The sequence below is a fragment of the Megalobrama amblycephala genome, linkage group LG19, assembly GCF_018812025.1.
Source record: "Megalobrama amblycephala isolate DHTTF-2021 linkage group LG19, ASM1881202v1, whole genome shotgun sequence".
Classification (NCBI taxonomy): Eukaryota; Metazoa; Chordata; class Actinopteri; order Cypriniformes; family Xenocyprididae; genus Megalobrama; species Megalobrama amblycephala.
Window position 1 is genome coordinate 250,284 of NC_063062.1, and position 71,158 is coordinate 321,441.

The following is a 71,158-nucleotide window of genomic DNA, read 5'->3' on the forward strand; positions in this document are numbered from 1 at the left end:
TTTTCCATGACGAAGACAAAAAACTGAATTCCGAGTGGAAAAAAGTAAAAATTGTGAGATAAAAAGTCGTAATTATCTTTTTTATATTTTAATCCATGGTGGAAATGAAAAAAAAATAATAATTTTTAAGGGAAAAATGATAAAATTATGAGATAAAAAGTAGCAATTATCTTTTTTTATTTTTGTGTTATTTGCCGAAAACAATAACAACAAAAAAATTTAAGGGGAAAAAAGTCAAAATTGTGAGATAAAAAGTCGCAAACATTTTTTTTTATTCCATTGCAGAGAGAAAAAAAAAATAATTCTGAAGTGGAAAAAAAGTCAAAATAGTAAAATAAAGTCGCAAATTATCTTTTTTATTTTTTTTATTCCATGGTGGAGACAAAAACAATTTTGAGGGGAAAAAAGTAAAAAAATTGTGAGATAAGAAATCACAAATTTTATTTATTTTTTTCCATGACGAAGACAAAAAACTGAATTCCGAGTGGAAAAAAGTAAAAATTGTGAGATAAAAAGTTGTAATTATCTTTTTTATATTTTAATCCATGGTGGAAATGAAAAAAAAAAAAAAGTTTTTAAGGGAAAAAAGATTAAATTATTATGAGATAAAAAGTAGCAATTATCTTTTTTATTTTTGTGTTATTTGCCGGAAACAATAACAACAAAAAATTTTAAGGGGAAAAAAGTCAAAATTGTGAGATAAAAAGTCGCAAATCATCTTTTTTATTTTTTTATTCCATGGTGGAGACAAAAACAATTTTGAGGGGAAAAAAGTAAAAAAATTGTGAGATAAGAAATCACAAATTATCTTTTTTTTTTCCCATGACAAAGACAAAAAACTGAATTCCGAGTGGAAAAAAGTAAAAATTGTGAGATAAAAAGTCACAAATTATCTTTTCTTTTGTTTTAAATTCCATGGTGGAGACAAAAAACTAAATTCCGAGAAAAAAAAAGTAAAAATTGTGAGATAAAAAATTGCAAAAAAATTTTTTTATTCCATAGCAGAGAAAAAAAAAAAAACTTCTGAAGGGGAAAAAAAGTCAAAATAGTAAAATAAAAAGTCGCAAATGATCTTTTTTATATTTGTATTCCTTGGCGGAAAAAAACTGAATTGTGAGATGTAAATTCAGAATTGGGAAGAAAAAAGTAAGAATTCTGAGATAAAAGTCACAATTTCTTTTTTTTATTCTGCAGTGGAAACGCTTCCATAGACCTGAACTATTGACTATAATGCAGCGCTCAAGTTAAAATGAGATCAACCGTTAAAAAAATGCGTCTCTAGACATTCATTTTTAAAGTCGGGGAAGTTTCACTAGTCTTTCCTTCTCTATTGTGTCGTATATCAGAGTGAAACGCTTCTCAAACAAGAACAAATGTAGGGCGGGGCTTGATTTTGTCTGTGGGGAATTGATTGGATGGTTGTGGTTTGCTATTGGTGGATCTCATGTGAGTGACAGGTTGCCCCGCCCTCGTCATCAGAGAAGAGAAGAGATGCTGCAAGAGGAAGATATTCTGATTCAAGATTATGAGGAACATGATTTTAATAATAATGTGCACCGATATTCAATCAAAAAACAAGAATTGTCCTTTTAGATTTCATGGTGACTTTAAAGCCAAAAACACACGCCTCCACAGGACAGTCCGCCCAAGGAGACGCACTAAACGCGTGCAAAGCGCAGAAGCCGGCTGTCAGGGCAGATGGAGGGTCATTAGCGTCTCAGAGATAAAGAGCTCGTCCTCACGCAAGAGCAGAGCGCCGGAGCCCGAGGCCACATAGACTCGCCCGGCCGGTTCTGCGCCGCTCGCCGATGGATGTGCATGCGAAGAGCTTGTAAACCAGAGAGGAAGTGAAGGTGAAGAGATTGAGCGCCCGGGGCTAAGAGAGTTTAGACAGAGCTGCAATCACGCCTCGGGATCAAGCGCCGCCGCTAACCTTCAACAATCAGATCTGAGCGGCCATTCCTGAAGAGAAACTGTGAATGCTTCTGTAACTTAACCTGCATAAACAGAATATAAATAAGGGACATTCTGCAGAACTGGTGCTGTCCCACAAACAAAAACACATTTAAAAAGCATTTAAGTATTCAAATTTTAGATATTTACTAAGATCCTTCTATTATCTGTTGAATCCCACAATAATATTTAAAATATCAGTAAGATATAAAATCATCATTTATTGGGTACTTTCAGTTGGGAGGAGTCTGTCCTGAACCCTGACCCCTAAACTTCAACTTGTGAAAATGAAATTGAAATAATTTTTGCAGTTTTTTCCATTGTTGTTTTTAAAAATATATTTTTGATTCTTTTTTTTAAGATAGTGAAGTTAAAAAATATATTTATTTTAATATCATGAAACTTTATGTAAAAAAATAGTGTCATGTTCACGTCACTACCGGAACAGTGTGTGTTTGAGTCTGATTTTAACACACTTCTGCATTTCTGATCAGGAAATATTCCTCTCACAGCCTCTCTTTCACAGCAGATAGATCATCATTCTGAGTTAAATGTGTTCAAAATCCTGAAAATCTGTGAAGAGCTTTAAGGAACGTCACTAACAAACACCTTTTTCTGCAATTAAGCAAACTATTTTGGGTGTTATTCCATGAAATGTAGTTTTTATGTGTGTTCAACTGTTCAGAACTGTGTTAGATAACCATGTGCTCATTATCATCTTTGAGCGGCTCAAAGGTATAGGAAACTGTCACTACCGAAACTTCACCACATGTTTCGGTCATGACTGTTTCGGTAGTGACAAAAGTGAACACATAATCATTTATTTGGGGGAAATAAACAACATTTTAGTACAATTATGCAAATCATTAGTATTTTAATGTGTTTTAGTATGTGAGTTAAATTGTGTCATGTGATGTGGTCACTACCAGAACATGGGATGATTTGTCAAAAATAAAGTATATTGAATGATCGACTCAGATGTTATTATAGTGTTTGGTTCAAACTAATGAATCCTTCACTTTGAAATCAATTTGATAAACTTTATGACTTTTACAAAGAAAGATTGGATTCAAAATACAACAAATCTGATAAATTACACTTGAAATATTGTTAAAGTTGTAATTGTTATTGATTTACCTGTGCAAACTTATTTAAAAAATAGCAAAAAATATATTAACAAGGTAGATGTAAACAAAATCTTAATAGGTCAATGTGACCCTTCTTATTAAATTATTTATTATTGTGTTTCGGTAGTGACAAATCTGGGGAGATATTCCAAAACTTTCTGAAAAAAAACAATATGCGCAATAACTGCACAATTACTAGAAATGATGTGAAGTTTGGATATTATACAATTTGCATACATACAAAATTTGTGGAAAAAGAAAATTTTTTTTCAAGACGTTTCCAACTCTGACGTTTAACCAATTCGACCCAAATATATATATATATATAGACTAACTATAATAACCCTGCATGCAGCAAAAAAAAGATTATTATTTTTTTAGCAGTGTTTGGTACCGTCCAAAAAGTAAAAAAAATTAAATAAACATGCTATATAACCATATGTTTTTATAAGTGATGATTTATTTAGAATCATGTAAAATGCTTTTTTGATCTTTATATTCCCTCTCTAGTGTATCATTATCATGAACGAGTGTAAAGATTAAAGGTAAAATTAATTTCTCCGCTGCCAGCAGCACATGAAAACATTCACATAAACAGCGTCTGACAAGAGTTATGATGGGCTGATCAGGTCTTGGGAACAAACTCCTGGCTGAATGTGCAAACAGCGACAGCAGCCAAACCTCAGCGATGATGTTTGTGTTCCGCCCGAGGCCTCGCAGCCCAGATTTAAGAATGAGTTAGCGTGTGAAGGATGCGTGCTGCAGCAGACCACGCCTGCACCTGTCAGGTGACCGAGAGCTCCTGCACATATCTGTCTCACATGTCTTCATGTTCACATGTGCGACACCCTGCATTTCACTAATGCGCCCGGTGGCTCAGCGGCCCTGGAAACCACTAAATATTTACACTGTCAGTCTGAGAGTATGTGCTACTGATCACACACACACACACACACTCTAATCACTAGCTGTCTCCATCACTAGCGAGCGTGTGATCCGTTCACAGCCGCTACTGGAGCTGCGGTCTGATGTTTGTGATCTGTGATCAGATAAGCAGCTCCTGTAATCACTTCCTGCAGGTGTTTGCTGAGGTCGAGCGTTCTCACGTGAGTTCTGCTGGATCGCAGGCACGTCTCTTCACCTGCAGACACCTTCACACACTCACTGAAGAGGCTGAACGCATTAGTGCAGATCGATGGCACGGCATGCGACGCAGGCCTCACGGGCGACGACACACGCTGCAGCACGTCTTCTGAGCGTTAGATAATGATACAGCAACAGTTCATCCGGATGGAAAATTGGCTTTTGCAACATTGCAAGTCAAAAGTCACGCCAGATTGCATGGAGACCAAATGAGACTTAAGTTTCCTTACTTTCATCCATAGTAATGAGATCTCGACATCAGCTGTGTTTCCATCCAAAGTTGTGAATTTAACTTTCAACTAATCACAATTAAAGCAGCGTTTCCATCCCATGTGTTCAAAAGAACAAAAATGTCTCTTCCTGGGAAATTGCTGCAAAATATCAGCCCTAATAAAAATGTAAGTTGCTGCGTCTTGTGTTATTCTATAGTCAAAGTCACATGAGGGATTTATTCTGTAAATGTGTTTCCGTCATGGTTTATGCGCATTTGTCTTCTTATCGGACCTGTCTCAACTGAGTGCGTACGTTTTTTATGCACATTTTATCCGTATATTGGTGTTTCCATCCATGCAATATCCCAAAATGTGCATTGAATTGGATGGGCTTAAAAAAAAAATAATTGTGCATCTCCTGAAGACTTTTAGAGAAACATCTGATCGTTAACTAAACACATCTGAGCTTTGAAAAACATCATGCACAGTAAAATCCCCAGAGTTAAATCAGCTCTGCTCAGAGTGCATATGGTCCCTCTCTAAATAGTGTTAAAGTAACACTGAAGCAGAGTTAAATTTAATGAGATAATTAAGCAATTAATAAGGCTGTGACTTAAGTCACAGTGTTTTTTCTTATTTCTTCAGTGATTCTGCTTGTTAACAGCAGGTGTTCATCACTAATGCGCAATCATTACTTCATTAATTGCTTAATTATCTCATTAACTTTAACTCTGCTTCAGTGTTACTTTAACACTATTTAGAGAGGGACCATATGCACTCTGAGCAGAGCTGATTTAACTGTGTGTTTCCTCTGGGCTGAACTAATAACACAATATCAAATCAACACTCAAGACTGTCCTGAACTCAATCCGTGACCACTGAGATCTCAGGAACAATCCACACCACATTTATACAGTTATAAAATCAAAGATTGTATCTGTTAACATTAGTTGCATGGTGAACTAACATAAATAAACAATGAACAATTGTGTTTTGAACTGACATTAACAAAGATTTATATCCTCACAAAAATGTAAACTGTATTATTGCACGGTTATATTACATCTAACTTTATTCACATACGCAAAACATGCCTGATTTTTTATTTTGTCAACTATATTATCAATTATCCAGCTCTAATCTGCTAAATGCAACTATAAGGCATGAAGAAATAAACACTGACATCATGATTTTCTGTAGAGCTGCTGTGGAACGATGACGTGTCAATAAAGAATTCTTTTATGCATTAGTTTCATGCTGCAGTTACATAAACCTGAACAATAGTTGAGCATCAATAAATGATAATGAATACATATATTTATAATAAATAAATAATTAGCATTTAAAATAAATAAATGTATATACTGTATTATGTAATTATTAATTTTTTATAATATTATTTATATATATATATATATATGTCAATAAAGAATTCTCTTAATGTATTAGAGTTTCGTTTTGTGGTTTCATGTTGAAATGACATAAACCTGAACAATAGATGAGCAGAAGTATGCGGTCGGTCTGCATGCTCCAACTCCTGTGACCTTCTCACTGTCTCCTCTAGAGGAGAACCAGCGCCATGACCGCCTGATCTCTGCAGAACACGTCCAGAACTCTCACACACGTTCTGAAACACACAATATCAAAAAGAATCGAACGATAAGCAGAGAGCAAAATCAACACGACTAGTTATTAAGTAGGCTGTTTATTAAAGCTTCAAATGGATTAATTTATTGCTGATGGATTCTGGAAGAATATAGTTCAGCTGGGCACCAATTGCACTTATTCTGCACTGTAAAAAATTATTTTCATGATTCGTTATCACATTTTTTCTTTTGTCAAATCAACTAAGATAATTAACGTAGTTCAGATATTTTACAGTATTTTGAGTTTCTGCTGATTACACCAATCGGTTTCATTGTGTTAACTCAAATTTTTAATTTTAATTAACTTAAAATTAAGGCAAGCAGGTAACTTACTTTTTTTTTTTTAAGTTAAACCAACAATTCTGTTTTACAGTGTGTGTTTTGCAGAGGAATGTGTTCATACTTCAAAATTGATGAAAGTATTCCTATATGGAAAAAAGCAAATGTACAAAAATAAGACTGATGGGAAATTACATTTAGTGGGGGCTATAATCATTATTACCTTTTTTACATTTTTTGTTTTGGTTTTTCGCACAATGAGCCAAAATGATTTTTCAATCTCTAGTGATTCTCTGAAGTTTGGCTCCACCTGCAGGATGAAACGCAGTGTTACAGCCTGAATGATTTAAACCTGCACACCGCTCTTACTTAACAGCAGAAAACATGATGAAACTCAACTAAAATCGTAATTCTTTGAGATGCGCCTCACAGACAAAATCAAGCCCCGCCCTACATTTGTTCTTGTTTGAGAAGCGTTTCACTCGGATATACGGCGCAATAGAGAAGAAAACACGAGCTCAGCTTCCGTTTCATGCTTACTTTAACTAATATCTTAATTTATAGAATACATTAATATATAAACATATTATATAAAGATAATAACTTAAAAAACTAAACCCCATTGTACAGTGCACAACTGCAAAACGTGTTCATGAGTCAATAAACGCCAGACTCGAGGAGAAAAAAAAAACAAAGAGTTGTTTTGTTCGACACTTTAAACACATTATTCACGTATAAATACCGTTTCACGTGCTTCATAAGGGAGACAGAGGCGCTGCAAATGGACATAATTTCCAAAACAACATATCGGTTTAGATGAAGATCAGGATAAACTTACAGAAATACAATCAAACAGGTTTTCACCAACCATCATTTCTCTCAAAACATCACGTTCTCACAGTTCCCTCTCAAAAGTGCTTAAGAAATTTTACCTCAGTTGGCAACATTGCTAAAGTTGTTTATGGTGAATACAGGAATATTTTGCATTGAAGGTCATTTCCATTCGATTCACCAGCGCGCGCTTTTCGTGTTTGTGGCCTCGCGAATATATTCACTAGTTTTCTATTAGAAGGAAAGTTATTCTTTTTTTCTTTCATGAACTGTTTTTATATACACTACCATTCAAAAGTTTGGAAACATTACTATTTTTAATGTTTTTGAAAGAAAACAGAAAGCAGAAAACCTTGACATTCTAAATAATATAAAATAAAAATGATTCTAACAACATTAATAACTATAAATAAAACATTAAATATAAATATAATAATATATACACTACCATTCAAAAGTTTGGAAACATTACTATTTTTAATGTTTATTTTTAATGTTTTCGAAAGAAGTCTCTTATGCTCATCAAGCCTGCATTTATTTGATCAAAAATACAGAAAAAACCCCAGTAATATTAGAAATAGAAATATTATTAAAATTTAAAATAATGGTTTTCTATTTGAACATACTTTAAAATATAATTTTTTTCTGTGATCAAAGCTGAATTTTCAGCATCGTTACTCCAGTCTTCAGTGTCACATGATCCTTCAGAAATCATTCTGATATGATGATTTGATACTCAGTTATTATCAATGTTGGAAACAGTTTTGTTGCTTAATATTTTTTTGAAACTGTGATACTGTTTTCAGGATTCATCGATGAATAAATGGTCAAAAAGAACAGCATTTATTCAAAATAGAAATATTTTCTAACAATATAAATCTTTACTATCACTTTTTATCAAATTAAACACATCCGTGCTTAATAAAAGTATTAATTTCTTCCAAAAAAAAAGAAAGAAAAAAAATTACTGACCCCAAACTTATGAACAGTAGTGTATATTGTTACAAAAGATTTAATTTAAATAAATGCTGATATTTTTAAACTTTTTATTCATCAAAGAATCCTGAAAGAATTATCACGTTATAAAAAAATATTAAGCAGCACAACATTTGTAATAAATCATCATATCAGAATGATTTCTGAAGGATCATGTGACACTGAAGACTGGAGTAATGATGCTGAAAATTCAGCTTTGATCACAGGAATAAATTATATTTTACTATATATTCACATAGAAAACCATTATTTTAAATTGTAATAATATTTTACAATATTAGTTTTTTTTCTGTATTTTTGATGAACAGAAGAGACTTCTTTCGAAAACATTAAAAATAAACATTAAAAATAGTAATGCTTCCAAAATTTTGAATGGTAGTGTATATATTATTATATTTATATTTAATGTTTTATTTATAGTTATTAATGTTGTTAGAATCATTCTTATTTTATATTAGAATGTCAAGGTTTTCTGTCACATATTTCCACTGTATCCAGTCCAGCAGGTGTCGCTGCGTGTCCTTCACCGTGTGACGCAGCAGAGAAGAAGACAGAGAGGACACGTGATGTTTGTGTTCATTACAGCACGTTGAGGAAACTCTGTAATGCTGATTTGATTAATATTAATCCATGAGTTCGAGTCTGGGTAAGAAAACAACAACAAAGTGTTTGATATGAATGTGGATATTTTGTTTTTGTGTCTGAATCTTTGTGTGCTGCTGTCTTTCTGACATATATGCCACTTTTGGACATAGGTACATATATATTTTTTATGCTCAGTACTTATTAAATTAATGTGTGTCCATTAACTGATATGTAGAAAGTATTAGTTTTCATCCTGCTGTTTGACATAATACAAAAATAACAATAAAACATAGCGTGCATTAAGATGTGCATGATTATTTTGTCCACTGTTATTTTATGCAGAGGGAATAGTTTATGCTAATGTAAAATGTATTTTCATCATTATTTTGAGCCATGTGAAGTTGCATACTTTATGTAAAAGAAACAAAACATTAAAGGATTAGTTCACTTTCAAATTAAATTTTCCTGATAATTTACTCTCCTCCATGTCATCCAAGATGTTCATGTCTTTCTTTCGTCAGTCGAAAAGAAATGAAGGTTTTTGATGAAAACATTCCAGGATTTTTCTCCTTATAGTGGACTTCCAGATGAGGAATAGTAAGAGATGAGTAAATTATCAGGAAAATTTAATTTGAAAGTGAACTAATCTTTTAATGTGTGTAATACCCGTGAGCTAATATTTAACCAATAAACTGGTTTCTGCACTTGGTTCCTCTGGTCTTCTCATGCGTCTTCTCTCACCTTTAGCAGGCGTCAGTCCTTTGGCTTTCATTGAAGCTGAGCTGTTGTTCACCTGCAGGTTTTTGAGATGACGTACATGGAGGGTCTGAAAGTTCTGCCGCGAGATGCCGTGGACTCAGACACGCAGCGCTGTCGGATGGGCCCGACTCTGATGTCCAGGTTAGGACTGAGGTTGGGCTCTCCGGTTCTGATCCGGGTTCTGCAGGGGACGTGTCTCTGCACCGCATGGCCCCGACTGGACCTCGCAGACGGATATCTGCAAATCAGCACCCAGTGTGCCACACCAGATCTCAGTACACAAGCGCTCACCGGACTCACGGTCGACCCGCCGCAAATCAAACCACTGAAATGCCTCCTGAAACTCTCCTGTGTGACTGTGAAAGTGTTTGTGCAAAGTCCGGGACACAAGAGGAAGGTTCCCGAGCAGAGCGTTCAGCAGCTGCTCCAAGGTCTTTACGTCCACGAGGGTCACTTAGTGGATCTGTCTTGGGCGAAAGCGGAGATCAGGTTTGTGTTGGTTGAGAAGGTGAACTCGGGCTCACAGAAAGCTGGTCTGGTTACAGCTAGAACCCGTGTGGACGTCAGCGTGATACAGACCGTGAAACACCTGGAGAGGCAGCGGCTCCAGGTCTCGGTGTCGGCTCTGGGCGGCTTGGAGGATGTTTACGCCTCGCTGAAGGAAATGATCACCTTTCCTTTGCGTTACCCGGGGACTCTGCGGCAGCTGGGCCTGTCGTGCCCACGAGGGCTGCTTCTGATCGGGCCGCCCGGCGTCGGGAAGACCCTTCTGGTGCGCTGCGCCGCAAAGGACATCGGGGCCACGCTAGTGACTGTGAACGGGCCGGAAGTCACGGGATCTCGACCCGGAGAGAGCGAGGAGAACCTTCGGCGGATGTTCGATCAGGCCCGGGCGGAAGCGGAGGAGGGTCCGTGCGTTCTGCTCATCGACGAGATCGACTCCCTGTGCCCGAGGCGGACGGGGAGCAGCGGCGCTCCAGAGAACCGCCTCGTCGCGCAGCTGCTGACGTTAATGGACGCCATCGGCAGTCATGAGGGTTTCGTCATCATCGGAGCCACAAACCAACCAGACGCTCTCGACCCGGCGCTCAGGAGACCCGGGAGGTTCGACAGAGAGGTAATTCAGGGACTGAGAGTAATTTTCCCTGATAATATGTCGGCAATCATGTATGGTGTTTAGAAATGGCAAACTTGCGAACGAATCAAACAGGTTTGCAAAAAGATCTAAAATGGTTTGTGATTTAGTTTGATTGGCAGCTGTTTATCCCAACGTAATGGGATACTTTATGGCCTTATTTCCACCTGGTATTAAAGTGTTAGTTCACCCAAAAATGAAAATAATGTCATTAATTACTCTCCCTCATGCCGTTCCACACCCGTAAGACCTTCGTTCATCTTCAGAACACAAATTAAGATATTTTTGATGAAATCCGATGTCTCCGTGAGGCCTGAGCAATGACATTTCCTCTCTCAAGATCCATTAATGTACTAAAAACATATTTAAATCAGTTCATGTGAGTACAGTGGTTCAATATTAATATTATAAAGCCACGAGAATATTTTTGGTGCGCCAAAAAAAACAAAATAACGACTTATTTAGTGATGGCCGATTTCAAAACACTGCTTCAGGAAGCTTCGGAGCGTTATGAATCAGTGTGTCGAATCATGATTCGGATCGCGTGTCAAACTGCTGAAATCACGTGACTTTGGGGCTCCGAACCGCTGATTCGACACAAAAGATTCATAACGCTCCGAAGCTTCCTGAAGCAGTGTTTTGAAATCGGCCATCACTAAATAAGTCGTTATTTTGTTTTTTTGCCGCACCACAAATATTCTCGTGGCTTTATAATATTAATATAGAACCACTGTACTCACATGAACTGATTTAAATATGTTTTTAGTACATTAATGGATCTTGAGAGAGGAAATGTCATTGCTCAGGCCTCACTGAGCCATCGGATTTCATCAAAAATATCTTAATTTGTGTTCTGAAGATGAACGAAGGTCTTACGGGTGTGGAACGACATGAGGGAGAGTAATTAATGACATTATTTTCATTTTTGAGTGAACTTACCCTTTAAGATGTGTTTTAGTCGATCGGATCACAATGGACGCGCTAAATACAGGTGAAAACTGGGTGTGAAACACTGAGCTCGTCCACCTCCAGAGGTCATCGAAAACACATTCGACCGGATTGCTTTGGTAGTACATTCGAACTGCGCTAAAGACCGCCTACTGACCATTATGGGAAGCACACGAGCCGGACGGGATTCAAACTTTGTCGTCTGAAAACCCAAGTTTGGTTTGAAGACTGAAAATGTACCAAACACAATGTTCTCTCTCCATTCCTGATTTCTCAGCGTTCGTCGTGATCTTGCAGCTGTCAGAGCAGAAACTGAAGTTGATTGTGATCGTATGTTTTTCCGTCATCTCCGCACGTTCATATGTAAATTGCGCGAGTTTATTTTGTCCATTAGATCGAAAGATCTGAAAAGGCCCATACGTTTACCCGCCTATAGACCCTCCCCTTGAAGAAATCAGGACAGAAATGGTTTAAAGTGAACAAAAGAGACGGATCAAAACACCAGGTGTATGTGTCTCCGTCTACTTGTGATCCGATCGACCAAAACGCTTCTTAACACCAGGTTTAAACAGGGCCTTTAAGACAACGAGCGCTGGAGTCGAGGTGGATATTTACCTATAAGCCATTTTATCGTCCGGCAGGTGATCATCGGCGTTCCCTCGCTGCTGCAGAGGCGCAGTATTTTGCAGTGCGTGTGCCGAGAGATGCCGCTCTCCGCTGATGTCGATCTGAATGCTGTTGCTGAAATGACCTGTGGCTACGTTGGGGCGGATCTGAGCGCGCTCAGTAGAGAGGCGGCGCTGCAGGCCATGCGACACTCGCAGGTAGAATCACCGATCTTATATTTTAACAATAAAATCTCCCGTTGAGAGTTGTGATGATGAGCTGTCGTGGTTCAGGCGGGAGCGAGCGAGTCGGTGTCGATGCAGCACTTCCTGCGAGCGCTGCGGCACGTGCAGCCGTCGTGTTTGAGGAGCAGCATCGGAGCGACTGACTTCAGACCCATCAGCTGGGAGCAGATCGGAGGGCTGGAGGGCGTGAAGCTCAAACTCAAACAGGTAAAAGAGTTCACCATGTTAGCAATAAAGGGCTAGCTCAGGCAAGTTTTCTTACCGTCTGACGTGTGTTCAGAGCATCGAGTGGCCCATGAGGTTTCCAGAAGCATTCGTGCGGTTGGGCGTCTCTCGGCCCAGAGGAGTGTTGCTGTACGGGCCGCCCGGCTGCGCAAAGACGACGCTGGTGAAAGCAGCAGCTTCTTCATCTCACTGCACCTTCCTCTCCCTCAGCGGAGCCGAGCTGTTCTCTCCGTACGTGGGAGACTCCGAGAAAACACTTGCACAGGTCTGACATCACACAGAAGCATCCCAGCATGCTCGACCTTGATGGAAATGATATGATGGATGTTTCTGTCTCTCCGTCAGTTGTTTGCTCAAGCGCGTGCATGTGCGCCCTCCATCGTGTTCCTGGACGAGATCGACAGTATGGTGGGCTCTCGAGCGGACAGCGCTTCCTCTCACAGTGTGCAGTCGCAGGTTCTGTCTGTTCTGCTGACCGAGCTGGACGGGGTGGGAATTCGGACCGTGGAGAGGCGGAGCAACGGCAGAAAGATCGCTCAGTTAGAGGGAGGAGAGCAGGAGGAAGCCAGAATACATCAGGTCAGAGAAAGTTTCCTGATAATTTACTCACCCTCATGTCATCCAAGATGTTCATGTCTTTCTTTCTTCAGTGGAAAAGAAATGAAGGTTTTTGAGGGATTTTTCTCCATATAGTGGACTTCACTGGGGTTCAACGGGTTGAAGGTCCAAATGTCAGTTTCAGTGCAGCTTCAAAGAGCTCTACATGATCCCAGACGAGGAATAAGAGTCTTATCTAGAGAAACCATCGGGCATTTTCTAAAAAAAATAAACATTTATACACTTTTTAACCACAAATGCTCGTCTTGCACTGCTCTGTGATGCTCCACGCATGACGTAATCATGTTAGAAAGGTCACGCGTGACGTAGGAGGAAGTACCGCAGTAAAACTCCATCTCATTTTCTCCTCCAACTTCAAAATCATCCAACATCGTTGTTTTACCTTTTATTGTAAAGGCCGTTTGACTTAGTCTTTGACGTTCACTTTGTAAACACTGGATCGGTACTTCCTCCTATGTCACGCGTGACCTTTCCAACATGATTACGTCATGCGTGGAGCATTGCAGAGCAGTGTATATAATGTATAAAAAAAAGTATATAATGTTTATTTTTTTTAGTAAATATCCGATGGTTTCTCTAGATGAGACTCTTATTCCTCGTCTGGGATCATGTAGAGCTCTTTGAAGCTGCACTGAAACTGACATTTGGACCTTCAACCCGTTGAACCCCAGTGAAGTCCACTATATGGAGAAAAATCCCTCAAAAACCTTCATTTCTTTTCCACTGAAGAAAGAAAGACATGAACATCTTGGATGACATGGAGGAGAGTAAATTATCAGGAAATTTTCATTCTGAACTGAACTAATCCTTTAAATGAAAACAAAAAATATATATTTTGCTGTGTGTTGTACTGACTTCAGTTTATGCTGATTTAAACTTCAAAGAAAAAGGAAGATTGTGTTTGGATGTGATAATTTTCAATCGCTGTATAAGTGATGTTAACACATGTGATTTCAGATGGAACTCCAGGAAGTGTGTAATAAGGATGTTTTGATTGTGGCTGCCACTAACAGAGCAGATGTTCTGGACAGCGCTCTGCTCAGACCCGGCCGACTCGACCAGATTATATACGTTCCTCCTCCAGACCTTGAGGTGAGCTGCAGATAGCCACACTCATTTCACTGGTTTAAAGTCAGCTTGAAATCAAAATTGACCGTTTTTTTAATACAATATTTCAGTGTTTATTCTAAACGATTTATCGCTGCACATCATCATTATTGTGTTAAATTCATGTTCCTCAATCTTGAATCAGAATATCTTCCTCTTGCAGCATCTCTTCTCTTCTCTGATGATGAGGGCGGGGCAACCTGTCACTCACATGAGATCCACCAATAGTAAACCACAACCATCCAATCAATTCCCCACAGACAAAATCAAGCCCCGCCCTACATTTGTTTACAAGCGTTTCACTCGGATATACGGCACAATAGAGAAGAAAAGACAAAAGACTTTACTATCATGTTGTGACATATTTCCAAGTTAAACGCTATTGAACAAGAAAAAAATTACTGTTCCCATTAAGACCAGTAAGAATTATAACAAATAAGCTTTCATGATGTTTTTAAAGTCAGCATTAAAGGGAAGTTGCGCTCATCTTTCCTTCTCTATTGTGTCGTATATCCGAGTGAAATGCTTCTCAAACAAGAACAAATGTAGGGCGGGGCTTGATTTTGTCTGTGGGAAATTGATTGGATGGTTGGCTGGTGGTGTCAATTTTGATTTCACGGTGACTCACATGTTCTCTGATGTCTCGTGAACAGGGTCGTCTGGCCGTGCTGCAGATCTGCACTAAAGGCGTCCCGCTGCATCAGGACGTGTGTTTGCAGGATCTGGCTGCTCAAACAGAGCGCTTCTCTGGAGCTGATCTAGAAAACCTGTGCAAAGAGGTAAAGCTCACACTCGCCGTAAGGATTTGATCATTTCCTTTCTGTCCTGAAGCAGGATAATCAGGACTCTTCTGTGTCTCTCTCAGGCGGCTCTTCTGGCCCTGCGTGAGGAAGGACTCGATGTTTCCTGTGTGAGGCAGGAGTATTTTCTGAAGGCGCTTCAGGCTTTGAGTCCATCACTGAGTCCTGAACAACTTAAGCAACACTTTCCCTCATGTCTCTATTAAAAAGATATACAATAAAAGTATGTTTGTGATTTGTGTACAAATGTCCTGTTTTATTCATTTTTGAAGTAAAGAGTGGAGTACAAAATGAAATGTCATGAGAAAAAAAACTCCTAACTGGTCCAAAAATAGCATTTCTTGAGTTTTTGCTGACTGCTGTTGAGTTTGGGGTTTGTGAAGCTCTCAGTAAAAGCTACTGTGAAACAATATGTTGTGTAAAGTGCCATTAACTAACCCTAACGGTATTGTAATGATATTGACATTTGACTTTTGTTTATTATAATGCATAACTTTATACCTTTTAAAATACTGATAAAAAATATGAAATGAAATACTGTTAAAAAAACATGTCCTATAGAAGACTAATATATAATTTCTGATATATACTGCCCTCCAAAAGTTTGGAAACACCCCTGGCAAAGTGTGATTTTGGACAATATCAGCATAAATCCATATCATTTTTTGGTGCAAATACATTAAAGTAAATTGACATCATCATTGAAGACCAGCAATAATAATTTTCATTTTGATTACATAATAATGGCAATATGCCCCTTTGCCAGCTGTGATGCTGGTTACTGGTTTAAACTTGGCCCAGGTTTGGGTCAGCACACCTTAATAGCTTCAACAACTGATTGCCAATTAAGTTTGGAATACAATGAACCAATTATAACCCAGTTTAGGTCAGATAGCTGCTAATGGTGGATATTTTGATGAATCGAAAATTATTATTTTTTCTATGTATAAACTGTTTATATAATAAAATATATTTTCTTAGTTTGTGTTGTCCCTTATCAGTGCAAAATTATCACAAATTAAAAAGGATTCATGCCAATATGGTCCAAAACACCACTTTTCTAGGGCGTTTCCAAACTTTTGGAGGGCAGTGTAGATAATAAAATAATTAATTTTGGGCTAGACCGTTAATGTAGCTGATTAAATGAACGAGCTATATGCACAAATAAAAACAACCAATAGCGCGTGTATTCACTCGGTTTGTAAACAGAACCTTGAAATAAAATCCAAAATGAAGGTTTTTCATTATTTATAATATCATTGAAATAAAAACTCACAGCTCGATAAACCGCCGCAGATTCTCCTCAGACGACCAACCGTCAACATTTGAAATTTAAAAAGGCGCCTTTTTGAGATGTGACGTGGTAAGCAGAAGAACAATGTAAGTGACGTCATTCACACACATAACGGAGAAATGCCAGTGAATGTTGTTAGAAACTTGTTGAAACGTGTGTTTGCTGAGATATTATTCGATTGTGCTAGAGTATAGTATGGAGCCCGTTTACGCCACATAAGAACAAAACAAATCATGCTTTGGTAAGTCTTAATTATGGCATGTTCCCCCGGTTTCACAGACAACATAAGCCATGGACTAAAATGATTGTTTGATCTGTTTTAAAGATAAGGTAGGTCATTTTCGGAGAGGATAGCGAGCTAGCTTTGAATGAAGATCCCACACTCCCTTCAGAGCGCCTCCAAAGCCACGCCTCCTCCTAAACACACGAACATTACAATAATAATGAACATAAACAACTTTACGAGCACTTTCCTGTACACCTGACTGCTGCAGATTCATTTCAGAGTTGATGGTGTTGCCATTGAAACACTTAAATTCGAGTCACGAACCGCTCCGAGTGTCACGGGTTATTTTTCGGCAGTTATGAAAGCAGCAGAAGCTTGATGTTTTGGTTCAGGAGGAACTGTAATGAGCGGCTGCAGTTTTGTTTGGCGTCTGTCTTAACTCTGATGACGTGTGAGACGCGCTGATGACGTGTGATGTCTGCGCGAACACGGTGCGCAAAGGTATGTAAATACATACGTTGACAGGCAGGTAGGACATCCTATTGTAGCCCTCGGAACGAGGGATATGATTGGACAAACATTTTATGGTCCTTCGCCTTCCACAGACAATATGTAGAACACCTAATTTAATGCTTGCTATCGGGATGTGAAGAGACTTTCAACCAGTATAACAAAACAATGTTTTTGAAGCAACTGAAAGCAACTTGGACATATTAAAATATATCAATGACATTGTTTTGTCTTAAAACGCACACCAAGGCACGTTTATAGAAATCTAATTACCGGTATTTAAACTAATGCCTAATCCTGGCTTAATCTAACCCCTGTCTGTGAAATCGAGAAAATTGAAATTATGACATTTTAATCTCATAATTATGATTTTAATTTATTTTTTGTTTAATCTCATAATGACTTGGTACGTCATAATATGTCAAAAATGACTTTTTAATGGGTTAGTTCACCCAAAAATGAAAATTCTGTCATTTATTACTTACCCTCAAGACCTTCGTTAATCTTCAGAACACAAATTAAGATATTTTTGATGAAATCCGATGGCTCAGTGAGGCCTGCATAGCCAGCAATGACATTTCCTCTCTCAAGATCCATTAATGTACTAAAAACATATTTAAATCAGTTCATGTGAGTACAGTGGTTCAATATTAATATTATAAAGCCACGAGAATATTTTCGGTGCGCCAAAAAAAAACCCAAAATAACGACTTATTTAGTGATGGCCGATTTCAAAACACTTAAAGTCATAATTTCTACTTTCTTGTGTTTTGTGAGGCAGATTGACATTGAGTCCAGCAGAGGGCGCTGACAGCACAGCTGCGGTCATCATAGTTTCAGTATGAAGGTGAAGCGCGTGAGATGGGTGTGTATGTGTGTGTGTGGGTGTGTGTACGTGCCATCAAACCCGTCTCTATTGTGGTATATAAACAACAGTCAGAATGATGCTGCATCTTCAGCACAACTTCAGCAGGTCAGTTCACTCTCTCCATCACCACCATCATCATCATCATCATCATCATCACTGATGTATTTGTTCATCTGTGACTCTGAGACACTCTGAATGGAAAATAATCATTTTGAATATTGTTTTCTGTAGGAAGCCTCACTGTGAAAGATGTTCGGAGGGTTTGTTCAGATGCTCAAGAAAAGGAAGGAGGTGAGGAAGACTTATCATCATCATCATCAGCAGCATCTCCTCTGGATTATTACATGACTACACCTGTTTCACTTATTTTTCTTGAATTTTTCTAGTTAATTCCTTTGATTGGGTTTGTCGGTTGTGCAGCACTTGGAGCAGCGACAGCCTCGATTTACTTCTTACTGACCAAACCGGACGTCATGTGAGGAACTTTATCTTTATTATGGGGTTATTAATAATAATGTTTAATTAATTCATCAGTGTGGTTAATAATAAACATTATTATTAGTCAATATAAAGTGCTGAACTCGGCTACTTAATGTTTTACTAGTTACAATATGAAATAATATTCAACATATAATATTGACTTTCATAGTTTAAACAAGACAAGAAATCCAGAGCCATGGGAGATGCTCGATCCATCGAAACCACAGAAGGTAAACGACTTTATTGTTCATAATGTGTGTTTCATAGATCAGGACTGACGGGTTGTGTTGATTTTAACCACTTGTGTGACAGTAAAGTCAGTAATTTAATGCTGGTTAATGTTTAATTTAAGATCTGGAGCTCAAACAGAAGAGCAACGGTCGTGTTCGATTCCCAGTGAATGCGTGAGCTGATAATAGAAATGCTTTTGGTTTGAAGCATCAGATAACATCAGATGAAGGAAGATGAGGAACCTGATGAAAAGTAATAAACACGAGAAACATTAACCGATCTGTTTCCTTTCAGCTGATGACGATTAACCAGCAGTGGAAGCCGGTGGAGGAGCTGGAGCTGGTGAAGAAACTGACCAAATGACCTCTGAATGTTCATGATTAACTGTAAACCTGCACTGTACAAATCACTCAAAACTTAAATAAATTAATGACAAGATTCTGCTGCTGTGTCTTTCTTTTATTTGTTGCAGATGAATTCATGCTTGCGTTCGTCTCACAGCCAAACTTTACTGTTTCCTTCAGACAAAACAAGAGAATAAATCAATGTCGGCGGTTACATTAAAATCTGAGGAGGAAACACTGATGCACTTCCTGCTTCCGTCTTCATGATGGAGAAACAAACGTTCGTCTCTGACCTGAAGATCCTGGTTTCATTCACAGAGTGTGTGTGTGTGTGTGTGTGTGTGAGGAACACAGATCATGTTATTATACTTTGTTGAGAAACTCACTGCATCATCATGAACATTCCCATCAGCCCACATTCTCCAGCCACATGTCTGAGCTTGTTTGTTTCTGGCTGTACAATGTGTGTGTGTGTGTACGTGACTCAGTGTTCTGTGCTGATGTCGCCCATCATGTGACCAGGAAGTGTTTGACAATGAGCTCTAATGTGTCACATGTCTATAAATGAACCATCTTGATGAAAGTATGAGGGAAAGTGTTTTATGTGCTGTATTTTCATCACCCTTCAGTCGCTTTTAAAACTTGTTATTCGTCATGTTTATATCTCACAAATCTGACTTTTTTTCTCATATTGTGAGATATAAACACATTTAAAGTGACTTTATCCATGTAGGTTGTAATTTATTTTGTTTGTGAATGTAAAAGGTCTGCAAAAGTTCAGACAAATGGAGTTTTTGTCTCCTAAAAGAAAGAAACGAGTCGTCAGTAATTCAGTCTCCAGTGAACCTGCGTAGGTTTGTAACTAATTTGCATAATCCCCGCCTCTGGTCTTCATTGGCTGAACAGTGTCTCTTTGCCCCGCCCTCAATCACTGTAGTTGTATCTGGAAGAGTTTGGTTCGTGTTGTTCATGTCGAGAAGACGCAGACTGGGGCGTCTGACCAATCACAGCAGAGCAGCTCGAACGAAGCATTTCAGACACTGAGAGAAAAGAGCTGATGCTGCAGAGGATGAGGAAATAATATGTGCCACGCATGACGTAATCATGTTGGAAAGGTCGCGTGTGATGTAGTCGGAAAAAATCCATCTCATTTTCTCCTTTCTTGTTGTTTTACCTTTATTTGTAAAGGCCGTTTGACTTAGTCTTTGCATGTTCGCTTTGTAAACACTGGATTGGTACTTCCGCCTACGTCACGTGTGACCTTTCCAACATGATTACGTCATGCGTGGCGCATCACAGAGCAGTGCAAGATGAGCATTTGTGGTTAAAAAGTATATCATTTTTATTTTTTTTTGTAAATGTCTGATGGTTTCTCTAGATAAGACTCTTATTCCTCGTCTGGGATCATGTAGAGCTCTTTGAACCTGCACTGAAACTGACATTTGGACCTTCAACCCGTTGAACCCCAGTGAAGTCCACTATATGGAGAACAATTTTCCTCAAAAACCTTCATTTCTTTTCCACTGAAGAAAGAAAGACATGAACATCTTGGATGACATGAAGGTAAATTATCAGGAAATTTTAATTCTGAACTGAACTAATCCTTTAAGAGCCTTTAAAATAATATAATAAGGCACTTAATTGTTACTTTTAATGCAAAAAAAGTGTTAATTGTGAGATTAAAAGTCGCAGTTGTCTTTTTTATTCCAAGGCGGAAACAAGCTTCCAGTGAAATTAGTGTTTTGTTCAGTAACTCATTAAAACACTTAAAATCCCGTCCGTCTCCTTCATCGCGTCCTCGAGTGACACTGAACTCACGCTTAAGAAACTCTTTGTAAGTCTCGGTCCATGAAGATCATCACCAAGCAACAGCAGCTTTCACACGCCTGTTCCTAAGAGACCGCATCACATCGCTGTGATGTCATCAAATCACAATACATCATCCTTAAAGACCTTCAGCAGAGAAAAACAGATGTTTCTTCCTCAAGAACCCGTGATTCAGAGACAGAACTCGGCATTTAAAATGTATTTATTTCAAGTTATCAAGCGCTTCAGCAGTCAGTGTAAATCCATGATGCTCTCAGACACAAATACTGCAAACATAAAGAAAACACAGATGCAAACCATCCAAAGCCTGACATTCGGTTTCAAAAAACAAAACGGTACTATATTAAAAAAAAAAAAATTAAACAAAACCGTAAAAATAATAAAAAGGCATAATGGCCAAATACTGATGAGAGGCACTGATAGTTAAATAATAATTATATCTGCATCTTGAGGAATAAAGAAATCAAATAAAAACATAAAAGGAAGATTGTGTTGTTCGGTTCTGATCATGTGGCACACAAACATCTGCAGGAAATCCTTATAAATGTCTGAAATGCACAAAACTACAGTGTTACAGTGAAGATGAGAAACGACCGTCTGTCCCGTCAAACTGATTGTCCGTTCATGGATGAATTCTGAAAACGCGTGTCGGACGAGATGCGGACACACACTGAGCGCGTGCGGATTATTCCAGTGCTGTGAATCTCATGAAAGCTGTTCAGCTCATATTCACCCCAAATAATCTAAACGAAATTTTCTTGCATTTTTAGCACACCACCAAATTAAATGTGAAAAATTAAATATATTATTTAAGTTGCACTGCCTTTAATTTAATAAAAATTAGATTTTTTTTATTTGCAAGATGACCATGAGAATTAAAGTGGAAAACATGCTGTGATTAAAATAATGTCATGTTCCACAAAAAAACACAGCTCATGGAAAACAGATTTGTTTTGTCTAATTTTGTGGTTTAATGCGAGCCGTTCTCATGAGATTCACTCCAGAACACACAGACGCACAAACATAAAAGCGTCTCTCGGTCTGTCGACGTTCCTCAGTGACAGACAGAGTCCCAAAACTACCGTTCCTCTGTGTGCACGTCTGTATTAAAGGTTTATCAAAATGAGGTCAATATTCATTATAGAAAAAACTAGACAATCATTAAAACCCTGCTGGGTCGACACGTCAGTTTACCCGTCTCTCTCTCTCTCTCCTCGCGTGTGTGTGTGTGTGTGTGTATGTGTAGTGAGACCGCGAGAGAGAGAGAGGCGGATGAGCGTTCAGGCACTGGATGTGAGGCAGTGTGTGCAGGACTGTGGCGCCCCCTGTCTCTGCGTCTGCAGCTGCACCGTACAGTGTGTCACGCCGTGTGACGTCATCAGCAGCCGTCGTGCGTTCGCCTGCACTTCCTCCCAGTTACCCACAATCCCTGGCACTAAACACACACAAGGAGGCAGATGCAAAAAACATTAGTCCAACAGCTGCATAAAGGATTAGTTCACTTTCAAATTAAAATTTCCTGATAATTTCCTCTCCTCCATGTCATCCAAGATGTTCATGTCTTTCTTTCTTCAGTGGAAAAGAAATGAAGGTTTTTGAGGGATTTTTCTCCATATAGTGGACTTCACTGGGGTTCAACGGGTTGAAGGTCCAAATGTCAGTTTCAGTGCAGCTTCAAAGAGCTCTACATGATCCCAGACGAGGAATAAGAGTCTCATCTAGAGAAACCATCGGACATTTTCTAAAAAAATAAACATTATATACGTTTTAACCACAAATGCTCGTCTTTCACTAGCTCTCTTCTTCTTCTTTTCTATTAGAATTCCAGCAGTGTAGACACTGCTAAGTGTGTTACTGCCCTCCACAGGTCAAAGTCTGAACTAAACTGTCATATTCAATATGCTAGTGCAAGTATATAACAATTAGTTCAAACTTTGACCTGTGGAGGGCAGTAACACACTTAGCAGTGTCTACACTGCTGGAATTCTAATAGAAAAGAAGAAGAAGAGAGCTAGTGAAAGATGAGCGTTTGTGGTTAAAACGTATATAATGTTTATTTTTTTAGAAAATGGCTGATGGTTTCTCTAGATAAGACTCTTATTCCTCGTCTGGGATCATGTAGAGCTCTTCGAAGCTGCACTGAAACTGACATTTGGACCTTCAACCCGTTGAACCCCAGTGAAGTCCACTATATGGAGAAAAATCCCTCAAAAACCTTCATTTCTTTTCCACTGAAGAAAGAAAGACATGAACATCTTGGATGACATGGAGGTGAGGAAATTATCAGGAAATTTTCATTAGAAAGTGAACTAATCCTTTAATCTGAGCGGCGTTTGAATCAGGGACTCACCGAGCTGCAGGTGAACGATGGCTGCGGTTTTGTCGGCCGTCAGAGCCCAGAGTTTCAGCTCCTCCACACACTCCACGTGCTGCAGCTTCAGCAGGTCCGCTCGGATGCCAGACACGTCCACATGACGCGGAACGCCTGCACACGCAAACACACGTCAATGTGTGACAGACTCAACACGGAGACTCAGATGAGTGTCGTTACACCGATCAGGCATAACATCATGAGCACCTTCCTAATATTGTGTTGCTTCTAAAACAGCCCTGACCCGTCGACTCCTCTAGACCCCTGAAGGTGTGCATCTGTAGATGTTAGCAGCAGATCCTGTAAGTCCTGTAAGTTGTGAGGTGGATCCTCCATGGATCGGACTTGTTTGTTCAGCACATCCCACAGATGCTCCATTGGATTGAGATCTGGGGAATTTGAAGGCTCAGACTCGTTGTTGTGCTCCTCAAACCATTCCTGAACCATTTTTGTGCATTATCCTGCTGAAAGAGCCACAGCCACCAGGGAATACCGTTTCCATGAAAGGCTGTTCATGGTCTGCAACAATGCTTAGGTAGGTGGTACGTGTCAAAGTAACATCCTCATGGATGGCAGGACCCAAGGTTTCCCAGCAGAACATTGCCCAAAGCATCACACTGCCTCCGCCGGCTCGCCTTCTTCCCATAGTGCATCCTGGTGCCATGTGTTCCCCAGGTAAGAGACGCACACGATCAGACCAGGCCACCTTCTTCCATTGCTCCGTGGTCCAGTTCTGATACTCACTGTTGGCTCTTTCGGCGGTGGACAAGGGTCAGCATGGTCACCCTGACTGGTCTGCAGCTCCATACGCAACAAACTGATGCATTCTGATAACTTTCTATCAGAACCAGCATTAACTTCTGGAGCAGTTTGAGCTACAGGAGCTCGTCTGTTGGATCTGACCACACCTCGGCCGCCCATGACCCTGTCTCCGGTTCACCACTGTTCCTTCCTTGGAGCGCTTTTGATAGATACTGACCACTGCAGACCGGGAACACCCCACAAGAGCTGCAGTTCTGGAGATGCTCTGACCCAGTCGTCTAGCATCACAATTTGGCCCTTCTCAAACTCCCTCAAATCCTTACGCTTGCCCATTTCTCCTGCTTCTAACATCAACTTTGAGGATAAAATGTTCACTTGCTGCCTAATATATCCACCCACTAATGAAGAGATGATCAGAGTTACTCACTTCAGCTGTCAGTGCTCATGATGCCTGATCGGTGTGTGCAGACAGTCAGTCAGGTGTCTCACCCTCCAGCAGGATGATGCCGGTGTCTCTGATGATTTGGAATGTGCTGAACAGCACCAGCACGGAGAACAGGTACGTACAGATGGGATCCGCCAGCTTATACTCCGGCTAACACACACACACACACACACGTCATCAGCTGCAGGGCCGTGTTATTATTTACAGTAAAGCGTCTCAAATCATCAGCGGTCGTACCTTAAACCTGACGATGTACGCGGCGATGAGCACACCGATGCTCTGGACCAGATCGCCCAGAGCGTGGATGAAGGCCGCTCGCACCGCCAGACTGCCGTGACCCCGCTGACCCTGGCCTTGACCCCGCCCTTGTGACCCGTGAGAGTGGCCGTGGCCGTGTGAATGAAGATGCCCCGACTGATTGAGGAGGAAGCCCATCCTGCACAAACACACACATTCATTGAGCAGCGACTGACAAGTGATGAACGAATCAAGCCCATCATTAGGTGTGGACGTTGAACCTGAACAAAAGCCGTTTACGAGCCACAGCCATAAAGTCACATGAATTAAACCGACAGTAAAGCATCAGATGAGCAGGTGACTCTGAGCACAGAGAGTTTTCGCTGTACGTTCATCTTGTAGTTCAGACTTCATGTGTAAACATTAAAATTCAAAAGGAACATCTAACTGTAGAGAAGAGGAGGCACATGTTCTCTTGTGACTCTCATCCAGCCGTAAACATGTAAGTGTGTGTGTGTGTGTGTGTGTGTGTGTGTGTGTGTGTGTGTGTGTGTGTGTGTGTGTGTGTGTGTGTGTGTGTATTCACTCACAGCAGGTTGACGGCGACGCCCACCGCGGCCGTGATCAGCATCACATCTCCGTCGATGGTGAAGTCCTGATGAATCGTTCTCTGTGCGGCTTCGTTCACCAACACACCCGTCAGAATATAGATCAGCAACACACTAATACCTGCTGACAACACCTCTGAACACACACACACACACACACACACACACACACACACACACAGTGAGATGAGCTTCACACCTGCAAGATGCAAGACACACACTAGGGCTTTTCACACTGTGCTTAAAGGATTAGTTCAGTTCAGAATGAAATTTTCCTGATAATTTCCTCTCCTCCATGTCATCCAAGATGTTCATGTCTTTCTTTCTTCAGTGGAAAAGAAATGAAGGTTTTTGAAGGATTTTTCTCCATATAGTGGACTTCACTGGGGTTCAACAGGTTGAAGGTCCAAATGTCAGTTTCAGTGCAGCTTCAAAGAGCTCTACATGATCCCAGACGAGGAATAAGAGTCTTATCTAGAGAAACCATCGCTCATTTTCTAAAAAAAAAAACATTTATATACTTTTTAACCACAAATGCTCGTCTTGCACTGCTCTGTGATGCTCCACGCATGACGTAATCATGTTGGAAAGGTCAAACGGCCTTTACAAAAAAAGGTAAAACAATGATGTCGGACGATTTTGAAGTTGGAGGAGAAAATGAGATGGAGTTTTACCGCGGTACTTCCTCCTACGTCACGCGTGACCTTTCCAACATGATAACGTCATGCGTGGAGCATCACAGAGCAGTGCAAGACGAGCATTTGTGGTTAAAAAGTGTCTTTTTTTTAATAAAATGTCCGATGGTTTCTCTAGATGAGACTCTTATTCCTCGTCTGGGATCATGTAGAGCTCTTTGAAGCTGCACTGAAACTGACATTTGAACCTTCAACCCGTTGAACCCCAGTGAAGTCCACTATATGGAGAAAAATCCTGGAATGTTTTCCTCAATGTGTTTCCACTCTGGTATGTCCGAACTGTTTGCATTTTATTTTATACGCATTATCTTTTTATTCTTTTAATTCCTTTTTTCCAGTTTTTATTTAATTTTTAATGTATTTTATATCTTTTATGTATCATCTTGTTATTTCTGACTTTTAATGCATTTTAAATCTTGTTGTCTGGCTGAAAGAGCTGGAAGAATTGGGAAGTAAGCATTTGTGATTAGGTAAAAATTTTGGTAAATTTGGATAAGGGGACAAACCGTGATGACTCATGCGGTACGAGGAAGGGATTTCTAAGGGGAAGATCCATTTAGATTCGCTCTGACGGAAAACACAAAACTCCCTGAAACTTCCTAGCGAAATCCTCTGTTATTTCTAGTTCTTATGCGTTCCATTTTTATTATTATGTATTTGACTCTTCTTTATGTGAAGCACTTTGAATTACCATTGTGTATGAAATGTGCTATACAAATAAAATTGCCCTGCCTCAAAAACCTTCATTTCTTTTCCACTGAAGAAAGAAAGACATGAACATCTTGGATGACATGGAGGAGAGTAAATTATCAGGACATTTTAATTCTGTACTGAACTGATCCTTTAAAGTTGGCGTCGTCTTTTCTTCTCTATCGTGTCATATCCGAGTGAAACGCTTCGCAAACAAGAACAAATGTAGGGCGGGGCTTTGATTTTGTCTGTGAGGAATTGATTGGATGGTTGTGGTTTGCTATTGGTGGATCTCATGTGAGTGACAGGTTGCCCCGCCCCCATAAAGCATAAACAGTTTCATCGTTTACATCGTTGAAAATGTCAAATGGTGTCGGTTTTGATCAGATTGTGAAGAAAAGAATTGTTAACCCTGGGTTAAAGATGAGCAATGCAACCCTAGGGTTAACTAGCTCAAGTGTGGAAAGCCCAAATGTTCAGAGACGAGGACGAACCGAGCCGATGGAGGCCGAAGGTGAATCTGTAGGTCGGTGGTTTTGCCGAGAGCCAGAGCGCCAGCAGCGACACGACGATCCCGATCAGATCCGTCAGCATGTGCAGCGCGTCCGTCATGATGGCCAGACTGTTGGCCACGTACCCACCTGAAACACAAAACCCACTGACTGAAGCCAACCGCAGACGGGCCGCACGACCTCTGCGGCTCACCGGCGCTCACCTATCAGCTCGCCGATCATGAACAGGAAGTAGAGCGCCGCGGCGAAGCCCAGCTTCCTCATCACCTTCCTACGTTTGTCGCTCTCTCTGCTCCTGCGGCAGCCGTCGCACGCGTCCGCCGTCACCAGACTCGACGAGGAGCCCAGCAGGGAGTCGTCGTCGTCCACCACCAGCGTCGTCGTCCCGTTGGCGGCGGCGGGGAACTCGTCCGCCTCTCCAGACACCACCACCTTCAGCTGGCTGAACTTGGGCGTCTCGTCGTCCTCCAGGTCGTCAGAGAAGTCGAAGGCCGCCGTGTCGCTCAGGTGCCAGCTGTCCGTCGGCCGACGGAACGCCGACCTCACGCGACCCATCAGGCCGGAGCCGGACATCTGTGGGAATCTGTAGTGACAGAACAGCTTCGGTGAGGGAATAACTGACCGCTGCGCTCTGTCTCATGGGGCGGCACTCCAGTTACCTGCAACACAACCAGATTACCTTCAGATTCACAGCGACAAACAGGAAACAGCATCAAATATGAGACACAGTGACATAAAGCAAGACAATAGTGAACTCAATTCGGATTCAATTCAGTTCAATGTGGCAAAATTCGACAGTTAGAAGTGAAATGAAGTCGAATCAGCTTTAAAGAACAGAGAGTTTCAGCATTCATCAGTGTTTGGTCACATTCAGTCGCGTTCATGTTTATCTGGACAGACTGTCAGCGAACAACACTGAAAACACGTGATTAAGAGAACAAACCTTCCTAAACTCTGCCGAGTGCTGGTTCCGTCCATTGCGGTGTGAGTTCGGGCAAATCTCTGAGTCTCGGTGCCTGTGTGTGTGAGAGACCGTGTGTGTGTATGAGAGAGAGTGTGTGTGTGTGTGTTTGATGTTAGCGCGTCCACTCTGTGCTCGTTCCAGTGCTACTGCTGCGCGCGCGCATTCAAACTTCACATCCATGCACAAAATTAACATTATATTATATTATATTATATTATATTATATTATATTATATTATATTATATTATATTATATTATAGTCAAGTCACCTTTATTTATATAGCGCTTTTTACAATGTAGATTGTGTCAAAGCAGCTTTATATTGATAACTGGTACATAATTTGGCTGCACAGCAGCTCTTAAAGAATAGTGTCAATGCAGGCAGATCAAAGCACTGTTGAATATCAAATGTCAAGTGTCCCCAACTAAGCAAGCCAAAGGCGATTATATTATATTTTATTATATTATATTATTATCACCTCTTTAGCACATTTCAACAATGTAAAAAAAAATGTACATAGTTTCCTGCTTTTATTATTATTATTATAAAATTGTTACAGAGACATCAAAATACAATATATTACATCAAATATGTAACAAACAAAAGTACACTAGAGGGGACTTAAATAAAATCTAGGAAAAAATATTGAAAAGTTTACAAATTTTTAAAGTTTTAACTGCTTTTTGTTTCAAAGAATATCGTATAGAGTCAATATAATGTTCAAATTCTCTCTTGAAAGATATAAAACAGGGTTTTTGCAAGAAAACTTGAATTTATGAATATGAAACATTTCCATTAAAAGTATAAAGTTTTTTATATAAATCTGGTTGCGCTTGTTTCTACAATTCTCCATATGACCAAATTTTATTTATTTTTATTAGACGTTAAGACATAACATAGAACAATTACACTTTTAACATGACGTCCAAAAAGATGCTGCATTTAAAGAAATGCGTTTACATTGCACAAGGAAAAAATAAATACAATAAATAAAATAATAACCAAAAATATTAAATAAATAAAGAAAAAATACCAGTTCAATTTTCAAGTAACTTCAATTCTTTGGCAAATAAAAGTGTATCTCTACATTTTTTGTTATCAATACATTGGAGAGACTCAACATACAAATAAAAATCAATCATAAAGACCTTCAAACAGGGTTTTCCTGCTTTTGTTCTTGGTGGCTATAAGGCTCAAATGATGTCATTTAAAGGAACAGTGCATTATTTATAGAAAAAACTGAGGGACGCGCACAAATCATAAAATATTTACAAAAAAAATAAGGTTTATTGTGAATAAATAAATCTTATGTAAACAGGGACACACATATAATCCTGAAAATAGTATATGTTTGAAAAAAAATATATAACTTATTTTGTGATATTTTAGATGCAAATGTCATGTTGGTTAACACGGACATGTGAAATTGGCTATGTAATAATGAAAAATGATTAAAAATAGTATGCTAATCTTCAAAAAAAGCATTTTATCATATATCATGTTAAAAAGAACACTTGTTAATAACTTTAAGCTTTGGAAACAGACTTTTTTGGCACCCGTTTCGTATGTGTGTGTCGTTACTGGAAGATTAAAATTCCTAGTGTGTCCAAGCTCACTTGACAATAAAAATCTTTCTGATATTATATTATATTATATTATATTATATTATATTATATTATATTATATTATATTATGTTATATTATATTATATTATATTATATTATATTATATTATATTATATTATATTATATTATATTATATTATACTCTATGAGTCGTTCAGCCAATCGGAGGCGTCGCTCAGCGGCATGTGATTGAAGGCGGAAGTGCTCTCAGAGTGGCAGCACGTCGTGTTTTTACAGTCTCTGTGGTCACATGAGCAGCGGTCACATGATGTTTGTGAGCTGCTCCTGGAAACATTTTCACTATCACATTCTGGTTTGCTAACCGCCATTAAATCCAAAAGATAAAGAAGAAGAAGAAGGATCACATTCATCACGTGGGAATACAACAGGAATGATGTGCTCGAGAGGGTTCGTGTTCACTAGTGCAGATGTGATCATCAGTGACGTACACACGATTACTGTGCTTTATGAGGAATATGACTGTGTGTGTGTGTGTGTGTGTGTGTGTGTGTGTGTGTGTGTGTGTGTGTGTGTGTTTCAGAGGCTGCTGGTGAGTGTGATGATGATGATGGACAGACCGGAGGAGGAAGGTGAACACACACAAGACTCTCACACCTTCTCTTTTGCTTCACTGAGTTATGGAATGAAAAGTGCTTCATCAACTTAATTTACATCTGTTTTTTTGGACCAAATTTCACATTCATAACTTAATGTTGACTGAAGCTTGTGATATTTGCATTTGAATGAAAGTGCATGTATGAAGTTAATGTGTTTGCAGTGTGTCATGTGATGGAGGACGTCATGTGTGTGGATGAACAGACCATCCAGCGACTGACGGACGGATTCATGTCTCACTATCTGCCGGAGCTGAACGCCTCCAAACAAACCCTGCAGGAACTGACGTATGATCATGCTATCTGTATGAATGGAAAATAATGCATGAGATACTGTATCCCACAATGCAACATGCTCCACTTGACCTTCCATTTCCAGTGTGACAGGAAGTCAGAGCAACTGTAATTTCTAACACAAATGATCTGGTTTATGACACACGAGCACTGAATTCAGTAAATGAGCTCCATTGTTTGATCAGACTGCACTACTGTACTATAGTAATGCTTTATTTTTACTTTCTTCTAGACAAAATCAAGTTATTTTGCTGGATACGCTGGAGCAAGAAGTCACGAAATTCCGCGAGTGCAACGCCATGATTGATCTGAATGCACTGGTGAGTTTTAATCGCGCGATTTTCTCGTAAAAACGTCGTCAAACTGACAGCTGATGTGTTTCAGTTCACAGAGGCCAAAGTTTATCACAGCAAACTGGTGAACATTCGCAAAGAAATGATCGTTCTGCACGACAAGACGACCAGACTAAAGGTTTGAACGTGGACACTTTTGTAGCTTCATGCTTTACTGCTTTTCTTATTTTTATGTAAGCTTGTTTCTGCCAGGGAATAAAAAAAGGTAATTGCCAATTTTTACATCATAATTCTGACTTTTTTCTAAAAATTGTGAGATATAAACTTACGATTACAATAAAAAAGTCAGAATTGCAAGATATAAACTTGATTACAAGAAAAAAGTGAATTGCGAGATATAAACTTGCGATTACAAGAAAAAAGTGAATTGCGATTATAACTTGATTACAAGAAAAAAGTCAGAATTGCGAGATTTGCGAGATAAACTTGCGATTACAATAAAAAAAGTCAGAATTGCGAGATATAAACTTGATTACAAGAAAAAAGTGAATTGCGATTATAACTTGATTACAAGAAAAAAGTCAGAATTGCGAGATATAAACTTGCGATTACAAGAAAAAAGTCAGAATTGCGAGATATAAACTTGCGATTGCAAGAAAAAAGTCAGAATTGCGAGATATAAACTTGCGATTACAAGAAAAAAGTCAGAATTGCGAGATATAAACTTGATTACAAGAAAAAAGTCAGAATTGCGAGATATAAACTTACGATTACAAGAAAAAAGTCAGAATTGCGAGATATAAACTTGATTACAAGAAAAAAGTCAGAATTGCGAGATATAAACTTGATTACAAGAAAAAAGTCAGAATTGCGAGATATAAACTTGATTACAAGAAAAAAGTCAGAATTTCGAGATATAAACTTGCGATTACAAGAAAAAAGTCAGAATTGCGAGATATAAACTTGCGATTGCAAGAAAAAAAGTCCGAATTTCGAGATATAAACTTGATTACAAGAAAAAAGTCAGAATTGCGAGATATAAACTTGATTACAAGAAAAAAGTCAGAATTGCGAGATATAAACTTGATTACAAGAAAAAAGTCAGAATTGCGATTATAACTTGATTACAAGAAAAAAAGTCAGAATTGCGAGATATAAACTTGCGATTGCAAGAAAAAAAGTCAGAATTTCGAGATATAAACTTGATTACAAGAAAAAAGTCAGAATTGCGAGATATAAACTTGATTACAAGAAAAAAGTCAGAATTGCGAGATATAAACTTGATTACAAGAAAAAAGTCAGAATTGCGAGATATAAACTTGATTACAAGAAAAAAGTCAGAATTGCGAGATATAAACTTGCGATTGCAAGAAAAAAAGTCAGAATTTCGAGATATAAACTTGATTACAAGAAAAAAGTCAGAATTGCGAGATATAAACTTACGATTACAAGAAAAAAGTCAGAATTGCGAGATATAAACTTGCGATTACAAGAAAAAAGTCAGAATTGCGAGATATAAACTTACGATTACAAGAAAAAAGTCAGAATTGCGAGATATAAACTTACGATTACAAGAAAAAAGTCAGAATTGCGAGATATAAACTTGATTACAAGAAAAAAGTCAGAATTGCGAGATATAAACTTGATTACAAGAAAAAAGTCAGAATTGCGAGATATAAACTTGATTACAAGAAAAAAGTCAGAATTGCGAGATATAAACTTGCGATTGCAAGAAAAAAGTCAGAATTGCGAGATATAAACTTGCGATTGCAAGAAAAAAGTCAGAATTGCGAGATATAAACTTGCGATTGCAAGAAAAAAGTCAGAATTCAAGTTCAAGTTCATTTATTTGCCTGCACTGCCTGCACATTTAAAACAGCCACAAGACTGACCAAAGTGCTGTACATTAAAATCAAACCGTAAACAAATAAAACAATAAAAAGAAACATGAATTTAAAACCAGAGAGATAACAGATAAGCAAGACCATAATACAATGTAATAAGAATGGGATATTAGAAGGCCAGAGCAAACAAGTGTGTTTTTAGAAGAGACATAAAAACGGATATGGATGGTGCCACTCTAATCTCAAGCGGTAGACTGTTCCATAGCCGAGGCCCAACCACAGAAAAATCCCCAGAAAGATCCTCTCTACGTTTTAGTCTGGACTGAGGAACAAAAAGTAGATTCTGATCACTGGATCGTAGACTTCTAGTGGGAGTATAAAAATGCAACAGCTCAGAGAGATAACTAGAGGCTTGATTATGTAAAGATTTATTCACCAGTAAGAGAACTTTAAAATCGATTCTCACTTGAATAGGCAGCCAATGAAGGGCTCTCAGTATAGGGGTGATGTGGTCACATTTGCGGCTATTTTGACGTAATCTAGAATTGCGAGATATGAACTTATGATTACAAGAAAAAAGTCAGAATTGTGTGATTTTCATTTTTATTCTGTGGCAGAAAGCAGCTTCCATAGTTTACTCTGGGTTAGTAAGCTTTGACGTTTCACACTGAGACGGCAGATCAAGAGTTGAGAGAGGCTGATGTGTGAATGTGTGTGCAGAAGCGAGCGCTGAAGCTGCAGCAGCACAAGCAGAAGGAAGATCTGGAGCGCGAGCAGCAGAGAGAGAGAGAGCTGGAGCGAGAGAAACGCCTCATCGCCAAACCCGCCAAACGCACTGGCGACTCCTGAACCAACGCCACACACACTGAGCATGCTCAGAGCACAGCCCCGCCCACTGCCTGCAGACTCCGCCCCTGTCCAGTTTAAATAAAGCAGCATTGATCAGAAACACAGATCTGCTGCGGCACCTCTCAAATGTGCTGAATTCTCGGATGATTTTCAGAACTAAATGACTCTTCATCATCATCATCATCATCATCATCTTCATATCCCAGTGTGTTTCTGTTCAGAAAAATAATAAAAAATCTGTAATAAAAGTGTTGGTGTGCTCTTAATGACTTTCATTAAAGGTGACCTATAACGACCCTTTCACAAGATGTAATATCAGTCTCTGGTGTCTCCAGAATGTGTCTGTGAAGTTTCAGCTCAAAATCCCCCACAGATCATTTATTATAACTTGTCAAATTTGCCCCTATTTGGGTGTGAGCAAAAACACGCCGTTTTTGTGTGTGTCCCTTTAAATGCAAATGAGCTGCTGATCCCGCCCCCTTTCCAGAAGAGGGCGGAGCTTTAACAGGTCAACAACAACAAAGCTGGAGAATCTCACGCAGCCAAAATGATGAAAGTGTTCAGCCTTACATTGTTCAAACCGGAGTCGACACTGATGGAGAGACTCAGGAAGAAGTTACAACTTTTAGACGTTTCTGAATGGTTAGTGGATAAATTGATGTAGTTGCTGTGGAGTTGATTCAACTCATCCACTAGCATGTGCCGTCATGTTCATCTTTTGTGTTGAATTGACCCTCGTTTGTGAAGCAGTCCGGCGTAAAATGACGGCATTTACAAAAACAACTCTTCCTCTTCTCTAAAGCAGCCCAACATGGCCCCGCCCCCTTTGTTGTGTGTTCTCAGGGGCGGGGTTTATGTAAATTTTAGGGTTTGTGATGTCACAACCCGGAAAGAAGCTTGTTTTAGTCCCTATCAGCGTTGAACTTTGAGCGTCGTAACTTTGCAGATGTTGTTTATGCTCAAACAGCAACATTACACACTAACTAAAATTAAAAAAGTCAAATCATAATCAACCACCCCTTTAACATAATTTATTACCTTATGATGCTCTTTTAATGTAAACACAAATGTGGTAAATGGTAACATTAGTTAACACAAACTAACAGCATTTAATAATCTTAATGCTAATTTCAGCATTTAATAATACACACTAAAATAAAAAAATCTTATCTATGTATTAACATGAACAAACCTTGTATTTTTATCAACTAACAATAACAAAGATTATTAAATCTTGTAAAAAATAAAATTAAAAAAATACCAGTAGCACTTTATTTTAAAGTGTCCTTGTTACACATATTTCATGTACTTACAGTAAATTATGCATAATTACATGCAACTAAGCCTAAATCAAACCTTATTCCTAAACCTTATACAGTAAGCACATGAAGAACACCTTAAAATAAAGTGTAACCTAAATACTTTGCTTATTGTTAGTTCATGTTCACTAATGCAAAGTGTTACCCATAAAACATGAATATCATATTTGAATGTTCATAAACTTGATTTCCATCATATGTTTATTAAAGATTTCACTGTTTTATGGAGTAAAATCATCTGTCTGAAATGCATCAGTTTGTGTGCTGAACTCTAGGTGGCAGCAGAGCATCATGGGATTGATTCTGTGTGTCATCAGTGTTTGTTTCTGTGTCTCAGTGTAATGACACGATGGAAAGCATTAAGAAAGCATGTCTAAAAGGTACCATGGTAATACTGTGTTTTGTTATAGACGGGAGTCAGTGTGCTGGAGCCGCAGTAAAAACACACAAAATATATTCTGATGTTCCCAATTAAGTCATGAAAACATTATTTCTGAATGTTCCCTGAAACAAAAACATCCAGTTTTTAATGTTATGTGAACAATTCCATTTTATAATAAGTTCTGAAACAAGTAGTAACATTTAAAAAAAAGTAAATTATTTCAGAAATCAAATTTTTCTTTGTTTTTGTGCTAATGTTTTGAGAACATTATTAAAGTCCAGATAACTTTGAATGAAAGTTACTGGAAGAACGTTTGTTCATAACGTTGTCAGAACGTTCCTAAGCACCAGAGAGTGTGTGAGACAGAAGCTCTCAGTGAGAGACAGACAGACAGTCCTGGTTTCCCAGCGGTTTTGAGGGTGTCGCGCCCCTCCTTTCCGCGCGGGCGTTTCAATTTGTGTCTGGATTTAGCTGTTTGGGCCTGAAGGAGAAAAACAAACCCACAGATCCGGAACCACAGACGCTGAGCACATGTGGAGGTGAGACTGAATAAACAGCCTGTCTGTCTCCTCCGTCCACTCATGCTCAGCTGGCTCTCATAACAGGAAGTGGCGCGGTGCGGTCAGCAGGTCACGCTCACGTTAGCTCATCGTGAAGGACGTGCGTCTGCGGTCGGAGGCTGTTAAAGGCCGTTATATAACGTCACGGGCGGGGGGTAATTGGATGGAATTGGGTGGAACGGCAGGAGTTTGTGTATTAGACACCAGATCCAAATATAGACGTAAACTAGTTTCTGCTCGACCGAAGAAACATCTGCTGCCTGAAAGCCTTCAAAACAAAACCCTGCGAACATACAGTGTGTGTGTGTCAGTGAGAGACTGCTTTAGTTTTTATTAATATTTCAAATTACATTTTCTGCTTTCATTGTACTTTTAATTAAAGTTTTAGTCATTTTTATGTTTTATATAGTTTTTATTTCAGTTTTATCTTTAGCTATTTTAGTACATCAAGTTAATGAAAATGAGAACTGTTGCCTTGCAAATAGCTGAAATAAAATAAGTTTAAGGGCTTTTTATATTTTAAGTAATGAAACGAAAGTTTATTTATGGTTTTATTGTTAGTTTTAGTTAATGATAATATCCAAAACGAACTAAATTATAATAACTGTGTGTGTGTGTGTAATGACCTCTAACCTCTACAAAGCAGTACCATGATAGAACAGAATGCAGAAACCCTTATTATTAGCGACACCGGTGGCCGTTAAGTGAACTGCAGCCAGGAACTTACAGCTCGTGCTCGCAGAACTCGTGCACACATGTAATGTATGAGAAACTGAACGTGATTCAAGGTCCTGATATATTCACGACGAAGTTCTTTGCTTAGAAGTACGGAGCCCTGCACATGACATGCAAGAAAAAAAATAAATTGTGTGCACGATTTACTATTTCGTTCCCTCAATTTATAAATCATGTGCATAATTTATAAATCGAGGGAATTAAATAGTTTGTGCACACGATTTAGCTTTTACAATTTTTTCCCTGCATGTCATGTCCGGGGCTCCGTATAGAAGTAAAAATAAGTTGCACATACTTTTGCAGCGATATACTGTTAACGGACGACGTCGTTCACGCTGCTGAGAGCGACGGTTAGATGAATATTTAAATATGTGCTGCGCGCCCTTTTCACAGAGTGTGATGACGCGTTTCAACGGTCATCAATATTGTAAATCCTGCAAAGTTTTTATATATATATATATATATATATATATATATATATATATACAGCTATGGAAAAAAATAAAAGACCACTTAACATTGATATATATATATATATATATATATATATATATATATATATATATATTTTTTTTTTTTTTTTTTTTAAATGTACATTTATAACATTATAGTATTATATTACCATTGCATCAAATTACAATAAATAAATCAATAAATAAATAGTTGACGCTGCTCTGAGGGTGTTTCTAATGCAGCAGCTGTGGAAGTTAAAAACGGCAAAAGTCTTTCATTCACCGCTATAAAATTTTACCCAACTATGATGACTTCCGCTTCTGAGAAACCCGGTCTATAACCAAATAAACCCAACAAAAATGACAGCGGAAAGAAAAGAGCAGTTCAGAAACAACGATGTGGAAATGTTTGCAGCAGCGATTCATCGACATCACGACGACAGATGAGGTATTTAAATTACACTGTTATGGTAGTTTGATTAAAGTATATTTAGACTATAATTTGAATTAATCCCCTTTCTTTGCATGACACATTGACATGAACAGTACAGAATGGATGTTTCGGCATTATTATTCGTTTCACGAGTCATTCAATGAAACAGAAGCTCTCAGGCGCGTAAACGTCACATCCTTTTGATTTTCCCGGCAAAAACATCCCGAGTTCTTCACATAAAAATCAGTCTACAGGCTTTCATATACAACCTAGGAAGTCGGAGAAAGTCTCGTTTTTGAAGTTTCACACATTGGCAATACAAAAAGCGATTAATACGTGAATATTCTTGCCCCTTTAAAATATTAAAAGGCTAGTTCACCCAAAAATGAAAATAATGTCATTAATTACTCTCCCTCATGTCGTTCCACACCCGTAAGACCTTCATTCATCCTCAGAACACAAATTAAGATATTAATATTAATATTATAAAGCCACGAGAATATTTTTGGTGCGGCAAAAAAACAAAATAACAACTTATATTACACTGCTTCAGGAAGATTTGGAGCGTTATGAATCTTTTGTGTCGAATCAGCGGTTCGGAGCGCCAAAGTCACGTGATATCAGCAGTTCACGATCCGAATCATGATTCGACACAAACGATTCATAACGCTCCGAATCTTCCAAAAATATTCTCGTGGCTTTATAATATTAATATTGAACCACTGTACTCACATGAACTGATTTAAATATGTTTTTAGTACATTAATGGATCTTGAGAGAGGAAATGTCATTGCTGGCTATGCAGGCCTCACTGAGCCATCGGATTTCATCAAAAATATCTTAATTTGTGTTCTGAAGATGAACGAAGGTCTTACGGGTGTGGAACGACATGAGGGTGAGTAATGACGTTATTTTCATTTTTGTGTTCGCTTTAAGCGAACAGCACCTTTGAGGTGTTTTTCTGTATGTGTTTGTGTTTGTACACACGGACTGTGGCTTTCGTGATTTATCATGATATATGACAGTCAAAATTAAACTAATGCACATGTGCTGTGCTGAAAAATGCAGCGGTTTCACTGGAAAGTAAATGTAGAAATGCAGCTTTTGAAGTGGCAACAGCAGAAACATTAAAGGAACATTTGATTAAACCAGAAAACCAAACCATGTTATTAAGAGCGAGAGAGAGAGACAGACGGACATTGTTCTGTGCAGATGTGATTGTGATGCTGTTGATCAGGTTTCTGAGGTTGTTTCGTCTCGTCTCACACTGAACGCGTCTAACACAAGGATTTATTGTCTTGTTTACTCTGAGTGTTTGTGTGAGTGAACCGCTGAACCTGAACCTGAGCCAGAACTGGAGGAGGAGACGCTTCATTCTGCACAAACTCTGCTCCAAAACACCAGGAAACTTTATAGTAATGATTATTAGTTTTCTTTTTTCATCATCCTTAATTATTTAAAAAAGGTCACCGTTGAACAGGCCGTCGGATTACTGCTCAACAAACTGTGAACCCCAGCTGATAACGCTGATACAGAACTCTAGGGTTCTCGACTCAATTTTAAAGAACCCTTTATGACAAATAGGTCCTATATAAAGAGAAATTGCATAATACTTTCATGTTTAACATGTTATTTAAAATAGTTTTAAGTGCATATGAGAGCAGTAGCTATTTAAGACTATTAAATCTATTGTGTTCCTCATGTTTTCTCCAGATTCACAGTTGAATTATATCATTATTGACTGGTTTTGAGTGTGTGTGTGACAGACGGAGCTCACTGACACACAAGAGCTTATCTGACACACACACACACGCGTGTGCGGCCCCTCGACACGCGTGACCTCTGACGGGCGGATGGGAAACATGACACACAGGTGCGAATGTGTCGCCTTCATCTGTGACGAAACTCACGGCAAATAAGGAAAATCAGCAACTGTGTAAAGACATAAATTCATATTATACAAGTATAATATTTATATTTAAGTTTATTTAATTCAAGTTTAAATATATTTAATGCTTTAGTTTCTACGGTAAAAACTAATTTAATTTTATTTGTTAAATTTAGAATCTCTATATTTTAAGTGAAGATTGACATTTTTATTCAAGTATCCATACTTCTATTCGCACCGCCGCAGCGCGGGTCAGACACACGAGATCAAACGGCAGGAAGTCAGGAAAAACATAATCAGAGCCTCAGGAAGTAACAACAAAAAAACAGATTCTGCACTAATTACTTTAATTACGTTTATCGTGTAAAACATCCAATGCTGATACAGTTTATATACACTGTAAAAAACAATAATATTTTTAAAGTAAATTTCAAATATGGAATTAAGTAACTCTACTTAAGTACGAAAATAAAGTAATTTTAACTTGGCCAGTAAAAGATTAATTTCTACTTAGTTGAAGTTTCTTTTGCAATGCATTTTACTCAACAATATAACACTGAATTAAACCATGCTTTTAAAGTGTATGCTTTATTTAGAAGTAAAATAAGAAGTAAATTAATAAATTCTAAGTAAATAATACAATAGATATTGTGTAAACATTATAACTACATATTAGAAGTTCACAATACACAATGACGGTAACATTCGATGGATCGTTTCGAGTCTGAATGTGACATTTTGAGTAGAAAATGAACTCCAAATATCACAAAATGGCAAGATATTGAACATAACCACAAAGGCAATTATAAAACCGTGCACAAACAGCTGGAAAACAGTGAAAAATCGACCTCATTAATTATTCAAGGCCCAGTGCATGATGGGAGCACCAGTATCAGAAAAGTTGAGTAGTTTTACTTCATTTTATAATGTTCATATTTACACTTTAATTTCTACAAGCTTAAATTGAGTACTAATATAGAATTTACTTTGTTTTTTAAATTCTTGCCTGAACTAACTTTTTCATGTAAAAATTACATTTGTTTTTCTGTAGAATTTACTTCATCATAAAATCATTTTTTACAGTGTAAATATTATGTAGAATTGTGTAAGGAGTGGAATGATGTTCAGATGTCCGGTATGAGCTCACTGTTTCTTCCAGGGAATTTCCTGGACATTTTTAGCAGCTCCGCACTGAAGCTTCCCGACCGCTGATCGTGACTCAAGAAATCTGATGTTTTCTCTGCTGAAGCCGAACAAAACCTTCCACTCCTTCAGAGGAACATTCAGTTACTCACTTTCATCTGAAAACATCAGTGTGAGGAGACACACACACACACACACACACACACACACACACACACACACAGAACAGCCGACAGACAGAAGCTCCATGGGACTGAAATAAATCAATAGATAGACTTCAACACATTAGTGAAGATTTCAGACACACGGATGAATCACATGACCACAGGCCTCTGCATGACCCACATTTGTTTCAGTGTACAGTGGTAAACCAGGCGTTATGTGAATGTGGCCGTTGGTTGGCTGTGGTCAGTGGGTTCGGGGTCAGTTTGTGTTTTCTGTCTATTTCAGGTTTATGAACAGCACATTCTTCACACACACTCATTTCTGTGGCGTAATTCACGCAGGACACAATGAGTGTTCACGATGACCGAGACGTCCAGACGAGCTTCACTGACCTTCAGCTGGATCTCACTCGCTGTCAGAGACGCTTCTGAAACACTGAACTCTATGGAAGTCCATTTGTGCCACAGAGGAAAAAAATCATGCTTTAGTAAATCTTGATTATGACAAAAATCATAATTATGAGATTTAAAAAAATGAAAAGTCAAAACTGTCTCACTAAATCATAATTATGGGATTAAAAAGTGATCAATTTACAGTTTTTCTCGATTGCTAAACGACAGTGAGCACAACTGGAGCTACATGTGCAAAACTCTAACTACAGTCTGCACTACCAACAGTCACCTGACCTAAACCGTTCACATCACCTGCAAAACTCATTCCAACTCTTAACACATGACTCAAAACAGGCTCAGTGCAGCCAAACACTATCATAACCCTCACTGAGATACACACCGTCACTCAGAACACACTGAGAAACACCAACACAGAAAATACAAACTTTTCATCTTTACAGTTTGAACAATTTCAGTGACTTCATACAAAGTAATATTTTCTTCAAAGAAAATAGTGACTTTCTTTCACATGATTTATTTACATTTTTAGAACATAATTCTTTAAGGTAAATGAAAATTAGCAGTTTGCTTCAATAGTCTGTAATAATTTACGGAATTACAGTAATGAGTTACATATATATATATATGTGTGTGTGTGTGTGTGTGTGTGTGTTCACTAACAAGTCTAAAACAAGACACCTGCTTAGCCTTTCAGCTGAAATTGCAATGTTTGAAAGGCACAAGGCTGAAATCTCTTCTGTTTTGAATGTGTGGTTCACAGTTTTGACAGCAGTGTGTTAGCATTTGAACAAAGTGCTGTAAATCCACAGTGTTGTGCAGGTTGTGGTTAAAGTCATGGGATAAGTGTGTAGAGTTTTGAAAACTGTGTTCAAGCAATGAAAAACGAACTAGAGTTTGGTCCACATGAACTGCTGCTGTGCAGACTGTAGTTAGAGTTCTGCTCATGTGACTCCAGTTGTGTCCACTGTCGTTTAGCAATCGAAAAAAACGTAAGAAATTAAGTTGAAATTATGACTTTCTATATAATTTTGACTTTTTGTCATAATTACAACTTAGCATGAAAGTATCATGAAATGTCTTATTATATAGAACCTATTTGACATAAAGCGTTCTTTAAAAATGAGTCGAGAACCCTAGAGTTCTAAGATTCTGTTCAGAATTAGAGGTTTGACTCATAATTTCAACTTTTTGTCAGTTTCGACTTAATATGTCAATTACTACTTTTTACATAAGTCATAATTTTGACTTTGTTTGTAATAATTCCAACATTTTATGTCATAATTTAGACTGTCATAATTTCAACTTGGTATGTCGGTTTCTACTTTTTACAAAGTCAAAATTTTTGTTTAGTTAGTCTAAATTATGACATAAAAATGACTAAGTTTTGACTTAGTTTGTTATAATTTCAGCTTTTTATGTCAGTTTTGACTTTTTGTCATAATTATGCCTTTTTGTCAATTACAAAAGTCATAATTTTGACTTATTTTGTAATAATTTAAACATCAATTTTGACTTTCAATCAATTTCGAAAAGTCATAATTTTGACTTTTTGTCATAATTACAACTTAAGTTATGATTTCAACTTAGTTTGTCATAATTTCAACTTTTTATGTAATAATTTTGACTTAGGTTGTCATATTTGACTTTTTTGTCATAATTACAACTTAGCATGAAAGTATCATGAAATGTCTTATTATATAGAACCTATTTGACATAAAGCGTTCTTTAAAAATGAGTCGAGAACAATAGAGTTCTAAGATTCTGTTCAGAATTAGAGGTTTGACTCATAATTTTGACTTTTTGTCAGTTTCTATAATTGTTATAATTATGACTTTTTAATTTGTACTAATTTCAACTTTTTGTCATTTTCGACTTAATATGTCAATTACTACTTTTTACATAAGTCATAATTTGTTTGTAATAATTCCAACATTTTATGTCATAATTTAGACTGTCATAATTTCAACTTGGTATGTCAGTTTCTACTTTTTACAAAGTCAAAATTTTTGTTTAGTTAGTCTAAATTATGACATAAAAATGACTAAGTTTTGACTTAGTTTGTTATAATTTCAGCTTTTTATGTCAGTTTTGACTTTTTGTCATAATTATGCCTTTTTGTCAATTACAAAAGTCATAATTTTGACTTCTTTTGTAATAATTTAAACATCAATTTCGACTTTCAATCAATTTCGAAAAGTCATAATTTTGACTTTTTGTCATAATTACAACTTAAGTTATGATTTCAACTTAGTTTGTCATAATTTCAACTTTTTATGTAATAATTTTGACTTAGGTTGTCATATTTGACTTTTATGTCATAATTATGAGTTTTTATGTCATCAATTTGACTTAGTTTGTCGTAACTTCAACATTTTTGTCAATTACAAAAAACAATTTTGACTTCAATTTCAACTTTTGTCATAATTTTAACTTGTCAATTTTGAATTAGTTTGTAATTTCAACTTGGTATGTAAATTTTCACTTCTTATGTCGTAATTATGATATACAGTTGCAAGAAAAAGTATGTGAACCACTTGCAGAATCTGTGAAAATGTGAAAAATTAACAAAATAAGAGAGATCATACAAAATGCATGTTATTTTTTATTTAGTACTGTCCTGAGTAAGATATTTTACATAAAAGATGTTTACATTTAGTTGACAAGACAAAACAATAGCTGAATTTATTAAAATGACCCCATTCATAAGTATGTGAAGCATTGATTCTCAATACTGTGTGTGGTCACCTGATGATCCACGCCTGTGTGTTTTGTGATGGTTGTTCATGAGTCTCTTGTTTGTCCTGAGCAGTTAAACTGAGCTCTGTTCTTCAGAAAAATCCTCCAGATCCTGCAGATTCTTCAGTTTTTTGTCTTGTGGATTATATGTAAACATCTTTTATGTAAAATATCTTACTCAGGACAGTACTAAACAAAAAATAACATGCATTTAGTATGATCTCACTTATTTTATTAAAATTATTCTCATTTTCACAGATTCTGCAAGTGGTTCACAAACTTTTTCACTAATATTTCATAATTCTGACTTAGTTTGTCATAATTTCAACTTTTTTGTGATTTACAAAAGCATTTGTTTATTATGTGTTGGAGATGGGCTTCTCAGAAGATGAAGAACTTGAAGAATCCATGATTTCAGAAGGTTTTTCTCTAACTCGTTGTGTTCCAGTGATGATCTCTAAACTCACACTTCTACTGAGCTCAGTTTAATCAGCTCCTCACGGTGATGCAACACATCCAGTGCTCCAGTGAATCCTGCAGGATCAGCGGCGCAGCTGCAGTGAGTCAGGGCCGTGTTTAGTGGCGAGCGTCTGAGAGGATGTGTTCAAGAAAAGAAATATGAGGGAAACCATAATGACAGCTCTGCTCTCACTGACCGACATAAACACGCCGTCGGCCAGAACAGTCACAGCCTCTGAATGTGCAGTAAACATCACACACATCTCCAGGCAGGAAGCATGTGTTGTGTTACCTTAGTTACCTGACCTGCTATTAAATATACTAAATCACATACTCTCTCAAGTAGGCACTTATTACATGAAAATTACTTTGCAACTGCTAAAAAAAAAGTTCTGTACAGTATTAAATGTAACCTGGCCATGTTGTCATTATCACGTGACCTACCAAGGCCATTCATAAATACTCTCCCGTGGCCTGATGGGATAGTAAAAGTCCATCGTATGCACACTTCAGTATCTCAGCAGAAAAGTAGGTCATTTTTTTATGAGTGCTGTAAATTCAGACATACTTTCATCACATACTATATTAATAGAAAAAGTGTGACTTCAGACGCAGCCAAAGTCTTCAGAGCATTTTAACCTCTTTTGACTTAGTGACCAGGAGAAAGTAAGTATATACTAATTATGCAATTATAATGAACACTTGGAATTAAGCACAAGTTGTCTGGACTATTTTCATGACACAAAGAAGAGCAGATGAACATCATTCCGTTGGGTTCGGAACGACTAATTTAATTTTTGCATGAATGAACCCTTTATTAAACATCATGAGTCACTCAAGAGAAACAAACAACAAACGTGTCGCAGGAGCTTCATTTTATTATGTGCTTGTAGCTGCAACCATGCATGATCATTCTCAGTCCTGATGTTGATACAGACGAGTAGCTTTATAACAGCGTGATGATAAATAAATACAGAGGATATAAAAACAGATAAAAAAACAACAGCGATGCAGACGCCGTCTGGGCCGCGGGCCGGAGTATACGCTGCTGCGCAGGAGTCCATATAAAACGCTTCCTCCTGCAGAAGCCGATCAACAGATCTGAAACACAGACGTCACATGATCACTGAACAGAAGAGGTGATGAAGTCGCTCTGGACGAAAGCGTCGGTGTAAACGTGTACCTTTGTTCAGGGCAGATCCTTCTGGATGCGGTTCAGAATGTTTCCGTACACAAGGTTGTACAGCTGTTCCTTAGACATGGTTCCGTCTAGTTGCACTGAAACACAAAAACAAACGGATATTAGGGATGACTTCGTATATATATATGGCATAAATCATTTGTGGATAAAGCAGCGTTTCCATCCCATGTGTTCAAGAGAACAAAACTCATTTCGTGGGAAATCGGCGCAAAATATCAGCAATTAAAATATAAGTCGTTTAAATCGGGTTCTTTTTCCCTCCATCATGAATGAGTTTGTCTCAGAGCGTCAGACGAAACACAAACACTGTCATGTGATCTTGCGTTCAGGTGTGAGACGCTTTTAATTAAACCAAATCATTCTGTTGACAGACTGTGACTCAGACGTTTCAGAACCAAACATTTGAGATGCTGCGATGTGATTGGTGTGCTGGTTAGTCCAGTTATCCAATCACAGCCTCTGCTGAGGCAAAGTCACATGAGGGATTTATTCGGTAAATGTGTTTATGCGCATGTCTTCTTATCAAATAAAACATTGAAAAGTCATAATTTTGACTTGTCATAATTACAGCTTAAGTTATGATTTCAACTTAGTTTGTCATAATTGCAACTTTTCACTTTCTATGTCGTAATTATGACCAAGACGTAATTATGACCAAGTCATAATTATATACATTTCATAATTTTGACTTAGTTTGTCATAATTTCAACTTTTTGTCAATTTCAACTGTCATAATTAACACTTTAAGTGATATAGAATGTCATAATTTCAGCTTTTTTATAATAAAACATCATCCGCCTCAATTCAGTGCTTATGTTTTTATCCAGCATTTTTAATGCAATATAAAAAAATATGGATGGAAAAATAGCACTGAATTGAAGATGCAACACTTACCGACATCAACTCCTGAGTCTTCCATGATTTTTGTATGTTTCACATACATGGGCCAGACATGTCCGTCGAACAGACCGGGGGGGTCCGGGACGGCATAGTTCCTTGAACTAAAACACACACACACACACACACACACACACACACACACACACACACACACAACAGTGAGATCAGGTGTGTGTCGAATCTCCTCCCGTTCCTCCTCCAAACGCGGCAGGCGTGACACTCACCTCCTCCTCTTTTTGCATTCTTCGTATGGAATGGAAATAAAGTATCGTTGGTCGAACACATCGATCAAAGGTCTGCGCAGAAGAAAGCAGCGTTCATAAAAGCACATCGTGTTCAATCGCGCGCGCGCGTGTGTGTGTGTGTGTGACACTCACCCGTAGGTGTAGAGCAGGAAACCCTCCACGATCAGGATATGAACGTCCTCATCCCGAGCGCGTGGAAGGATCTCCGAGTCCAGGCTGATGTTGACGCCGTGAGATCGCTCAAACTTGACGGGGTTCTGCTGCCAGGCGGTGATGGTGCTCATCATGGCGTCCATGTCCAGAGCGCTGATGACTGCAAACACACCACAAATGAGCGGAGGGGACGCGCAGACAGGCGTCTCGGTTAAATGAACATGCAAAACCACACGCACCAAGCCCTTGGCTTACCATCGTACTGCTTAAAGCCATCTTCACCAACTTCAATCTCATCTTGGGGCTGAAACATACACCAATGAGATGCACTCCAGAACACTGTGCTCGGATCATCCCAACACCAACGCTAAACCTGAGAAACAGCTGACTAGGGCTGGGAATATCGAATGCTCGATTTTAATTTTGATGAAGCAATACGGATTCTTATATCAATCTTTTAGATGCTGTTTTCAGTTGATGAATTAACAAAACATTACTTGTAGTTCCTGCAATCCAATCATCTTTGATACTTTTGATATAAAGCAAAGTCTCGGCTATCAAATTCTGTGTATATTAATATTAAATTCAGTCAATAAATGTGTTTTTGTGGCTTTCGTGAACTGATCGTCTCTTTACTACTGGTTGCAGCACCAAAGAAACATGCATGAACATCAGAAGGAATGTCGAAAGATTCAGAACAACTTACTGAAATGAATCACGTCTCATGTAATCGATCAGCGTTCCAACCGTGGAAAGATTTCAATAAAACAGTTTGAGAATAATAATGTCACGTAATTTACCTTAGAAAAGACATTCAGTGTCTATAAACTCGATAATTAGCTAGAAAAATAACTCTAGAGATTAATATTTTAACTATATATTCATTATATCTTTACTTAACCCGTTAGATATTTAATGCACGTTTGAATAAACCTGTCAAGAAAACAAGTTCTATGATAAATGTTCAATAGGGTTCCTGTTTAGTTTACAACTTTAGTTGAGAGAGATTGTTTACATTGTAACTGTACTATACCGAAGCAGATTGAATTCGATATTGAATTGAATCGTGAAATGTGTGTCATTGCCCAGCCCTACAGCTGAATGTAAAGCTCTGGTTTCTGCTTATACTGACCTTGAAGAAATCATCCTGATGGACCACACAGCAGTTGGGCAGGTTCTTGATCAGTCTGTCCGTCAGTGTCGTTTTACCCCCGTTTGTGACCCTGTGGAGCGAAACATATGCATTACGTTATTGTTTTGGACATGCATCGAGTTATTATTTAGATGCGAATATGAATGTGTCAATCATTCAGCACCGAAATACAGAAGTGCCACGCCTTTACATTATTTGTTTTACAGTATTTCACAACTGGCTCAACTGTAGTCCTTCGAGCAGATGTTAAATTAAACATAAAAACATTATAATTTACAGACATTAAAAAAAACACGTTTTGCGTTACTGTTTTTACAAAGATTCTGAAGCGATATTAATTCACGACGCTCATTTTTAAATCGTCTTCACTTCACATGAATTAATCACGCTTCAGAATCTTTGTAAAGTCTTTCTGATCGTTTAACTGAGGTACTCTGGCGGGAAACGCGGTTGCTGTGGTGATTTCTTTGACAAATAGAATGAGTGGCACGCGCACCACGCGGCCAGCATCGAGCACGCGCTCACACTCACCCTCCGATGCCGATGATGAGCTTCATCCTCAAACTGAGACAGGCGCGCGTCGATGTGCGAAAAGTCGTTAATTACACCAAATACGGATCGATGACCGTACGAAGGAAAGCGTGAAAAGAGAAGGTTAAAGGAAATGTCAACTACTCGAGTCCTCCATGACGGTCAATGAAAGCTGGACGATGGCGCTTCCTCGCGATCTTCCACCAAGAGAAACTCGTGTGCTCGCGTCCGTTCAGACACTACTCTCTGCTGCGCGCTGATTGGCTATATAAACGCAGCAGGCCAACGGAAAACCACACCTGACCAATCAGAGAGCCGGTGCTTAAGCTCCGCCCAGCGTGGGTGGCACGAGTGAGGCAGTCAAACCATATTTTTGTGTTTCCTGGTTTTCCTTTGCAAATCTGAGTGGAATTTTTTATACATTACTAAAGAAAAACTGATGCTTTTAATTTGACTAATCTTGATATTTCTTTTGGCTAGATATTTTATACTTCAACTTCTTTTTTGTAGATGTAAATTGTTTCTTTTTGTTTCGTGATGAAGTGTTCAGTGTTTTTCCATGAACCGTTTATTCCTTACATGGATTCATTTGGATCCACATTCCACATTAATCTCTTCAGAACAAACACTTAAAATATGCAACTGCCATACGCCTCAAAATTATGCATTATAAATGTTAAAATCTAAATTCTCAGACTCATCTTAGTTACTTTCCTTTTTTAAAAATAAATAAATAAATAAATAAGTTCTTACAAACAAACAGCAATATTTTAAACAAATAAATAATAAATTAATTTATTATAGTTCCTGAATCGAAAGGAGTTTGAAGCAATAAAACATTATATGAGCGGCGCCCCCTGGTGGAGAAGGCGAGCTTTCATCATCAGGTACAGTTTTATATCGTGTTCATGAAAATCATGGCGGGTTTTCAAGTTTTAGTTCATTCAAATGAAAAAGAAATTACGTTAAACAACAGTTGAGGTAAATGCGGCGCGATCACTATACAAAACTACATATCCCACGATTCATTTGAACGGAGCGCGGCGGAAGAGGGCGGAGTCACCGTCAGCTCTCTGACAGACACTTTCAGGAAGTGCTCGAGGTAAGGCATCACATCTTCCCTTTTTATTTAATCATTTCGGACAAAAATGAGTTATTATAGGCGCGATTTGTGTTATTAAAGATTGTCTTTTTAACTCAACTTAATTTTGTTCCTTAAACTGTGCTCTACGAGAGCTTGTTTGACTGTTAGCATGCTAGTTTGTGGCTGAGGTTTCCTGCTGCGCGTTTGTATATATTCATATTAGATGAATATAAATGATTTATGTAATATTTAACAGCTTCTGACACCTGTAACAGCTCTGAACCGCTGCACTTATATTCTAAGAGCAAATAAGAATCTGTCGTGTGAGACTCAGATTTGATCTGATAATAATGAAATCGATGATCATCTGCAGTTTGATGGTTTTTGATCAAAACTACATCATCAGTCTTCAGTGTCACATGATCCTTCAGAAATCATTCTAATATGATGATTTAATGATCAAGAAACATTTATGATTATTATCAGTGTTGAAAACAGCTTCATATTTGCGAGGAAACCGTGATATAATTTAATTTTCATGATTTTTGATGAATAGAAAGTTCAAAACAACAGCATTTATTTGAAATAGAATATTTAGTAACATTATAAATGTCTTTAGAGTCACTTTTGGTTAATTTAATGCGTCCTTGTTGAATAAAAATATTAATTTATTTTTTTAATTTTTATTTTACTGACTTAAGTGGTCAATTATGACAGTTTCCACTGAAATCTGAACTGTTTTCAACATTGAAAATAATCATAAATGTTTCTTGAGCAGCAAATCATCATATTAGAATGATTTCTGAAGGATCGTGTGACACTGAAGACTGGAGTAATGATGCTGAAAATTCAGCTTTGATCACAGGAATAAATTACATTTTACTATATATTCACATAGAAAACAGCTGATTTACATTGTAATAATATTTTGTGATTTTTACTGTATTTTTATCCAATAAATTCAGCTTTGATCACAGGAATAAATTACATTTTACTATAATATTCACATAGAAAACAGCTGTTTTAAATTGTAATAATATTTTGTGATTTTTACTGTATTTTTATCCAATAAATTCAGCTTTGATCACAGGAATAAATTAAACTTTACAATATATTCACATAGAAAACAGCTGATTTACATTGTAATAATATTTTGTGATTTTTACTGTATTTTTGATCAAATAAATTCAGCTTTGATCACAGGAATAAATTAAACTTTACTATATATTCACATAGAAAACGGCTGTTTTAAATTGTAATAATATTTTGTGATTTTTACTGTATTTTTATCCAATAAATTCAGCTTTGATCACAGAAATAAATTAAACTTTACAATATATTCACATAGAAAACAGCTGATTTACATTGTAATAATATTTTGTGATTTGTACTGTATTTTTGATCAAATAAATTCAGCTTTGATCACAGGAATAAATTAAACTTTACAATATATTCACATAGAAAACGGCTGTTTTAAATTGTAATAATATTTTGTGATTTTTACTGTATTTTTATCCAGTAAATTCAGCTTTGATCACAGGAATAAATTAAACTTTACTATATATTCACATAGAAAACGGCTGTTTTAAATTGTAATAATATTTTGTGATTTTTACTGTATTTTTATCCAATAAATTCAGCTTTGATCACAGAAATAAATTAAACTTTACAATATATTCACATAGAAAACAGCTGATTTACATTGTAATAATATTTTGTGATTTGTACTGTATTTTTGATCAAATAAATTCAGCTTTGATCACAGGAATAAATTAAACTTTACAATATATTCACATAGAAAAAGGCTGTTTTAAATTGTAATAATATTTTGTGATTTTTACTGTATTTTTATCCAATAAATTCCGCATTGATCACAGGAATAAATTAAACTTTACTATATATTCACATAGAAAAATGCTGTTTTACATTGTAAAATTATTTCACAATTGTTGCTGTATTTTTGATCAGATAAATGCAGACTTGTGAGCAGAAGAGACTCTTTCAGAAACATTAAAAAATCTGAATTATTCCAAACTTTTGAGGGCCGGTGTACATGTGTAAACAGAGCTTCAGCAGTACATGAGTACTCATGTGTGTGTGTGATGCTGATGTCCTCCATCTTTCAGGAGGATCCAGTGACCCCCATCAGCGACGCCTCACATGTGAAATCAGCTTCCGGCAGACGTTTGTGGCCGCTGAGCGAGAGGTTCGATACTGCAAGACACACAGGAAGAGAGAAAAGAAAGTCATTGGGAGGAAGTCTCTGCAGAAGGAGCATGACAGAGTTCTGGGTGTGTTTCAGCTGCTGCGTCGCTGAACAGCCGCAACCCGTGAGTCAAAACACGCTAAACACACGCTTCAGCTGTTACGAGTCCAGGGTTCGGCGTGAGTGGAGACTCAGATTCCAGCCGAACCCGTCAGAGGCTCGACGCAGCGTGTCTTCCTGTGTCTCGGCTCATTGTTCTCGGTGTTGTGTGTGAATTGCAGAAGCGGAGGCGGAGGATAGATCGCTCCATGATCGGAGAACCCACAAACTTCGTTCACATGACGCACGTGGGCTCTGGAGACATGGGTATGCCAGCTGTGAGTATGACTCGGACATATTTCAATACATTTTTTTGCACTGCAACATTTGTTAAATGTAAAATATTATCAAACCCATTTATATTAAATCATGACGTCTCTTAGTTTTGAGTTTGTAAAGAAAAAAATATACTTGCACTGATTTACACTTTCTACAAAAATAATTAGAAAACAGGCATTCTTTTATAAGAATAACATGAATGAGGCGGAGGTCCCAGGCTGAAAAAGAGGGTTAAATCTGCATAAATTAAATTCAGTACAACACATATTCCCATGATAAATAAATGATAAAGCATCATCGTTGTTTTTTGCCATTACAGTAATGAGAATTTAGGGGGGAAATGTACGGAAGAGGATTAGGGCCAAACAAATAAAACAATTAAACCATCTTGAGTTTAAACTCATTCAATTTCAAGAAAAAAAATGTTGAGAATAAACTCATTAAATTTTGAGAAAAAGGTTGTTGCGTTTTGAGAAAAAATGCATTAAATTTGTAGAAAAAAAGTTGAAAATGTCTCGAAATGAGTTTTTTCTCGAAACGCAATGACTTTTCTCGAAATTTAATGTTTATTCTCAACATTTTATTTCTACTTTTTTCTCAATTTATCCAGTTTAGTCTCTCATTATAATGACTTTAACTCGGGATGGTTTTATGTTTTTATTATTGTTTGGCCCTAATCCTCTACCGTAGAGAAATGTGCTTAATTGTCATAAATTGATTGAAATTAAAATGTAAAAAACTTTCATTATCTATACAAAATATTATTGCATACTTATTAAACATCAAAAATATTACCATTAACTCTAATTTCTGTGTTTTGTCTTGTAATGTGACCCGGACACGTTTTCCTGAGATTTATGTTTCTATGCAAACCTCAGAAATGAGCAGGATTTACATGAGTTTGGGAAGAGGATATTTGACTAACAAACGCTCTAGTTTCGGAGTAAACGATGATCACCTGATGTGTTCTGTCCGTCTGTCTCGGCAGGTGAACTCGGTGCAAGCGCAGATGAAATCCAAAGGCGGTTACGGGAACGGCACAGCGGAGAGCGTTCAAGGCTAGTCAGGTGACTACATTCACTGGAGTGACTCTAGGACGGAGGAACTTTGAACTGTAGAAGCTTGTTTCTGCCACCGAGTAAAAAGAATAAAAAGTGTGTTTTCTCACAGTTCCTAGTTTAAATCTCACAATCCAGACTTTTTCCCCTCACAATTCTGTTTTTCTCCGCCATGGAATAACAACAACAACAAAAAAAGAGCTTTTTTCCGCTATTTCGAACTTATGTCTTGTGATTTGGACTTTAAAACTCACACGTTCGAGTTTATATCTCACAATCCTGGCTTCTTTCCTCTGATTCATGAATTATAAACTTGCAATTTTGACTTTTTTATTGGAATTCTGAGTTTACATCTCGAGGTTCTGATTTTTTCCGTCCCAGAATAACAAAATAAAAAAAAAAAAGGTAATTGCAACTTTTTATCTCACAATTCTGACTTGAAATCTCACAATTCTGTTTTTTTTTCCAAGTTTTTTTGTTTGTCACAGAATAATACAATAATAAAGGTAATTGCAACTTTTATTCTCTCAATTCTGAACATGTATCTTGCGCTTCCGACTTTATAGCGTACAATTCCAAGTTTATTTCCTCAGATTCACGAATTATAAACTCACAATTCTGACTTTGTTCTTGGAATTCTGAGTTTACATCTCGAAATTTTATATATATATATATATATATATATATATATATATATATATATATATATATATATATATATATATATATATATATATATATTATTTTTTTTTCCCTCCACAGAACAAAATAAAAAAGAAACTGCAACTTTTTAACATCTTCTTTTCTCATAAAATACGAGTCTCACAATTCTTTTTTTTATCAAAAAGTTTTTTTTATTCGTCACAGAATAATTGAATTATAATAATTTAAAGGTAATGCAACTTTTAATCTTGTAATTCTGTTTTTTGTGGGAGTTTTTTGCCACAGAATAACAATTCTGTTTTTTTTTTCCTTTTTTGTTCGTCACAGAATAATAAAAAAAAAGTAATTGCAACTTTTCAAACGTATATCTTGCGATTCCGACTTCATAGTGTGTAATTCCGAGTTTATACCTCATAATCCTGGCTTTTTTCCTCTGATTCATGAATTATAAACATGTAATTTTGACTTTTTTTCTTGGAATCTCAAAATTCTGTTTTTATTTGTCCCAGAATAAAATAAAAAAAGGTAATTACAACTTTTTATCTCACAATTCTGACTTTTAATCTTGCAATTATATATTTTTTGCCACAGAACAAAAATAAAAAAAAGGAAACTGTGACTTTTTAATGTCTTTTTTTTCTCGCAATTCTTTTTTTTTTTGCCACAGAATTACAAAATAAAATAGTTAAAAGCAATTTTTTTCTCACAATTTAGATTTTTAATCTCACAATTCTGTTTTTCCGTTTGTTTTTTTCTCTGATAATTGCAACACTTTCTCTCAGAATTGAGAAATTGTGAGAGAAAGAGTCACAATTTATTCTGTTTTACTCGGTGGCAGAAACGAGCTCCACTGCTGCAGTTCAACCCTCTGATGATTTAAAGTCAACGTGAAACCAAACCATGTTCTGCTCTAATTCTGCATGATAATATAAAGAAAACAATCAATGTGTGTGTGTGTGTGTGTGTGTGTGTGTTTCAGGCTCGTCCTCTGAAGACACTGGAGCAGCGCTGGCGTCGACGGCTGTAGATATCTGTAATGAAAGCACTGCTGATCTTTAACTGCTTCTGTACAAATGACCTGTAACAGTAGAGATTGATCAGAAACGTGATTACTGTGTGAGGATCAATATTCTGATTAGAGTTTCCCATGAATCTCTATTTATCTCATGGTTTACTGGTGGCTGGCCACACAAACTCGCACACCGAACGCTGGTATTAGGTCTGTAAGAACCGCTTTTTGTTACGTTTTGTACCTTTCCCATGTTCCCCGGCTCACGGGATGTTCTTCTTTTGTTTTTATCTTTTAAATGTGCCGTAAACTTGAAATGTGCACCCGACTGTAATATTTGTGACGCTCTCACGGGACGCGTCGACAGGAAAGTATTTTTGTACAAATCGTGATCATTTTCATTCTGATGCCTAAATAAAATTACAACCTTGTAAAACTTTGTGTTCCTGTTTCATATTATTATAATCACACATGCTTAGATGAACAAACCTCTCCGGTTTTTCAGGTTTTGTCAGTTCTGAGAGTTCCAGACCTTCAGGCTTATAAACTCTCGAGGAAATAAATACATCAAAAACACTTTAAGTGTGTAATATATTAAGTATATATATATATATATATATATAGTACAAATAGTGGAGACTATAAAAGTTTTTATTTCTATTTTTATTGGAGTGTGACGCGTCACAGTCATGTGATCGAGCGTCTGAACGCGGAAGAGGAAGTGAAAGCATTTATCGTCCCTGTAAACATGACAGAAGCGAAACTTGTAAAGTGAGTTGAGGATTTTGAGGCGATTTTGAGTTAAACACGACTGCAGAAACTCAGTGATGGCGGTGAAAGAGTCGATGTTCCTCCTGCTGCTGCTCTTCTTCTCTCAGGTGAGCTGAACATGTCGAGTCTGTCAGAAACTGAAGCGCCATTAATGAGTGAATCAGCGAGAGAGTGTGTGTGTGTGTGTGTGTGTGTGTGTGTGTGTGTGTGTCTCAGGTCGACGGTCAGGAGGCGATTCTGCGCGTGTCGAATGGATCTACAGTCCGGGAATACTGTCTGGTGTTCAACTCCAGCTGGAGCAACATCTCCCAGAGCCCGACTGAAGCTGTGAGACCACTTCAGATTATCTTGGGTTTTTATGCTTAAATTACATTTTAGCAATCAAAAAATCATGTCTTAATTAACTGAAATCATGAAACTGATATAATTTAACGATTTATTAAAGTTTAGCGAAAATAAAGTTTCTATAAAAGGGTTAGTTCACGCAAAAATGAAAAAAATGTCATTTATTCCACACCTGTAAGACCTTCGTTAATCTTCAGAACACAAATTAAGATATTTTTGATGAAATCCGATGGCTCAGTGAGGCCTGCAATGACATTTCCTCTCTCAAGATCCATTAATGTACTAAAAACATATTTAAATCAGTTCATGTGAGTACAGTGGTTCAATATTAATATTATAAAGCCACCAGAATATTTTTGGTGCGCCAAAAAAACAAAATAACGACTTCTATAGTGATGGCCGATTTCAAAACACTGCTTCAGGAAGCTTCGGAGCGTTATGAATCAGCGTGTCGAATCATGATTTGGATCATGGGTCAAACTGCTGAAATCACGTGACTTTGGCGCTCCGAACCGCTGATTCCACACGCTGATTCATAACGCTCCGAAGCTTCCTGAAGCAGTGTTTTGAAATCGGCCATCACTAAATAAGTCGTTATTTCGTTTTTTTGGTGCACCAAAAAATTATTATTTTTTTTTTTACAATAACAAGGGCCTTATGTGAATCTACTACAAATATATCAGTTGACCTGGTCAACTGTGTGTGTGTGTGTGTGTGTGTGTGTGTGTGTGTGCGCGTGTAGGTGGGCTATCCGCTGGTGAACCTGACGTCCAGTCAGCTGTGTGATGCGAGTCATGTGACCCCGGGCTCTGTGAAGGGTAAGGCCGTGGTGGTGATGCGCGGAGGCTGTGAGTTCAGTCAGAAAGCTCTGGTCGCTCAGAGTCTGGACGCGTCTGTGCTTCTGATCGCCAGCAATACTGATCTGGTAAGAGTCTGACTGATCTGCTGCTGCTTTCATCTCAAACACAGTGTGAATCCTCAGTGTCTGACCTCCATCTCACCAGGTGACGCCAGCGGCCAACGAGTCCGAGTACAGCAAGGTGAAGATTCCTCTGGCCCTGCTGAGATACCGGGACGTCCTGGACGCTCTGAAGGTGAAGATGAGATTCTGTGTGTGTGTGAGCGTGTGTGTGAGTGTGTGTTGATAGCGAGTCTCTGCTCTCAGGTGTTTCCTCAGGGAATGGAGGTGAGGTTATACGCTCCACCTGTGCCGCCGTTTGACGCCAGCATCATCGTTATGTTGTTGATCGCCGTGTTTACGGTGACCATGGGCGGATTCTGGAGCGGAGCAGCAGAAAAGTGAGTGACATCACAGGTTCAGGCCATTAAACGTGTCATGTGACAGAGTGTTGACGCTGCGTCTGCATGTGTCCAGGGCGAGGCAGGCCGCGGGTCCGTCGTCTGAGGCGGGCGACGGCCGGTCCGACAGCGGCGAGCTCTCGCTCTACTCTCCTCTGAAGGTGCTGCTGTTCGTGGCCATGATGTGTGTGATGCTGGTGCTGATGTACTTCTTCTACAAGTGGCTGGGTGAGTCTCACAGCAGCAGCAACAGGAAGTGACACCAGAAACGTGACTGATGCTTGTTTTCTCCTGTAGTGTATGTGATCATCGTCATATTCTGCCTGGCGTCAGCATCGGCGCTCTATAACTGCCTGGATTCTCTGATGACGGCTGTGGGCTGCGGGACGCTCAGGTGAACAAACACACGCACATGTATTCACCGAACGCTAACGGTTAATAAAATCGTAACTGTAACGATAACTATAACGCTAACTAACTATAATGGTTACTATTACAGTAACTGTAACAATAAATATAACAATAACTGTAATGATAACTAACTATAATTGTTACTATTACTATAAAAGTAACTATAGCAATAACTGTAATGATAACTGTAACTATAATAACTGTAACGGTAACTGTAACATTATAACGGTAACTGTAACATTAAATATAACGATAACAATAACTAATGACATCTATAATGATTTCTATAACAGTAACTGTAACAATAATAGCAATAACTGAAATGATAACTGTAACTATATCAATAACTGTAACATTATAATAATATCTGTAACTATAACAATTACTATAACAGTAACTATAGCAATAACTGTAATGATAACTGTAACATAACTATAGTAATAACTGTAACGGTAATGATAACTGTAATGTTATTATAACTAGCAGTAACTGTAACAATAAATACTACAATAACTATAACGATAACTAACTATTATGGTTACTGTTACTATAACAGTAACTATAGCAATAACTGTAATGATAACTAACTATAATAACTGTAACGTTAAGGACGACTAACTATGTTACTATCACTAAAAGTAACTAACAATAACGGTAACTGTTACATAACTAACTAACAACTGTAACATGGCTATAATGATAACTGTAACAAAACAATATAGTGATAACTGAAATGATAATTACAACGATAACTAACGGTAACTGTAACATTAAATATAACGATAACAATAACTAATGACAACAATAACTATAATGATTTCTATAACAGTAACTGTAACAATAATAATAGCAATAACTGAAATGATAACTGTAACTATATCAATAACTGTAACATTATAACAATATCTGTAATTATAATGATTGCTATAACAGTAACTATAGCAATAACTGTAATGATAACTGTAACCATAACGTTATTATAACTAGCAGTAACTGTAACAATAAATATTACAATAACTGTAACGATAACTAACTATTATGGTTACTATTACTATAACAGTAACCATAGCAATAACTGTAATGGTAACTGTAACTATAACAATAACTGTAACATAACTATAACAATAACTAAAATAACTATAATAACTGTAATGATAACGATAATTAACTATAATGTTACTTTCACTAACAGTAGCAATAATTGTAACTGTTAGATAACTGTAACTAACAATAACTGTAAAATGGCTATAATGATAACTGTAACAATAACTCTAAATATAATGTTACTATAACTATAACAGCAACTGTAATGATAACTGTAACTATAATGAATACTATAACGTAACTAACAATAAATATAACGATAACAATAATTATGACAACTATAACTATAATGATTTATATAACAGTAACTGTAACAGTAATTATTGCAATAACTGAAATAACTAATTAAAACAATAACTGTAACGTTATAACAATAACTGTAACTATAATGATTACGATAACAGTAATTGTAACAGTAACTATAACAATAACTGTTACATAACTATAATAACTGTAACGGTAATGATAACTGTAATGTAATGATAACTGTAACCATAATGTTATTATAACAGTAACTGTTAGATAACTGTAATGATAATTATTATGATAACTAACAATAACACTAAATATAACGTCACTATAACAGCAACTGTAATGATAACTATAACAATAACTGTACCGATAACTGTAACTACAATGGTTACTATAACTGTAACTGTAACAATAAATATAGCAATAACTGTAACGATAACAATAATTATAACGACAGCTATAACTGATTTCTATAACAGTAACTAACAATAATTATAGCAATAACTGAAAAAACTGTAACTAAAACAATAACTGTAACTATAACAGTTACTATAACAGTAACTGTAACAAATGGCAATAACTGTAATAATTATAACAACAACAACAACAACTGTAACTATAACATTACTATAACTATAGCAGTATCTATAACGATAACTATAATGATAACTGTAACTGAAACAATAATTGTAATATAACAATAACTGTAATGGTTACTAAAAGAGTAACTAACAATAACTGTAATGAGAACTATAACAACAACTGTAACTATAATGGTTACTATAACTATAGCAGTATCTGTAACGATAACTATAATAACTGTAACGATAACTATAATGATAACTATAACTAAAACAATAATTGTAATATAACAATAACTGTAACGGTTACTAAAAGAGTAACTAACAATAACTGTAATGAGAACTATAACAACAACTGTAACTATAACAGTTACTATAACAGTAACTATAGCAATAACTGAAATGATAACTGTAACTATATCAATAACTGTAACATTATAATAATATCTGTAACTATAACAATTACTATAACAGTAACTATAGCAATAACTGTAATGATAACTGTAACATAACTATAGTAATAACTGTAACGGTAATGATAACTGTAATGTTATTATAACTAGCAGTAACTGTAACAATAAATACTACAATAACTATAACGATAACTAACTATTATGGTTACTGTTACTATAACAGTAACTATAGCAATAACTGTAATGATAACTAACTATAATAACTGTAACGTTAAGGACAACTAACTATGTTACTATCACTAAAAGTAACTAACAATAACGGTAACTGTTACATAACTAACTAACAACTGTAACATGGCTATAATGATAACTGTAACAAAACAATATAGTGATAACTGAAATGATAATTACAACGATAACTAACGGTAACTGTAACATTAAATATAACGATAACAATAACTAATGACAACAATAACTATAATGATTTCTATAACAGTAACTGTAACAATAATAATAGCAATAACTGAAATGATAACTGTAACTATATCAATAACTGTAACATTATAACAATATCTGTAATTATAATGATTGCTATAACAGTAACTATAGCAATAACTGTAATGATAACTGTAACCATAACGTTATTATAACTAGCAGTAACTGTAACAATAAATATTACAATAACTGTAACGATAACTAACTATTATGGTTACTATTACTATAACAGTAACCATAGCAATAACTGTAATGGTAACTGTAACTATAACAATAACTGTAACATAACTATAACAATAACTAAAATAACTATAATAACTGTAATGATAACGATAATTAACTATAATGTTACTTTCACTAACAGTAGCAATAATTGTAACTGTTAGATAACTGTAACTAACAATAACTGTAAAATGGCTATAATGATAACTGTAACAATAACTCTAAATATAATGTTACTATAACTATAACAGCAACGGTAATGATAACTGTAACTATAATGAATACTATAACGTAACTAACAATAAATATAACGATAACAATAACTATGACAACTATAACTATAATGATTTATATAACAGTAACTGTAACAGTAATTATTGCAATAACTGAAATAACTAATTAAAACAATAACTGTAACGTTATAACAATAACTGTAACTATAATGATTACGATAACAGTAATTGTAACAGTAACTATAACAATAACTGTTACATAACTATAATAACTGTAATGGTAATGATAACTGTAATGTAATGATAACTGTAACCATAATGTTATTATAACAGTAACTGTTAGATAACTGTAATGATAATTATTATGATAACTAACAATAACACTAAATATAACGTCACTATAACAGCAACTGTAATGATAACTATAACAATAACTGTACCGATAACTGTAACTACAATGGTTACTATAACTGTAACTGTAACAATAAATATAGCAATAACTGTAACGATAACAATAATTATAACGACAGCTATAACTGATTTCTATAACAGTAACTAACAATAATTATAGCAATAACTGAAAAACTGTAACTAAAACAATAACTGTAACTATAACAGTTACTATAACAGTAACTGTAACAAATGGCAATAACTGTAATAATTATAACAACAACAACAACAACAACTGTAACTATAACATTACTATAACTATAGCAGTATCTATAACGATAACTATAATGATAACTGTAACTGAAACAATAATTGTAATATAACAATAACTATAATGGTTACTAAAAGAGTAACTAACAATAACTGTAATGAGAACTATAACAACAACTGTAACTATAATGGTTACTATAACTATAGCAGTATCTGTAACGATAACTATAATAACTGTAACGATAACTATAATGATAACTATAACTAAAACAATAATTGTAATATAACAATAACTGTAACGGTTACTAAAAGAGTAACTAACAATAACTGTAATGAGAACTATAACAACAACTGTAACTATAATGGTTACTATAACTATAGCAGTATCTGTAACGATAACTATAATAACTGTAACGATAACTATAATGATAACTATAACTAAAACAATAATTGTAATATAACAATAACTGTAACGGTTACTAAAAGAGTAACTAACAATAACTGTAATGAGAACTATAACAACAACTGTAACTATAACAGTTACTATAACAGTAACTATAGCAATAACTGAAATGATAACTGTAACTATATCAATAACTGTAACATTATAATAATATCTGTAACTATAACAATTACTATAACAGTAACTATAGCAATAACTGTAATGATAACTGTAACATAACTATAGTAATAACTGTAACGGTAATGATAACTGTAATGTTATTATAACTAGCAGTAACTGTAACAATAAATACTACAATAACTATAACGATAACTAACTATTATGGTTACTGTTACTATAACAGTAACTATAGCAATAACTGTAATGATAACTAACTATAATAACTGTAACGTTAAGGACGACTAACTATGTTACTATCACTAAAAGTAACTAACAATAACGGTAACTGTTACATAACTAACTAACAACTGTAACATGGCTATAATGATAACTGTAACAAAACAATATAGTGATAACTGAAATGATAATTACAACGATAACTAACGGTAACTGTAACATTAAATATAACGATAACAATAACTAATGACAACAATAACTATAATGATTTCTATAACAGTAACTGTAACAATAATAATAGCAATAACTGAAATGATAACTGTAACTATATCAATAACTGTAACATTATAACAATATCTGTAATTATAATGATTGCTATAACAGTAACTATAGCAATAACTGTAATGATAACTGTAACCATAACGTTATTATAACTAGCAGTAACTGTAACAATAAATATTACAATAACTGTAACGATAACTAACTATTATGGTTACTATTACTATAACAGTAACCATAGCAATAACTGTAATGGTAACTGTAACTATAACAATAACTGTAACATAACTATAACAATAACTAAAATAACTATAATAACTGTAATGATAACGATAATTAACTATAATGTTACTTTCACTAACAGTAGCAATAATTGTAACTGTTAGATAACTGTAACTAACAATAACTGTAAAATGGCTATAATGATAACTGTAACAATAACTCTAAATATAATGTTACTATAACTATAACAGCAACTGTAATGATAACTGTAACTATAATGAATACTATAACGTAACTAACAATAAATATAACGATAACAATAACTATGACAACTATAACTATAATGATTTATATAACAGTAACTGTAACAGTAATTATTGCAATAACTGAAATAACTAATTAAAACAATAACTGTAACGTTATAACAATAACTGTAACTATAATGATTACGATAACAGTAATTGTAACAGTAACTATAACAATAACTGTTACATAACTATAATAACTGTAATGTAATGATAACTGTAACCATAATGTTATTATAACAGTAACTGTTAGATAACTGTAATGATAATTATTATGATAACTAACAATAACACTAAATATAACGTCACTATAACAGCAACTGTAATGATAACTATAACAATAACTGTACCGATAACTGTAACTACAATGGTTACTATAACTGTAACTGTAACAATAAATATAGCAATAACTGTAACGATAACAATAATTATAACGACAGCTATAACTGATTTCTATAACAGTAACTAACAATAATTATAGCAATAACTGAAAAAACTGTAACTAAAACAATAACTGTAACTATAACAGTTACTATAACAGTAACTGTAACAAATGGCAATAACTGTAATAATTATAACAACAACAACAACAACTGTAACTATAACATTACTATAACTATAGCAGTATCTATAACGATAACTATAATGATAACTGTAACTGAAACAATAATTGTAATATAACAATAACTATAACGGTTACTAAAAGAGTAACAATAACTGTAATGAGAACTATAACAACAACTGTAACTATAATGGTTACTATAACTATAGCAGTATCTGTAACGATAACTATAATAACTGTAACGATAACTATAATGATAACTATAACTAAAACAATAATTGTAATATAACAATAACTGTAACGGTTACTAAAAGAGTAACTAACAATAACTGTAATGAGAACTATAACAACAACTGTAACTATAACAGTTACTATAACAGTAACTGTAACAATAACTATAATTGTTACTATAACTATAACACTAACAATAACTGTAATGATAACTGTTACAATAACAGTAAGTGTTGCAGGCGGGAGCGGGACATGAATGAATGCGAGTGACAGAATCTCGCAGGAGTGGGGCAGAAAAATCCGTCCGCGCACTAAACCTAAAGTGATTTATTTAAAGTGAAACTGAAACTAGCGGTGTGTGTGAGATGAGCTGTACAATACTCTCACATTCCTCTGTCGTTCAACACGCACTCAAATGTGAGCATGTTTAGTGTGCTTGATGATAATCACATTATATAAGCTGCTTTGATTTTACTACATGCTGCAGGACTGGTACTAGTTCAGGCTAGTATGAACACAGCTGTAACTCCACACCATCCTGCTGTTGTCAAGGTTTATGATCTGTGTGTGTGTGTGTGTTATTTTTTTCCAGTGTGTCCTTCCGTGAGAGAAGCGTGTCTGTGCGGTCGCTGCTGCTTGCCGCCGTCTGCATCACACTGTCCGTGATCTGGGGCGTGTACAGGAATGACGACAGGTCTCACACACACACACACACTCTTCAGCACTGTTGTCCTGATCCAGTCAGTGGGTGTTTATAGCATGTGGTTTGTTTTCTGAGCGTCATGCTGCCGTTTACTCAACACAGAGTGATTCACACAGTTTGTCGCTCAGCATCAGATCGTTCAGCTAGTCAGCTCAAAAGAGATTTCTTTCTTCCCCTTCATCGTTTTGAATATTCATTGTGGGCGTTCTGAGTTCTCTCAGTTCTGCATTCAGTGCATTTTTATATTTTGGGTGTGTGTGTGTGTGTTCTGTTAACAGCTGTTTGCATAAAATAGATTATTCTGACTAAATCTTAGGAAAATAACAGAATCAGTGCTGCAAACTTGATCAAACATGTGACTAATGAAGTGTTTTACTGCGCTTCTGCTCTGATGTTCAGGTGGATCTGGATTCTTCAGGATCTGTTGGGCATCGCGTTCTGCCTGAACTTCCTGAAAACCATCAGCCTGTCCAACTTTAAGGTGAGGCGTGTTTCCAGCGGACCGGCGCTGCTCTGCTGCGGGTCTGACGTGTGTTTGTTGTTTCCTGCAGATCTGTGTGATTCTGCTGAGTCTGCTGCTCCTCTACGACGTCTTCTTCGTCTTCATCACGCCGTTCCTGACGCCTGTGAGTATCAGATGAAGCTGAGCTCGTCTCTTCTCCTCTATTGTGTCGTATATCGAGTGAAACGCTTCTCAAACAAGAACAAATGTAGGGCGGGGCTTGATTTTGTCTGTGGGGAATTGATTGGATGGTTGTGGTTTGCTATTGGTGGATCTCATGTGAGTGACAGGTTGCCCCGCCCTCGTCATCAGAGAAGAGAAGAGATGCTGCAAGAGGGAGATATTCTGATTCAAGATTATGAGGAACATGAATTGTTCGTTTTGATTTCACGGTGACTTTAATGTGTGTGTGTGTGTGTGTGTGTGTTTTCAGAATGGAGAAAGCATCATGGTGCAAGTCGCTCTCGGTCCGGGCGCAGGTGGAGGAAAGGTGAGTGTGACCCTGTCATGTGATCTGTGCGTGTCATACAGTCGACTAACTTCAGCGACTGCTTCTGTTTCTAGGGTGGTGGCAAGGGGGTGGTGGTTCCAGCTGACCCGACGTCCTCCTATGAGAAGGTAAGACATTTTTCTCCCTTATACCATGTTTAGAAATGAGGACGTCCCCTAAAGGAGCTTTTGTATGTACGCGAATGAAGTTCTAAAAAATTTATCACTGGGTAAATATATAGTTTACATATGTTCCACACTGTCTGTGTTTTCCAGTTGCCTGTAGTGATGCGTATCCCACAGTTCTCTGCGGTGGCTCAGAACCTGTGTATGATGCAGTTCTCCATTCTGGGCTACGGTGACATCATCATACCAGGTCAGAGTTTTTACACAGACACAACGCTGTCAAATCAAGACCAAACCTGATCCAACCTCACGCCGACAGACTCAAAGATGAATGAGTGACGTTAAAGTGCCCATTTTATGCTGTTTTAAAGGTTTCTAATGTTGTTTAGAGTCTCCTACAACAGGTTCACATTCATCCAAGGTCAAAAACACTTTAATTTCCTCATAATATCCACTGCAGCATCAGCTCTTTTCTCTCAGTGTCTGAAACGCTTCGTTCAAAGATTCGGTCTCGCTAAACCCCGCCTTTCTGAGAGCTGCTCTGCTCTGATTGGTCAGAAACCAAACGCTCATTATCATATCTGAATCTCAGCTCTTGATTCACAGCGTCTTCTCGACATGAACAACACGAACCAAACTCTTCCGGTCTCAGACACAACTGCAGTGATTGAGGGGGCGGGGCAAAGAGACGCTGTTCAGCCAATGATGCGGGGATTATGCAAATTAGCTACAAACCTACTCGGGTTCGCCGGAGACTGAATTACTGACGACTCGTTTCAGTTCAGAACCGCTTTATTTTGGGATACAAAAACTCTCCACTTTGATCTTTTAATTTCACAAACGGCTCATGAAAGGTCATGTCTCAAACAGCAAACTCTCTCTCTCTGCAGGGCTGTTGGTGGCGTACTGCCACAGGTTTGACGTGTGGAAGGGAAACTCCAGAAGAACCTACTTCATCTCCTGTGCTGTCGGTACGAGAGCAGATCTGTGCTCCAATCTTGCCCGAACCGCAGATGGAGAGCGGACTAACTGTGTGTTGTTGTGTACTCTAGCGTACGCCGTGGGTCTCGTGGTGACTTTTGCGGTCATGCTGGTGTCTAAGATGGGTCAGCCCGCTCTGCTCTACCTGGTTCCCTGTACGCTCCTCACCAGCTCCATCCTGGCCTCCGTGCGCAAGGAGTTCAAAGAGTTCTGGGCCGGTACCAGCTGTAAGGTGAGTCCCGGCGAGAGGATTTATTCTTCATCATTACGTTCACGGTCTGGATGTGATTGTCGAGCGCTTCCAGCTTCAGTGCACAGACACGCTGCAAGTGTTTCCGCTCTCAAGTTAACTACTGTCATGGCAGAGCAAATTAAAACTCTTAAAATGTCAACATATTTGCTAAACAATAACAATGACAGATTTTCTGGCTGTGTCTGTGTGAGTGAGACGTGTTTTCATTTAAGACTGCTGTGTTGTAAGACTTGAAATGTGACTTGGTCTCCATCAGGTTCTGGACGAGTCTAGGAAGCCCTTATTATCAGGTTTGAGCTTTTGTTTTAGTCTTCGTCACTCTTGCTCTTGTCTGTGTTGTGTTTGTTCAGCTTCCTCCTCTCCTGCAGTACTCCTGTACAGCACTAGGTGGCGTTACAGTACGCAGATTGTGTGTGTGTGTCGTAGATGAGCTGCTTCTGTCTCTCCAGCATGTTTATCAGTTGCCTGATGTTTTCAGTTTCTGTTACTAACACACGAGTCACTGACAGTAAAATCAGGGTGTAACGCATCTGATTTTACCCTCTTCTGAAACGGTTTAAGTGTTAAGCTGAATTCACACTGACAGTGATTAAATCGCTGCCGTTGATTTGTTCTCACTCAGAGGTGGCATCCAATCAGGTGTTACTGTCGTCGCATCACTTCACTGCTCATTTGCATAAGGTGGAGCTCTGCTGCTTTCATTGAGTTCCTGTCAGTGTGAACATCACTTTAAGTTAATGTCATAAACGACAACATTGATTCGTTCTGAAGCACTTTAGCTTTTTTTATACAAACAGTGGGTCTCTAATAATTACATGGATTATTCGTAAGTATTCTCACAGGAGAACTTGATGTATAAAATCATGTAAAAATGTGATTTTTGTGTATGTGCGCTTTCCATTTCTAGTAGTTCCTACATTTTTTTTTCTCCATAAATTTAAAATACATTTTAGTTTGGAAGTTATTGAACAATCCTGATTTGTTTGCAAAAACATTCCTATGCAGATTTCACACACACACACACACACACACACACACACACACACACACACACATTCTTGTGTACAGAATAAAGAGCCATTATTTTTTTACATGCTAAACTAAAACTATACCAAAATTAATATCATATTTACAGATTGTTACTGATTTTCATGTTGAACATATACTGGTAGTTACATGTAAATTTTAATACATTTAAAAGCAAGTTTTTAAACTTTTTTTAACTCTAGTTTTATATTTTTTATATTTTTTTTCCTTTGCATGGCATGTCACTGCCTCATCATCAGCAACATCATTTAAACATGCAACTGCACTGAGTGTTTCAAGCGTCTGACTGTAATACACACACACACACACACACACACACACACACACACACACACACACACACAGGACTGTAACACGCACAGGACTGTAACGCACACACACACACACACACACACACACACACACACAGGACTGTAACACGCACAGGACTGTAACGCACACACACACACACACACACAAACAGGACTGTAACACACGCACAGGACTGTAACGCACACACACAGGACTGTAACACACACATCTGTAACACGCACATGACTGTAACACGCGCACACAAGTCTGTAAAACACATCTGTAACACACACACACAGGACTGTAACGCGCACATGACTGTAACGCACACACACACACACAAACATGACTGTAACACACGCACAGGACTGTAACGCACACACGCATACACACACACAAGACTGTAACACACGCACAGGACTGTAACGCACACACACACACACACACAAACAGGACTGTAACACACACATCTGTAACATGCACATGACTAACACGCACACACAAGTCTGTAAAACACACATCTGTAACACACACAGGACTGTAACACACACACAAGTCTGTAACACGCACACAGGACTGTAAAACACACATCTGTAACACACACACACACAGGACTGTAACACACACACACACAGGACTGTAACACACACACACACAGGACTGTAACACGCACACAGGACTGTAACACGCACACAGGTCTGTAAAACACACACACACACACAGGACTGTAACACACACACAAGTCTGTAACACACACAGGACTGTAACACACACATCTGTAACATGCACATGACTAACACGCACACACAAGTCTGTAAAACACACATCTGTAACACACACAGGACTGTAACACACACATCTGTAACATGCACATGACTAACACGCACACACAAGTCTGTAAAACACACATCTGTAACACACACAGGACTGTAACACACACACAAGTCTGTAACACGCACACAGGACTGTAAAACACACATCTGTAACACACACACACAGGACTGTAACACACACACACACAGGACTGTAACACACACACACACAGGACTGTAACACGCACACAGGTCTGTAAAACACACACACACACACAGGACTGTAACACACACACAAGTCTGTAACACGCACACAGGACTGTAAAACACACATCTGTAACACACACACACAGGACTGTAACACACACACACACACAGGACTGTAACACACACACACACAGGACTGTAACACGCACACAGGTCTGTAAAACACACACACACACACAGGACTGTAACACACACACAAGTCTGTAACACGCACACAGGACTGTAAAACACACATCTGTAACACACACACACACAGGACTGTAACACACACACACACAGGACTGTAACACACACACACACAGGACTGTAACACACACACACACAGGACTGTAACACGCACACAGGACTGTAACACGCACACAGGACTGTAAAACACACACGCACACAGGTCTGTAAAACACACACACACACAGGACTGTAACACACACACAAGTCTGTAACACACACAGGACTGTAACACACACACATGTCTGTAAAACACACATCTGTAACACACACACAAGTCTGTAACACACACACACAGGACTGTAACACACACACAAGTCTGTAACACACACACAGGACTGTAACACGCACACAAGTCTGTAAAACACACATCTGTAACACACACACAAGTCTGTAAAACACACATCTGTAACACACACACACAAGTCTGTAACACACACACAGGACTGTAACACACACACAAGTCTGTAACACACACACAGGACTGTAACACGCACACAAGTCTGTAAAACACACATCTGTAACACACACACACACACACAAGTCTGTAAAACACACATCTGTAACACACACACACACACACACACACACACACACACACACAGGACTGTAACACACACACAGGACATGCGACGCGTTACAGTAACGTCTGTCTCTGTGTCTCCTCAGATGGAGCCGCTGGATACGCCGGAGAAGTGAGGAACTGCTGAGGGATCCGTGACTGACCCGTGTTCCCTCTGACACGTGCTGCAAGCGACATGCCAACTGTAAATCTTCATGATGATTTGATGGGAATAATGAGCGTTGCTTCTGACTGATGAAGCAGCATCACCATCATCATCATCATCACACTGGGACACTTTACTAAAATATCAGACTGTCTGAAAATGATTCTTTAAGGGGCCTTAAATTACCAGATCAACCTGCTGTTTTTTGGTCTTTCACTTTTTTTTATGTGATAATTTTATAACCTAATGTTTGAAATATTCCACAAAACAGTAATGAAGTTTACTCTTTTTCTTTGTCATTAAATACAAATATGAAAACAAAACAGTGGATCATTGATGATTTCAGCTGCTGCAGTCACTGACTGTGTGTAAAGTGTCTGCTTGAGTGTGTGTGTGTGTGTGTGTGTGTGTGTGTGTGTGTGTGTGAAGCTGTCAGGTGCTGCTGGAGGTGTGTGTGTGTGTTATTGACACTGGAGTTCTTGAGAA

General features: G+C 37.3%; 6 protein-coding genes and 1 long non-coding RNA gene across 13 annotated transcripts; 4 read left to right on the forward strand and 3 right to left on the reverse strand.

Annotated features, from left to right (window-relative positions):
- Positions 1–1,560: 1,560 nt before the first annotated feature.
- On the reverse strand, positions 1,561–7,461 carry LOC125253915. The gene is made up of 3 exons (XR_007181569.1): positions 6,584–7,461; positions 5,923–6,062; positions 1,561–1,997 (listed from the first exon to the last, which is right to left on the reverse strand). It is a non-coding gene; the product is annotated as an uncharacterized LOC125253915 (long non-coding RNA).
- Positions 7,462–8,684: 1,223 nt separating this feature from the next.
- spata5l1 (spermatogenesis associated 5-like 1) lies at positions 8,685–15,462 on the forward strand. Of its 3 annotated transcripts, none has more exons than XM_048168167.1 (9): positions 8,685–8,833; positions 9,572–10,648; positions 12,256–12,438; positions 12,514–12,672; positions 12,746–12,955; positions 13,036–13,269; positions 14,266–14,400; positions 15,069–15,194; positions 15,281–15,462. In XM_048168167.1, the coding sequence occupies exons 2-9, from the start codon at positions 9,581–9,583 to the stop codon at positions 15,419–15,421; spliced, it is 2,256 nt and encodes a 751-aa protein (XP_048024124.1). In that variant the 5' UTR covers positions 8,685–8,833; positions 9,572–9,580; the 3' UTR covers positions 15,422–15,462. The 3 variants fall into 3 exon arrangements, with proteins under 3 accessions (XP_048024124.1, XP_048024125.1, XP_048024126.1); XM_048168168.1 differs by having other exon boundaries at positions 8,726–8,833; positions 9,520–10,648; XM_048168169.1 differs by having other exon boundaries at positions 8,737–8,833; positions 9,523–10,648.
- Positions 15,463–18,045: 2,583 nt separating this feature from the next.
- On the forward strand, positions 18,046–19,262 carry lg19h15orf48 (linkage group 19 C15orf48 homolog). Its single transcript, XM_048168171.1, has 5 exons — positions 18,046–18,218; positions 18,345–18,404; positions 18,500–18,588; positions 18,763–18,823; positions 19,119–19,262. Exons 2-5 carry the CDS (start codon positions 18,363–18,365, stop codon positions 19,185–19,187), a joined length of 261 nt encoding a protein of 86 aa, XP_048024128.1. The 5' UTR covers positions 18,046–18,218; positions 18,345–18,362; the 3' UTR covers positions 19,188–19,262.
- Positions 19,263–21,179: 1,917 nt separating this feature from the next.
- On the reverse strand, positions 21,180–28,425 carry slc30a4 (solute carrier family 30 member 4). Its single transcript, XM_048168747.1, has 8 exons — positions 28,259–28,425; positions 27,519–27,974; positions 27,298–27,444; positions 25,401–25,554; positions 24,811–25,009; positions 24,618–24,723; positions 23,346–23,480; positions 21,180–22,430 (listed from the first exon to the last, which is right to left on the reverse strand). The coding sequence occupies exons 2-8, from the start codon at positions 27,886–27,888 to the stop codon at positions 22,276–22,278; spliced, it is 1,266 nt and encodes a 421-aa protein (XP_048024704.1). The 5' UTR covers positions 27,889–27,974; positions 28,259–28,425; the 3' UTR covers positions 21,180–22,275.
- Positions 28,426–30,132: 1,707 nt separating this feature from the next.
- bloc1s6 (biogenesis of lysosomal organelles complex-1, subunit 6, pallidin) lies at positions 30,133–34,046 on the forward strand. 2 transcript variants are annotated; one of them, XM_048169307.1, is made up of 6 exons: positions 30,133–30,312; positions 30,446–30,494; positions 30,668–30,806; positions 31,045–31,132; positions 31,197–31,283; positions 33,670–34,046. In XM_048169307.1, exons 2-6 carry the CDS (start codon positions 30,464–30,466, stop codon positions 33,796–33,798), a joined length of 474 nt encoding a protein of 157 aa, XP_048025264.1. In that variant the 5' UTR covers positions 30,133–30,312; positions 30,446–30,463; the 3' UTR covers positions 33,799–34,046. The 2 variants fall into 2 exon arrangements, with proteins under 2 accessions (XP_048025264.1, XP_048025265.1); XM_048169308.1 differs by having other exon boundaries at positions 30,135–30,312; positions 30,683–30,806.
- Positions 34,047–45,343: 11,297 nt separating this feature from the next.
- Positions 45,344–48,931, reverse strand: mibp2 (muscle-specific beta 1 integrin binding protein 2). Of its 2 annotated transcripts, XM_048169514.1 has the most exons (8): positions 48,667–48,931; positions 48,115–48,205; positions 47,238–47,286; positions 46,962–47,142; positions 46,809–46,880; positions 46,579–46,685; positions 45,667–45,761; positions 45,344–45,584 (listed from the first exon to the last, which is right to left on the reverse strand). In XM_048169514.1, exons 1-7 carry the CDS (start codon positions 48,690–48,692, stop codon positions 45,673–45,675), a joined length of 615 nt encoding a protein of 204 aa, XP_048025471.1. In that variant the 5' UTR covers positions 48,693–48,931; the 3' UTR covers positions 45,344–45,584; positions 45,667–45,672. The 2 variants fall into 2 exon arrangements, with proteins under 2 accessions (XP_048025471.1, XP_048025472.1); XM_048169515.1 differs by lacking the exon at positions 47,238–47,286 and having other exon boundaries at positions 48,667–48,916.
- A 6,824-nt stretch (positions 48,932–55,755) lies between these two features.
- zgc:123258 (uncharacterized protein LOC641502 homolog) lies at positions 55,756–70,995 on the forward strand. Of its 3 annotated transcripts, XM_048169506.1 has the most exons (17): positions 55,756–55,942; positions 56,052–56,162; positions 56,923–57,105; positions 57,185–57,274; positions 57,346–57,479; positions 57,556–57,707; positions 57,777–57,873; positions 64,841–64,942; positions 65,351–65,432; positions 65,503–65,577; positions 65,887–65,943; positions 66,018–66,071; positions 66,219–66,318; positions 66,959–67,039; positions 67,121–67,281; positions 67,559–67,592; positions 70,614–70,995. In XM_048169506.1, the coding sequence occupies exons 1-17, from the start codon at positions 55,892–55,894 to the stop codon at positions 70,652–70,654; spliced, it is 1,605 nt and encodes a 534-aa protein (XP_048025463.1). In that variant the 5' UTR covers positions 55,756–55,891; the 3' UTR covers positions 70,655–70,995. The 3 variants fall into 3 exon arrangements, with proteins under 3 accessions (XP_048025463.1, XP_048025464.1, XP_048025465.1); XM_048169507.1 differs by lacking the exon at positions 67,559–67,592; XM_048169508.1 differs by lacking the exon at positions 64,841–64,942.
- The last annotated feature ends 163 nt before the right edge of the window (positions 70,996–71,158 follow it).

Bases quoted from the DNA above. Each gene is read 5' to 3' on its own strand.
- spata5l1 (XM_048168167.1), top strand. From the start codon at position 9,581: ATGACGTACATGGAGGGTCTGAAAGTTCTGCCGCGAGATGCCGTGGAC. The intron at 10,649-12,255 runs GTAATTCAGGGA...ATCGTCCGGCAG, and splicing joins CCGGGAGGTTCGACAGAGAG to GTGATCATCGGCGTTCCCTC. The intron at 15,195-15,280 runs GTAAAGCTCACA...TGTCTCTCTCAG, and splicing joins TAGAAAACCTGTGCAAAGAG to GCGGCTCTTCTGGCCCTGCG.
- lg19h15orf48 (XM_048168171.1), top strand. From the start codon at position 18,363: ATGTTCGGAGGGTTTGTTCAGATGCTCAAGAAAAGGAAGGAG. The intron at 18,589-18,762 runs GTGAGGAACTTT...TGACTTTCATAG, and splicing joins CTGACCAAACCGGACGTCAT to TTTAAACAAGACAAGAAATC. The intron at 18,824-19,118 runs GTAAACGACTTT...GTTTCCTTTCAG, and splicing joins ATCCATCGAAACCACAGAAG to CTGATGACGATTAACCAGCA.
- slc30a4 (XM_048168747.1), bottom strand. From the start codon at position 27,888: ATGTCCGGCTCCGGCCTGATGGGTCGCGTGAGGTCGGCGTTCCGTCGG. The intron at 25,555-27,297 runs GTTCGTCCTCGT...GTGTGTGTTCAG, and splicing joins CTTCGGCCTCCATCGGCTCG to AGGTGTTGTCAGCAGGTATT. The intron at 22,431-23,345 runs GTGAGTCCCTGA...GTGTGTGTTTAG, and splicing joins CATCGTTCACCTGCAGCTCG to TGCCAGGGATTGTGGGTAAC.
- bloc1s6 (XM_048169307.1), top strand. From the start codon at position 30,464: ATGATGATGATGGACAGACCGGAGGAGGAAG. The intron at 31,133-31,196 runs GTGAGTTTTAAT...GATGTGTTTCAG, and splicing joins TGATTGATCTGAATGCACTG to TTCACAGAGGCCAAAGTTTA. The intron at 31,284-33,669 runs GTTTGAACGTGG...ATGTGTGTGCAG, and splicing joins ACAAGACGACCAGACTAAAG to AAGCGAGCGCTGAAGCTGCA.
- mibp2 (XM_048169514.1), bottom strand. From the start codon at position 48,692: ATGAAGCTCATCATCGGCATCGGAGG. The intron at 47,143-47,237 runs GTAAGCCAAGGG...GTGTGTTTGCAG, and splicing joins TGGCTTTAAGCAGTACGATG to TCATCAGCGCTCTGGACATG. The intron at 46,881-46,961 runs GTGAGTGTCACA...TCTTCTGCGCAG, and splicing joins TTCCTGCTCTACACCTACGG to ACCTTTGATCGATGTGTTCG.
- zgc:123258 (XM_048169506.1), top strand. From the start codon at position 55,892: ATGGCGGTGAAAGAGTCGATGTTCCTCCTGCTGCTGCTCTTCTTCTCT. The intron at 65,578-65,886 runs GTGAGTATCAGA...GTGTGTTTTCAG, and splicing joins TCACGCCGTTCCTGACGCCT to AATGGAGAAAGCATCATGGT. The intron at 67,040-67,120 runs GTACGAGAGCAG...TGTGTACTCTAG, and splicing joins CTTCATCTCCTGTGCTGTCG to CGTACGCCGTGGGTCTCGTG.